This window comes from Castanea sativa, chromosome 6, assembly GCF_040712315.1.
Source record: "Castanea sativa cultivar Marrone di Chiusa Pesio chromosome 6, ASM4071231v1".
Classification (NCBI taxonomy): domain Eukaryota; kingdom Viridiplantae; phylum Streptophyta; class Magnoliopsida; order Fagales; family Fagaceae; genus Castanea; species Castanea sativa.
Window position 1 is genome coordinate 43,989,345 of NC_134018.1, and position 72,089 is coordinate 44,061,433.

General features: G+C 36.2%; 4 protein-coding genes across 6 annotated transcripts; 2 read left to right on the forward strand and 2 right to left on the reverse strand.

Moving 5' to 3' along the window:
* The first annotated feature begins 4,441 nt into the window (after nt 1-4,441).
* LOC142640016 (uncharacterized) lies at nt 4,442-7,904 on the forward strand. The gene is made up of 5 exons (XM_075814130.1): nt 4,442-4,711; nt 4,954-5,448; nt 6,364-6,589; nt 6,701-6,822; nt 7,503-7,904. Exons 1-5 carry the CDS (start codon nt 4,442-4,444, stop codon nt 7,902-7,904), a joined length of 1,515 nt encoding a protein of 504 aa, XP_075670245.1.
* Nucleotides 7,905-26,094: 18,190 nt separating this feature from the next.
* LOC142639293 (SNF2 domain-containing protein CLASSY 1) lies at nt 26,095-35,424 on the reverse strand. 3 transcript variants are annotated; one of them, XM_075813494.1, is made up of 8 exons: nt 35,144-35,326; nt 33,937-34,010; nt 33,558-33,672; nt 32,974-33,221; nt 30,790-32,199; nt 30,336-30,482; nt 27,905-29,836; nt 26,095-26,564 (listed from the first exon to the last, which is right to left on the reverse strand). In XM_075813494.1, the coding sequence occupies exons 3-7, from the start codon at nt 33,604-33,606 to the stop codon at nt 27,911-27,913; spliced, it is 3,780 nt and encodes a 1,259-aa protein (XP_075669609.1). In that variant the 5' UTR covers nt 33,607-33,672; nt 33,937-34,010; nt 35,144-35,326; the 3' UTR covers nt 26,095-26,564; nt 27,905-27,910. The 3 variants fall into 3 exon arrangements, with proteins under 3 accessions (XP_075669609.1, XP_075669608.1, XP_075669610.1); XM_075813493.1 differs by lacking the exon at nt 33,937-34,010 and having other exon boundaries at nt 35,144-35,424; XM_075813495.1 differs by lacking the exons at nt 33,937-34,010; nt 35,144-35,326 and adding an exon at nt 33,761-33,889.
* A 5,501-nt stretch (nt 35,425-40,925) lies between these two features.
* LOC142641180 (dehydration-responsive element-binding protein 2C-like) lies at nt 40,926-42,906 on the reverse strand. The gene is made up of 2 exons (XM_075815582.1): nt 42,644-42,906; nt 40,926-42,285 (listed from the first exon to the last, which is right to left on the reverse strand). The coding sequence occupies exon 2, from the start codon at nt 42,265-42,267 to the stop codon at nt 41,224-41,226; it is 1,044 nt and encodes a 347-aa protein (XP_075671697.1). The 5' UTR covers nt 42,268-42,285; nt 42,644-42,906; the 3' UTR covers nt 40,926-41,223.
* Nucleotides 42,907-51,506: 8,600 nt separating this feature from the next.
* On the forward strand, nt 51,507-59,864 carry LOC142640017 (cation/H(+) antiporter 15-like). The gene is made up of 3 exons (XM_075814131.1): nt 51,507-52,430; nt 53,290-54,483; nt 59,091-59,864. Exons 1-3 carry the CDS (start codon nt 51,507-51,509, stop codon nt 59,862-59,864), a joined length of 2,892 nt encoding a protein of 963 aa, XP_075670246.1.
* Nucleotides 59,865-72,089: the final 12,225 nt, after the last annotated feature.

The window sequence follows — 72,089 nt, forward strand, 5'->3', positions numbered from 1 at the left end:
CCTGAATAGCCTGCAACAAAGTATGATGGAGTTAGGAATAATGAAAACAAACTTACTTATAAATATTGTTAAAAGGAGAAACACTTACCAGCGCTAAGTCTCTTTTTAGGGAGAAGAATAGTTGTGGCTGGCCCATTTTTTCCAAGGTCTCCATATCCTTGGGCAGCAGAAGAGGGCGTTCCAGGACCTCGGCCAGGTGGTGAGCATGGCCTTGTTGAACCGCCCTTATACTGGACTGGCAGGAGATGGGAGCGCCGTCCAGCCTTAGATCGGGGGACTAGGTGGTCGGTGCTCGGCGCACTACAGCCTCATCCCTGATTTCCCTAAGTTCAGCTGAACGGGCTCTACCCTTGCCCTTGTCCAGCTTCTGCTGCTGGGCCGGTGGGAGTTGTTGGCGTGGTTTCTTGGGGTCATTAGTAATCGTCCCCTCATCATCCCCCTTCCTCTTCTTCTTGGGATCCTCGGCTGGCAGTTTTGGCTCAGCAGGAGGAGGAGGAGGAGGTAAAGCTGGGGGAACTTGGGACGTCCCCGTTTTCTTTTTCGCTGCAACTTTGGCAGCCCTGTTGGTGAGGAGACCCTCCATTCGTCCCATGTCTTCTTCTACGTCGTCCTCGGGAAGGGCAGCCACAAACCCAGCAATTCCAGAGGCTTCGGTGGCTTCTTCTTCCTCGTCGGAAAGTACCACAAACTGGTTCCCGCGAGGTCTCTCGGTGTCTTCGAGATGGAATTGATCTATCTCGTCGTCAAGTGTGTGAGAAGAAGACACCTGCTCTTCTGGAATGACAGTTTTTTGTGAGTGCACGGCGAGGGGGACTGCTGCTATCGGCCGGTTGTACAAAATAGTGTTAGGAGTGTCCGGGAGGTCACGGTCGTCTAAAAAATGGCGCCGAGCTACGTTGATCCTCTTCCGTCTTCGGTCGCCTGCAATAATGGCGTCCTCTATCTCTTGGAAGTCTTTGGAAAGGGGAGTGTATCCGAGAATGAGGTGAGCAGCCCGGAGTTGTAAGTCTTCGCTGACGAACACCTCGGAGCGAAGTACTCGGTTTAGATCGGCAACGTTACAGTGACTCAGACGAGGACGCACGTGCTGCTTATCTGCAAAAAAGACGTCAAAACAAACAAACCTGATTAGATTCACACAAATATTTAACAAGTTTAAGTAAATACAAATACGCGTTTTTGTGTGTGTGTTAGCAGAGGTTGTGTTGTGGGGAGATTAATCCTAACGGCGTCGCACCTGGATCCCCCCACTGAACTGGGCAATGGAAGCCATCGTGCCAGTTCCCAGACACGATCAAGTAGTCGTCCTTCATGCCTTTGTTTGATTTGGGCAGACAGGAGATTAGCCTAACGGTGCTGGACCGAGATTTCATGTAATAACCTACCTTAGAGAGTTTGTGGGACTCATATAGGAACACGACATCGTGCCATGTGAGGTTTAAACCCATCTGCTCGTTTAGAGCATCTACACTACCTAGAACTCTAAAAACGTTTGGAAGGCATTGGTCGGGGCACAACCGGTGGTTGCGAAGGTACTCCCTCATTACGGGTTTCATTGGAAGGGTCATCCCACCCTCTATGAAGGCTATCATAGGGATGATAACCTCTCCCTCTTTCCTAGAACCGGCCACGGCTGTTGGCGGGCAGTATTCTAGCCCTACGTCATTGGGAATATGGTATTTAGCTCTAAAGCCTTCCATCCCAGCGGCGGTATCAACTAGACACTTAAATTTTCCCATTACAGAAAGACGATAGACTAAACTTTAAAAGGGAGAGTGTTTGTATTGGTAGCCGAGGACAAATATCGAGGAGAAGAGGTTAAGAATAGGAGCAAGAACTTACAAGGTTGAAGGTGTGCAAATCTCCACGGTTTTCTGCAAGGTAAGGTATGATGACTGATGTCTTGATGGGATTACCCCCTGAGGAATTAAATGAAGGCGCGGGTTCCCGAAGCGTCACGACGTGCGAAAAGGCGGCCTCGAAATTATGTCTGTCCCGCCTAAAATTTTTTGGAGTAATGAGAACCGTTGGATGCCCATCTCACCGTTGAACGTGGGAGACAAAGAGTAACTTACAGTAATAAATGCGCGCGTTTTCGAAAATAAAACCGCCAAGTGTCATCTTCTGGGACGCGAAACGATTTCCACACGTGCCATCACTTATAAAGTGTGTAGGGCAGGTTCTCGTCAGATCAAAACCCTATTTTTCTCCTCGGACGTTGAAAATTAGAGTTTTGAGGGGCTATTGTGGGGGGGTAAAAAGATCCTGATGGGAACATGGGCCTTTTGGGCCGTGTTAAGGAGGGCCGACCTGACCCTGGGTTTAGAAGTTGTTAATACTATGGGTCGGCCCATGCGCCGAGGATCCGAGGACCCAGCCGAGGGTGAGCTTACCCTCGGGTGAGCACCGAAGAACTCGGGATTTCATAGTAAAGGTTAGGGGATGGCACAGTTAAGGCCAATGGTTAAAAGGGGGAAACCCTAGAATGCCCCAGAAGCACCGGTGTTGAAGAAATGTCAAAGATAAAGGCTGCTACCTCCACATTAAAGACCCTGCACCTACCACCCTGGCCGCATTAATGGGGAGGTGACACTTGAACAGTGAAAGGGAAACTTCTAGTTACTGTTCAAAGGCACTAAGAAAAGAAATATCTAGGCTAAGGGAGGAGTTGGGGCAGCACGTGTAAAAAGTATTAAAAAAAAAAGAGTATTTAAGGGAGGACCTAGAACAGAAAGAAGGGGGACTTTTTGTAACCTAACAAGAAAAAAAGACAAAGAGAGAGAGATAATATAAGAACAGCTCTCGGCTTATGTCCGAGGAGACCTATTTACGTTACTCCTTGCTGTTTCCAAATACCGCCAATCTTTAGTTTGTCATTTAATCTTCACTCACTTCTAACCTGGGTTTCAAGCCCACTCTCTACAAATTTTTATTGTTTAAGGCTCATTGGGCCTGAGCCCATATCTGTTCTTGGGTCCAGGTGCAATTGTGCACTTACAATATATATATATATATATGTATTTACTATTTGGTTTAATGGAAAGTGGTCAAAATAACTAGCAATTTTTTTGTAATATATATTCAGAAACTTTCAAAAAGATATTGTAATAATGTTCAGCAACGTTATCTATGGGGCATTAATTTCATAGCATTATGACCTTTTCTTTGTTCCCAATATACAGATTGAGATTTTGGCAAAGATAATATTTGATGTTCGGTTTATATTATATATATATATATATATATATATATATATATATATATATATATATATATATATATATATATATATATATATATTTAGAGAGTTTCAACCTATGACGTCCGCTCTTAATAATAGCTCTTTATTATCAAACCAAGACACCAATCAATTTTTGGTGTAGGCGGGGATTGAACCCCAGATCTCTTATACAACCATTAGAGACTTTACCAGCTGAGCTAACTGGAACCCCCCCCCCCCACACACACACACACACATATATATATATATATATATTGATTTCAACAACTTTATGACCATTTAATTGATATCAAACCCTTTTGATTCTTTAGCTAAGAACAAGTTACATGTCTGGCTCTATATATATGGAAAGAAATAAAAATTTCAAAACCACATTATTTTTGAATTACAAAGCTACAGACTTTCAAAAACAATTTTTATTATTGTCCTAAACACTTACCATCCATTGCTTCTTACTATTCACAAAAATATTTTATTTTTTACTAAATTTTATGGGAAAATAAAGTACTATAGGAAGCTTATATCCTACGAGCAGTGTAGACTCGCAAGGATAATCAGCAAAGGTGACTAAACTGTTGTATCTTGGGGACAACGTGCAGTAATATTTTGTCTAAGTATATCGGATATACCGTAGACAACACGATTTTTCTCAAGAGAGTGACTTGGTCTACGCCTCATCTTCATCACCTCTTTTGGTAAAATCAAATTGTGTAATTTCCAAGGAAAATTTAGGTATTGTCTCTCCTTTATTTCCAACAATTTGAGACAAATTGATATGGAGAACACAAAATCATCCTTGGAAAATGGTAATGTTATGTCTAATTCCATAGGAGCGGGTGATCTTAATAAGCCATTTCGCTTCTGTGGTGTTAACTTTAAGAGGTGGAGACAAGAGACTTTATTTTATCTTACTCTCTTGAATGTGACTTATGTGTTAACTGAGAAAAACCCAAAGAAAAAGAAATTCGAACAATTGACTGAAGAAGAACTTTCTGAACATGAAAAAGATGTTAAGAAATAAACAAGGATCATCTTTACTATAGAAATTATTTACTTGATTGTCTATCTGATGATTTGTATGATTATTATGATCAAGCTTACAAATCAGCCAAAAAGATATGAAAGGCATTGAATCAAAAATATGATACAGAGGAAGCTAGATCCAAGAAATATGCATGCAGCCGATTTTTTAGGTTTCAGATGGTTGAAGGCAAGTCCATGGTGGAACAATCCTATGAACTCCAAATGATTTCACAAGACGTTCGATTTGAAGGCATTCAAGTAGATGAACAAATTCAAGTTTCAGCCATCATTGACAAGTTGCCTGAGTCTTGGAAAGAGTTTGCCAAAGTCTTGAGACACAAGCAAAAGGAACTCTCCATTGAATCCTTTATCACCTGTTTGAGAGTGGAGGAAGAGGCAAGGAACCAAGACAAAGCTATGGAACTCCATGGAGCAAATGGTCCTAAGGTAAATTTTATCTCTTCAAATGAAAACATGCCAAAAGCCAATGTAAAAAATAATGACTATGTAAGGCCTAAGAAAAGGAGCTTCAAACATAGGCCAAATGGAAATCAGCCTCAACATAAGACCCACTCTAATCAAAGAAAGAACCAAGCACACCATCCTAAGCATGCTCCAAATAATGGCAGGCATACTAATAATAGCAATTATGCATGTTTTGTATGTGTAAAGCCTGGACATTCTGCTAGAATTGTCGTTTTCAAAAATATGGGCCTATGGCTCAAGCCAATGTCATTGAAGAGCCTCTTGTGACTATGGTTACCAAGATTAATATTCTCGAAGGCTTAGGAGGGTGGTGGATTGATTCTGGGGCAACCAAACATGTTTGCTATGATAAAACTTCGTTCAAGACCTACACCATTTTGGATGAGAAAAAGAAAATTATGCTTGGTGATTCTCATACCATTGAAGTTGTGGGTATTGGAGAGGTGCTTCTTAAATTTACTTCTGGAAGAGAAGTCACTCTCAAAGATGTCTTTCATGTTCCCGACATTAGAAAGAATCTAGTTTCTAGTTTTTTGTTGAATAAGGCTAGTCTCAAACAAATCTGTGAGGCTAATCAATATGTACTCTCTAAAAAGGGCATGTTTGTTGGCAAAGGCTATGCTTGTGATGACATGTTTAAACTTAATGTTGAGATGAGAGAAAATTCTAGTCTTGCTTATATTGTTTCTTGTGTGAATGTTTGACATGGTAGATTATGACATATTAATAACAAATATATGAAAAATATGAGTGGTTTAGATTTAATTCCTAAACTTGAAAATGAACTTGAAAAATTTGAAATTTGTAGCATGACTAAAATTACTAAAAAGCCTCATAAATTAGTTGAAAGAAATACTGAATTACTAGAACTTATCCATTGTGATATTTGTGAATTTGAAGGACATTTGACACGTGGAGGTAATCGGTATTTTATAACCTTTATAGATGATTTTTCAAAATATTTATATGTCTATCTTATGGAAAATAAAAGTGATGCTTTTGAAAAATTATCAATTTTCTTAAAAGAAGTTGAGAATACTTTTGATAAAAAGGTTAAAAGGTTTAGAACTGATAGAGGAAAAGAATATGATACTCTTGGTCTTAATAATTATATTCAATCTCTTGGTGTTGTTCATGAGACTATTGCCCCTTATTCTCCATCTTCTAATGGAGTAGCTAAACGTAAAAATAGGACTCTCATAAATTTAACTAATGTTATGCCTGTTAGTTTTGGGGCACCTAAATATTTTTGGGGTGAAGCTGTTTTAACTGCAAATTTTGTAGTGAATAGAGTACCTCATAAAAAGACTTTTTAAACTCCTTTTGAATTATGGAAAAGATATAAGCAAAATCTAAAATTTTTCAAAGTTTGGAGTTGCTTAGCATATGTGAGGCTACCTAGTCCTAAAAGGTCTAAACTTGGGGTAAAGGCTTCTACATGTGTATTTTTGGGCTATTCTTTATATAGCACAACTTATAGATTTTTTGATATTGATAATAATACAATAATTGAATCTAGAGATGCAATTTTTCATGAAAATAAATTTCCATTTAAATATAAATATAGTGGGGGTTTTGAACAATAAGAGAAATTTGAATGTTCAACATCTAAGTCAAGAGATGTTAATGAATATGAGATTGAACCTAGGAGGAGTAAAAGACCTAGAGTTGAAAAGGTTTTTGGTCCTGAATATTATGTGTATAATTTACAAGGCGATCCTACTTCTTTAGAAGAAGCTTTATCTTCTCTTGATTCAGGTTTTTGGAAAAAAGTCATCAATGATGAGATGGATTCTATTATCTCTAATAATACTTGGAAACTTGTAAATTTATCTCCAGGTTGTAAAACAATTGGATGTAAATGGGTACTTAGAACAATTGGATGTAAAACAATTCTATTATCTCTTGTTACTAAGGTTACGTCTATTAGATTATTGATTGCTATATCAGCTATTTATAATTTGATGATACATCAAATGGATGTAAAGACGGCATTTCTAAATGGAGATTTAGAAGAAGCAATCTACATGGACCAACCAGAAGGTTTTACTATGTCAGGTAATGAGCACAAGGTATGTAGATTATTAAAATCTTTATATGGTTTAAAACATGCAACTAGATATTGGCATGAGAACTTTGATCAATGTTTGCTTTCTAATGGTTTTAAAACAAATGAAAGTGACAAATGTATATATTATAAAACCTTTGATGATGATCATGTTATAATTTTTTTATATGTTCATGATCTTCTAATTTTTGTTCCTAATATGGATATTATAAACGCTGCCAAAATGCTTCTTAAAAATAACTTTGATATGAAAAATTTGGGAGAAGCTAATGTGATTCTTGGCATATTTATAGATCAATCTCATTATACAAAAAAAATTTTGAAAAAAATATAATTACTATGATTGCAAACCTGCAAGTATTCCTTTTGATTCTAATGTGCATTTATTTCTTAGTAAAAACACTCAAAATGAATATGCTAGTATTATTGGTAGTCTTAGATATGTTACTATTTGTACTAGACCTAATATTGCTTATGCTGTAGGAGTTCTAGCAAGATTTACTAGCAAACCTAATTTTGAGCATTGGAATACCATGACTCAATTAATGAGATATTTAAAAAGAACTGCGCACTATGGTTTGCTATATCAAAGATATCCTGCTGTTTTTGAAGGATATAGTAATGCTAGTTGGAACACCTTATTAGGTGATTCTTTGTCTACCATTGGCTATGTATTTACATTAGGTGGTGGAGCAATATGTTGGAAATCTAAAAAAACAACAGATTATTGCTAAATCCACCATGAAGGCAAAATTAATTGCCTTATCTTCAGCTAGTGAAGAAACGGGTTGGTTACGTGATTTATTATCTGAAATTCCCATGTGGGAGAAACCTATTTCACCCGTCTTAATTCATTGTGATAGTACTGCCACTATTGGTAAAGTGCGCAATAAATACTATAATGGTAAATCCAGATCTATTAGAAGAAAACACAGTACTGTGAGATCATACATAAACAATGATACCATAAATGTTGATTATATTAGTACAAATGATAATATTGCAAATCCATTAACGAAAGCTCTAGCTAGAGAAAAGATCTGGAGAGCATCCAAGGGGATAGGACTTAAGCCAAAAGAAGAATAAACTACCTATGAGAATACCCTACCTAGGGGTTGGAGATTCCAAGAACTAGGTTCAAAGGGAAAAACTAATCATAGAGTAGTTTGATTAACATTCACTAAATTTATGTATGAGTACTAATACTCAGGTTCCTTCCTATGGTGTGCGTGCATGTATCTTGTAACGTTATATAAGATGAGTTTTTATTTATTAAAAAACTTTTAATGTGGACTATAGCTCTTATGAGTGGGATGTTAGAGCTATGAGAACATCCTTAATAGCCACACCTAAGTGAGCATGGAAGTGAGGTCGCTTCTTTTAAGAATGGTGCTAGTTCTCTAAATAGCTCATGGATGCTGGGATTAAGCATAGGGCTGTAATGTACTGGCTTAGAAGCTCGCAGTAGAGTATTGGAATATTATGTGTGTGATGTAATGTTTTGTTTCCATACAAAAAGCTATAGTTCAAGACTTAGCTCACTAGTAACTTTGGAACAATGTTGCTAAAACAATAAATGAGGGTTCAAGCCATTGACACTCCCATTATGCATAATGTTCTACTTAATCTAGAATCAATTTTTTCTTATATATATATATATATATATATATATATATATATATATATATATATATTTACCTATTTATTTTTTTATAAAAATAAGTGGGGGATTGATGGATATTTTTATAAAAAATATCATATTTATTTTAATACTCATTTATGTGAATTGAGGAAAGCAATTATCCCTTAATGATAGAGATGTTGATGGTTAAATTTTGAAATTCAAATATAATTCAAAATTTGAATAGCTATTGTTAATGGTTTTTTAATTAGGAAACCTCTGAACATTAACGTGATATTAATACCATCATTGCCAGCATATTTGGTTTTATTACAAATATATACTTTCCATTCTAAACATTTTGTATTCGAACGTTCTTATTTGAATATGACATAATAACATCATATATGGAAGATTTTTTAGCACTTAAGTGTACAGCTATTGTTGAATTATTTTATATTATAATAAGTTACCATATATACACAAGTATTTACTATTTGGTTTAATGGAAAGTAGTCAAAACAACTAGCAATTTTTTGTAATATATATTCAGAAACTTTCAAAAAGATATTGTAATAATATTCATCAACTTTATCTATGGGGCATTAATTTTATAGCATTATGACATTTCCTTTGTTCCCAACGTACAGATTGAGATTTTAGCAAAGATAATATTTGATGTCTGGTTTATATTATATATATATATATATATATAGAGAGAGAGAGAGAGAGAGAGAGAGAGAGAGAGAGGTATTGATTATATATATTGATTTCAATAACTTTATGACCATTTAATTGATATCAAACCCTTTTGATTTTTTGGCTAAGAACAAGTTACATGTCTAGCTCTCTCTATATATATGGAAAGAAATAAAAGTTTTATTAAAGACAAGAGAAGTTTGTTATGTCATGGATAAGAGCTTGCTCAAGAAAGCAAGGTGTCTCTTCAATCCAGGCAGTGAAATCAGAAATGCCAATCGCGTATTTTGCTAATACATGGGCGGCTCTATTACCCTGTCTCCTAACGTGGGAAAACTTTACCTTACAAAACTCCCTACACAACTCTTGCATTCCTTGAACGACAGCAGACACAGAGGAGGGGCGGGTTTGATGCATCACTCAATGCACGGTGAAGAATAAGTGAGCCTCCCTCAATGATAAAGTCTTGGATGCCTATGTCCTTTGCAAACACCAAACTTGTTTCGTACCCCATTGCTTCTGCCTCCACAACACCCAACGACGCATCAATCCTTTTGCTCATTGCAGCTGCTATTCTGCCCTTGTCATCTCTGACAATCACGCCAATACCCACTACTTTCTGTTGCGTAAAAACAGCGCCATCGACATTAACTTTGAAAACATTCTCGGGTGGAAGGACCTATACGCCCTGAGCTTCAGCCACCGTGTCTTTGGTAACCATGCATTCCATGGCAGCCCTATACTCCTCCAAGTATTGCATAGCCCAATAGACCACCTCCCTGCCCGTTTTTCTCTTCCCACCTAATCTTATCACATTCCGATTATTCGACATGGCCCATGCGATACTGACCACCTTTGCCACCATTTCTTTGTCGACACGGTCCCTCACCAACAAGTCCCACAGCAACTCAAGGAACGATTGCACTCTATTTCGGTTAGGCGACATAGCTATTTTTGACCATGACCAAACCTCTCTAGCTCGTGGGCACGTCCAAAACAAGTGACTTGTCATCTCGGCATCCATTCGGCACACATCACAGGTTTGATCTTGCACCACATTCCTTCGTCAAAGGTTAACCTTAGTGGGAAGGATATCCTTGCATGCATGCCATGCAAAATGGCGTGTTTTGTGTGATAAGGATAGGCCCCATAACCTTTTCCAGAAAAGTCACATCTTGTTGTTGTCTGAGCTTGCACCACGATCCACAGAATTTGGAAATTCGCATTGCTACACCATAGGCACTCCTAACACTGAACTTGCCATTAGATGCTTCCACCCATATTAGTTTATATGCAGGAAGGCGAGAGCTTATGGGAATACCTTTTATCAACTTTGCTTCATAAGGCATGAACAAGGCGTCAATTACATTTTTCTTCTAGCTTGCCGTGGCTTGGTCAATCAGTTCATTTACTCTAGTGCCTAGGTGCAGAAACATCCTGGGTGAAGCAACTTTGTATGTGGAGAATGAAGGTAACCATTTGTCACCCCAAACACGGATGCTACTACCATTGCCAACTCTCTACCGTGCTCCTTCTCTCACGAAGTGTTGGGCAGACATAATACTACGCCACGAATAGGAAGGGTTGTTACCAAGTGAAGCTTCAATGAAATCACACCGAGGAAAATATCTTGCCTTGAGCACTCGGGACACCAAAGAGTTTGGATTGGTTTGGAGTCTCCAACCCTGCTTGGCTAGGAGGGCCATATTGAAATATTTAAGTTGCTTAAAACCCATACCACCACAACGTTTTGGCTCACACAGTTTCTTCTAACTAAGCCAAGCTATTCTCTCAAAAGTTCCTTATCATGTTTGTCAACTCTTCGCAAAGTGAATCTAATAATCTAAAGCAACTCATGGTATATGTTGGTATAGCTTGTGCCACTGCCTTAATGAGTACCTTCTTGCTCGCCTTAGAAAGCATATTTTCCTTCCATCCGGCTAGTTTTATATGAAGCTTCTCCTTAATCTCATTGAAGGTATTCCTTTTGTTCTTACCTACCAGCAAAGGCAAACCCAAATATTTCTCATGTTGCTTTATAACTTGTGTGCCAAATTTTTGCTTTATCTCCTCTTGGATTGTAGTGGAGGTGTTTTTACTAAAAAAATAATGATGTTTTGGCTCGTTAAGCTGTTGGCCCGATGCTTTCTCATAAACTCCTAGGATTCTTTGAATGGCATCACATTCTGCAAGAGAAGCCTTGCAAAAGATCAAGCTATCGTCTGCAAAGAAAAGATGTGACACCTTTAGGCCACCACAACACATAGCTACTCCTTCCATTACTCCATTTGCAACTAAGGCCTATATCATTGCTGAGAGTCCTTTTGCACATAAAACAAAAAGATAAGGTGATAAAGGGTCTCCTTGACTGATTCCCTTAGATGGAAAAATATTACCCCTAGGAATCCCATTAATCTTTACAGAGTACGTAACAGTTGTGACAAATTGCATAATAAGCCTCCTCCATTATTCATCAAAACCCTGCTTTTCCATTATTTTGTCCAATCAAACTCACTCCACCTTATCATATGCCTTGCTTATATCAAGTTTCAGAGCCATCTCCCCTACCTTCTCCCCTTTTTTCTGACTAATATGGTGCATAGTCTCAAAAGCTACAAGGACATTATCAGTGATTAACCTGTCATGCACAAAAACAATTTGGGTATCACTAATAATGGAAGGTAAAATTTTCTTTAACTTGCTAGCTATGGCTTTGGATGCAATTTTGTACACCATGTTACCTTCTTTGGCATCTTTACTTTAGGAATAAGCACAATATGAGTTTTATTAAAATCAAGAGAGATAATACCACGATTAAGAAAATTCAATATCGTTGTTGTGACCACCTCACCACTTATTGCCCAAAATTGTTGGAAGAACAGAAGAGGCATGACATCCAGTCCTGGCACTTTTAATGGGTACATTTGCTTCAAAGCCAATTTAACCTCTGCTTCGGTAAAGTCTCTAGTCAGCGCCTGGTTCATTGATAAGTCACCTTTGGCCGGACTGCTTGGATCATTTTTGAGAATTCTGTAGGCTGACTGGTGGTAAACAACTCATTATAGTATGCCACTTCCACCTCCTCCACCTTTTCATCTTCCGCATGCCAAATCTCGTGATCATCCAAGATTCCTTCAATGAAAATCTTTTTTGTTGGGTTGAAGTTTCGCATGGAAAAAGCTTGTGTTTTTATCCCCTGACTGAGACCAATTAAGCCTTGACTATTGTCTCCACATATCGTCCTCCTTCTCTAGCCAACAATTCAGATCGGTTCGGGTACCCTTTAGCTCCTGGTTGATCTCATGGGATGGAGGTTGGAGTTCCAGCCACTTAAGTCGTTTCCGTAACTCCGCTACCATCCTTCCCATGTGCCCAAACTCCCTTTTGTTCCAGACTTCTAAACTGGCACGACATTTACCTAAGCAATTCTCAAGGACACCTCCTGTGCTAACCCTCTTTCCTTCCTCCCATGCCTCCTTTACCACCTCTTCACACCTTTGGTCTCTGAACCACATTGATTCAAATCTGAATGTATTCCGTGCCTTCCTTTTCCTCCGTGTTTGCATCGTTCGGAAGGCTAGGGGCAAATGATCCGATACTGAGGAAGTAAGGTGGAAAATTTTGGCCTCAGGGAAAATATTCATCCACTCCGATGTTGCCAAAGCTCTGTCCAGTCTCTCCTTTATTTGCATGCCATCAGCCCGGTGATATATCCATGTGAATTTTGGGCCATTGAAACCCAAGTCATGGAGACAACAAAACTTAATAGTGTCAATGAAGCTCTTCATCTGCTGTTGTAGTCTATCACTCCCACCCTCCTTCTCCGAAGCTCTTGTAATTTCATTAAAGTCGCCAATAGAGAGCCATGACAATGTTGAAGTTCCTTTCAGGTGTCTGAGCTTTGCCCACGACTCAGGTCTTTTCACTATATCTGGATTGCCATAAAAGCCCGTGAAGTGCCACCATCCTACACCTACCCCACCATCCACTAATGCATCAATATGGGTCTGAGAATATGTCTGAACCTCCACCGTTATCCTTTCCTTCCAAAGCATTGCCAAACCCCCACTCTTCCCCTCACTTGGTACTATTAGTCCATGTTTCACGTTACACTTGCCCTTTACTATTTCCATCCACTCTCTGTTCGATTTCATCTCCATAAGGAAGACTATAATGGGATCTTCATTGCTGACTACCTTTTCCAAGGCTTTAACTAACCGAGGGTTCCCAAGCCCCTGGCAGTTCCAACTGATGAGACTCATTGGACCAGGCGGGACTACTCAACAGCCTTCGTCGATCCTAGGTGTGTCACCATAAGAATGCTCAAGCTACTGGTTTCCTCGTCCAACTTTAGTTTCTTTTCGATGCACGTAATTTCAGAAGGATCAATTTTAAAAACCTCACGTTTTCTTTTTGGGTCATTCTCCAAATAAATACATTCCATCCTATCCTGGCTTGTTGAACTCGAGTGTAATCTAGCCTAACAACGCCTTTTTGGTCTTTCTTTAGGCACCTCATTAAACCCAACATGCCCACTATTCGGTCCAGTAGAGTAATTAGGGATGGTTGAGGCCTTACTCTTATTTTTCTTAGGCCCACTTTTACTACTTTTTCTTCGTGCATTAGCCTCAACCTGGCCCACTTCAAATTTGACTTCCATGGGGGACAGCTTAGGTTTTTGGAAAGGCAAGTCAGCTATTTCCTTTTTCGAAAACTGTGATAGAGATCCTAGATTTTCCGTTATGCTTACGTTACTCCCGATATGCTGCTCCTTGCCATATATAGCTAGAGGTGGATCTGAATTGGGAATGTTTGAATTCAAAAAAGCAGGATCAGTATTGATTGCCTCATCAATCTCCTTTATCCTCGCCTCAAAATCCAAGATTTGTGTATGTGGGTCCACCGTGTCAGTGCCATGCATGTGGTTTTCGCTCTGTACGTCGTTGCTGCTCCTCACGTCCACAGACATCGGCGCCAATTGAGCTTTAGTGATCATGTCTCCAGCACCATTGTTGACCTCCCACTAGCCTTTGAGCTTTCTATCATGTCCGTATGGTGGGCCAAACGCCTTCCCTCAGTCCATCATGGTGGAGTCCGGTTGGTACCCAAGCTGTCAAACCTTTCACCTCTATTATCGTTTTCCTCGCCAGACTGAACTGAAGAGCTTTGAGCCACGGACTGAACTGTTGCTTCTCCCCCGATAGAGTGCCCTTGTTGCTTAGCCACATGTCGCACTCTTTATCATCATGCGTAAGGTGTCCACACCAGTAACACATATTCGGCAACCGTTCATACATAAACAAAACCCAGCCTTCTCTACTTTGATCCCAAGTAATCATTCTGCCCCTGTTCAACAGTTTTGTGACATCCACCACCACTCTGACTCTCATGAAATTACCACCTTTCATCTCGGCCCCATCCTTTGGTCTTTAAATCGGACCTAGAGTTGCTCCAAGACTTAACGCGGCCTCCACCGTCATCAGCGAGAATGGAAAATTATGAATCTGGACCCAAAAGGACGTTCTATCGAAACTGAGTTCTTGGATCGGGCATGAACCATTATATCGTTGTAAGACCACCAAGTGTTTGTCAAAGGCCCATGGCTCACCTTGAAGAACCTTCTCTGCATCCACCTCCAGCTCGAAAGCTATTAGTAAGATGTTATCGCCTGCTACGCTCACTTCAAAGTTTCGTTTAGGATGCCAAATTGGTCTGAAAGTTCTCGCCACTGCCTCAATGTTGATCGATCTTCTGGTGAAAAACTTTGCGGCAAGTACAAACTCCGACGCCTTTTTGTTTTTTAAGAGGTCACACTTCTTTCCCTTCGCTTCAGATAGTGACATCTTCTTCCACCGCTGAGCAAGATCCTCTATGGTGCGTCAATGGTAGCGCACCAACCAAAACCCAGCCCTCCTAGCACTAAGAGTACTAGAGGGAACAAAACGTCATTCTCAGGGAGAAGGGAACAAACTATACTACAGGGGATGAGAGGGGACCTACTCGCACCCTGAGAACTCAAACCCGGATAAAAGATTAATTGTTTTCCTAAACACTTACCATCTACTGTTTCTTACTATACACAAAAATATTTTATTTTTTACTAAATTTTCTGGGAAAAGAAAGTACTACAGAGAGCTTATATCCTACGAGTAGTGTAGGCTTGCAAGGATAATCAGCAAAGGTGGCTGGGCTATTGTATCCTAGGGACAACGTGCAGTAATATTTTGTCTAAGTATATCGGATATACTGTAGATGGCACAATTTTTCTCAAAAAAGTGACTTGGTCCACACCTCTTCTCCGTCACTTCTTTTGGTAGAATCAAATTGTGTAGTTTCCAAGGAAAATTTAGGTATTATCTCTCATTTATTTCCAACAGATAGTACACAAATTGGCCATGATATACCAAGTTACGTTTTGACTTTGTTGACAAAGTAGTTAACTTACCTCCAAGTAGTAATCCTCAGAATATAACAGAGTAGCAAATATAAGCCTTATAAGTTGAAGGAGACAAAGGGTGTTTCAGAACTTGAGGCACAATGTCTCTCTTGATCAGACATTTGATATGATATCCACAAGACTAGCAATATAATATGGTTTACTCTCAATAAACACATTTCTAAGTTCTTGTACTTTCAGAAAAAAAGAAGAAGAAGATCTTGTACAAGATCTCACTATGTATCTCATCTCATGCTAATATATATTATCATTGTAAGATTTGACAAAAATAATAGTAATTTGTGACAGCCTATTTCATAGAAAGGATCTACTACATTGATTAATTATCCACATAATGTTTTTTGAGTTTTTCATTCATTTTCAATTTAGCTTTAGTAAATAAGAGAGAGATCCATACAGTTAGTAATTTGTGAGCTCCAAATCCAATGGTGGGATTGATTATGAATCTGATAGCCCATTAGGGCAAAGAGTTGGAGTTGGGTAAGCTAGCCTAATGGGAATGGGATTTACAAATTATAATATAGCTCCCTTGGCCAAGCCTAACATATAGAGCATGCACTCCGTTCAAGTTTCAGACTTTAACTTCCTACCTAGCTTTTAGTGATTGAGGATAGAAAGTATAAATTATAAAACACTGAGACAGACTACAGAGTGAGAGTAAAAAAAAAAAAAAAAAGGACTCATGTTTTACACAGTACTCAACTTTAGATATATCTGAGTACTGTGTTTGTTTGAATTTTTGTTTTTGTGTTTTTTAAGAAACTAGTTAGGGCAGGACGTGCAAGGCATGTAGTTGCCATGGAAAAAAAATAGTGAGTAAAGTCAATTCTAAACTTTATTTATAACACAAAACAAAGATATAAACCATTTAATTTTTAAAGTACATAGAGGTTTACATTAATTAAAAGAGACATTAATTTTAAGAATTTTGATAATTATGTCATAAAAATTTAATCTCATTCGTATGAGAATTTTGATCACACACAAAATTAGGGTAGATATTTAACATATAAATATCTATTTTACTATAATAGTTTTTTAGTACCCATTTGCTAAATGTAATATATCCACTTACTAAAAACTTCTAAGAATGATAACAAATATCATCATCTTCCAACAATAAATAATTGAGTTCAGCTGAGAAAAGAAAAGAAAAAGATAACAAAAGGCATATGTCATCGAATTTTCCATTAGGTAAATTATACGTTACAAAAATTTAAACCTAGAAAATCTATGTTCTTTAGATAACAAATAAAACACCTTATATCATTATTCAAACTTTCCAAGAATTACTTCCATCTAAAACTCAAAATACGAGAAGAAAATTTTTGGAATATAAAAATTTAATGGGAGTATTTTAGATATTACACAATAAAATATTTTAAGAATCATAAGTTTTCATTAGGGTTTAACTGAGAGAATAACAATATGACATGTTCACTATTTTCCAAAATATTAAAGAAAAATTTGTTTGATTTTAAATTTTAAGGAGGAATTATAAACCACCTCAAACATAAAGTATGAAAAATGTTTTTGTTCTAAGTTTTTGGTTTTGTTTTTGTGTGTAAAGCTATACGTTTTTACTTGAAATGGTGCGCAAAGAAAAAAAATAAAAAAAAGTCAATCCTAGAAAACTGTATGTGAAATAGTGAATATGACTTAACAAAGTTGAATGAACCAACAAAACATTTATAAAAACACAACAGAATGACACAACATTTTCATAATACATGTATAATTTTGTTATATTTTATTTTGATTTGTAAAGAATTAACAGCTCAATAGTTTTGAAAATATTGTGACGACAACAAAATGTCTTAACATTTTCACAACAGAAATGTTATGTCCACGACATTTTCACAACAAATCACAAGTAGTAAGTTGTTATAGGTTCTTATTGGTGGGCAAAAAAGTAATTTTATTGGCAAGTTTAAATTAGAACCAATAATAATTTACCACCTATAATTTGTTATGAAAGTGTTATGAAAAATGTTGTAGAAGTAGCAATTCTTTTTTCACAATACATTTATTTTTAATTGTGGTTGGTTCTAATATGATATTTTATTATTTTATTTTGACCTATAAGAAATTATCACCTCAACAACTGTGAAAATATTGTCCCAATTTGTTATGTTAATATTTTATTAAACTACGAAACAGTGCGAATTGGATAAGCTAAAAATAATATAGCAAAGTTATTGTAGCTTTACTGCATTCACACAAAAAATAAATAAAAAAACAATCAGTGAAACTGTGCAAATTATACAAATCAAAAATACTGTAGCGAAGCTACTATAACCTTTTGCATTCACTCTTTTTGTATATAGATATAAAGAATTAATACCTCAACAATTGTGTTGTAACAATTTTTGTATCATAATAACAGCTCCTAAACCAAAATACACACACACACATATATATATATATATATATATATATTAAAAAATAAAAGAAACAAAAACACAAGCATGTAGCTTAAACCAAACTGGTGTACTTATAAAAAAATAGAAAGAAATATGTCAATTCACCAAATTGAAGTGGTGCATTTTTCTATTGACCAAACTAAAGCTTTTATAGAAAGTATTAACTTGACTAAGCCAAAAATGACTATAGATAGAGCTATTGGCTCTTTTTATATATAGACTAGTGTAGGTGGAATGTTTGAGTGAAAAAATTAAGATAGAATTTTTATTTGAAGAAGTATGAATCTATATTTATAAAAAATGTTCTTCCTCAAAAAAAAAAAAAAATATATATATATATATATATACATAAAAAATGCATGTTATACAAAGTTAATCTTATTCGTATACAAATTTTAATACCTATATGCTAAAGGCAATATCCACTCATTAAAAATAATAACAAATATCATCATTTTCCAAAAATAAGCAATTGAGTGTTGCTAAATCATTGTCATAATATTTAAATTTTCACAATGAATGATGTCATATGCTACAATTGAAACTCTTCATCAAAATACCTTCAACCATACACAATGAAAATTTTGTCATTCATGCTTTCTTCTATATCATTCTACATGAGTCTAGTTGCAATCTTTAGCTTAATTAGTTTTTAATGAACACCCATTTTAGGCAAGAAAAGGAAATTAAAAAAAAAAAAAAAAAGATAACAAGAGGCAAAGAATTAAGATACCTTATATTATCATTCCAACTTTCTAAACATTACTACCATCTAAAACTCAAATATCTGAAGAAAATTTTCAGGATGTTAAAATTTAGTAGGAGTATTTAGACATTACACAATGGAATATTTTAAGAAGTATAAACTTTCATTAGAGTTTAATTGAGAGAATAACAATATGACATATTTGTTCTTTTCCAAACTATTAAGGAGGAAATTGCTTGACTTTAAAGTTTAAGGGGGCACTGTGAATTGCCCCATAAAGAATGAAAAGTATTTTAATCCTAAGTTTTTCTTTTTTTTTTTTTTTTCTTTTTTTTTTTTTTGTTTTGTTTGTGTGTGTGTGTGTGTAAAAATGTGTTTTCACTTAAAATGATGCAGAGAGGGAAAAAAAAAATCAACCTAAGAAAACTAGTTGTGAAACAATGAATTTTGGCTTAATAAAAATTAACTAACAAATTTTTTTTTTCTTAAAACAAAAAGAATAGCACAACATTTTCATAATACCTTTATAACTTTGTTATAATTTACTTTGACTTGTAAAAAATTGACACCTCAACAATTGTGAAAATATTTTTATGATAACAAGATGTCTTAACACTTTCATAAGAGAAATGTTATGTCCACAACATTTTCATTGTAAATTATAAGTAGTAGGTTGTTATGGGTTGTTATTGGTTGGCAAAAAAGTAATTTCACCGCTAATTTTAAATTAAAATAACAATTTACCACCTAAGATTTGTTATTAAAATACTGTGGATGTAGTACTTTTTTTTTGCAATACCTTTATTTGTAATTGTGGTAATAGCATTAATTACTAAGTGTTATGTCTACAATATTTCTACGATACTTTTACAACAAATTTTGAATTGTAAGTTATTAATGATTCTAATTTGAACCCACAACTAAAATTATTTTTCCCACAAATAATAGGAAATAATGACTTGTTACTTAAGATTTATTATGAAAATGTTGTGGGCATAATATTTTTTTAATGTTAAAAATTTCTTTCTCACCAAACTCACCTTTTTGGCTTGTTACAAAAGGCAAAGGTTGAATAAACCAAATGTACTTTAGCTAGAGTCATTGGCTCTTTTTATATAATTAGTAGATTTTGGACCAACATAGAGCCCAAAATCCAAATCTTTGAAACTTTGTAAGCTATTCAACTAAGGTTTTTGAATTTTAATCATCCAAATCTAAATTCATTTATCCAAATCCTCATCCAAACACTATTCTCTAAGGAAGCCTATGTGATATTATTATTAGGCTTTGTTGATGCTTCGACATACGGAGTTTGGTTTTGTTTTATTTAACTTTCTAAATTACTTAACCAGTGATTATTTTGAAAGTTTCATTCCTACTGATATGATTTCCATGAAGATAATTGCTGAATTTGTTAATAGGTGATTTCTTCTCTGATAATTGCTAATATATATATTAGTTTCAAATGTTAGTTGAATACGCAACAAAACAATCATCAGATTTCATTGTACGGACATGTTTATAATAGCTTTTATCCATTTCAAAATATGTTGACAAATTGCTTAGGACTAGTTGAAGATTATTCCTATTAGCAATCAAAGTCCCAAACGTTTCTGAATTTTGCATTTAATTATTTTGGTTCTAGCAAATTTGTTATAGGAGAGGAAAATTAATTTATCTCTATCTTGGGTTCTTTTGTAGGCTTTGAGTTTCAAGGATTGTTTAATATATATTACTCTTGAGACTTTGATCGTTTTAATACAATGGTGATGAACTGATGATACTCTTTTTGACTCTAATGCTTGTTGGATTAATTGCAAATTCGATGAAAGCTAACCCTTCTCAAGTAGAAGAATTTGAAGGAGAGAATAGCGAAAAAGAAGAAGATAAAGATGAATATGATTACAAAGATGAAGGTTTGGTAGTGCTGAAAAGTTGTCTAACTTAACTAATCTTGTTTTAAGAGTGTCTCTAGTTGCTGTATATTCTGATCATAGCATTCAATTTTGGAAAAGTCAAGGTTTTCTTTAGAGATAATTACAGTAAACTTACTTGTGGTATGACCCGTTTTCACTTTACCTACTCGTGGATTAAAACTTTACACTTTGCCCACCTGAGGTTAGTTCTGTTAGCCTTCCATAACCCACCTCTGCGTTTGCCGTTAGAAAAACACATTTTTAGGCAAAAACAAATATAACAAGAATAAAAAAGTTAGGGTTTTTTCATTACTCATGAACTTCAATGAGAACAAAGTGGAGGAACAACACATCAATCAAATGGCTCAATGAAATTATTTTTAATCTATAACAATATCAACAATTTCACAACAACTCAAAATTTTGAACCAAATTTTACAAGAAGACCAACATCTCAAAACAACCAGCAACATTATCAATAAAGAGAGAGTAAGATAAAGATAAGCCAACAACTGAAGTGTGAGGTATAGAAAAATCTAGCCGTGGGTTTGGATTATGGTAGATTAGCCATGGGTTTGGTGTCGTGGTGGTGGCTTCTAGGTGCTAGATCGGAATGTAAGACAGGGAGATAATTCCAGAAACACGTTTTGAGAGTGGATTTGGTTTCTTATTGTTGTGGATTGACCTTGATCTCAACTTGTCCCTCTCCTAATTTCTGGCCTTTTCTACACAACCAAACACCACCAAGGAAAGAAAGAAAGGAACCTTCCAACTTAGAAGTCAAGTATATAAGTACAATAAACCTATCAACCAATCCCAAGCATGGTTGAACTAAGATTCAACCGTGATTGACTTTGTCTTGTATAAATGTAAAGCGCTAGAAGTTAAAACTGGAATGAAAAAAAAAGGTCGAATAAGACGCTGAAGCGGGTAGAGCTTGCCAAATGCGTGAGATTCTGAGAACGAAACTCGCAGTTAGCACTCCAGCTTTGACTTCTACCACCCAAACCCACTTTCATACTTTCCTTCACCTACCACCCCACAAAAATCATTACTCTCTCAAGGAAGGTTGTGTTGAAGAGGGGGACAAAGATTTGACAGCAAGTGGACTACAGAAGTTCAGATATGATAACTCAAGTGACTCTCTGCTTTTAAAATTTCTAACTTTTTGATTCTTGTTATATTTGTTTTTGCCTAAAAATGTGTTTTTCTAATGGCAAACGGAGAGGTGGGTTACGGAATGCTAACGGAACTAACTTCAGGTGGGCAAAGTGTAAAGTTTTAAACCACGGGTAGGCAAAATGAAAACGGGTCATACCATAGGTGGGTTTACTGTAATTATCCCTTTTCTTTATATGAAGTTTTCTTTATATGAAGTAACTTATGTTCTTCTTAGTTCTCTGCTTGGTTCAAAATAGCTGACTGCTGCCTTTATATTTTTGCAGTGCCATTATGGACATAAATTGGGTTCTACCTATAAAACAATGGTATAAAACTGATGCCCCACTTGTAGACAAGAGCTTGGAGATGGGAAGGCACCCTAGAAGCATCCAGGATAGCCATAGGAAGGTTAGAGACAGTCATGTGCATAATGTTTGCAGTTGAGGTATCTCAAAATCATGTGTTAATGCTTGCTGCATCTTTTTTGTGTCAAATGGACCTTAAACTTTCCTCCATTTTGTTGATGTATTGAATTGCATATTCCTTAAAGATTGATAATTTTCCATATTCCTTAAAGATTGATTGAAATTGTGACAAGTTTGAGAAAATTCCAGCTTGATATTCCTTTGGAATTTCGGCTTGTTATTTTGTTGCATGCAACAAGCCAAAATTTTGCAAGAATAACAAGCTGGAATTGTGTGTGTGACAGGTTTTTTTATAGTAGCATTTGTAAAACTTATAGCAGCGTTTGTAAATGCATTTGCCATCTAGCCTAGAAGAAAAAAAGGCTATAGCCGCGTTTAAAAACACAACTATAGGTGACAGATATAGCCATATTTAAAAAACGCAGCTATAGTTGTGAGATAAAGCCGCGTTTTTAAACGCAGCTAAAATATGTCTTCGAAGCTGTCAACAAGTGACCTATAGCCACGTTTTTAAATGCAGCTATAGATGGCCCTATAGCCACATTTAAAAAGCGTGGCTATAGTTGTCACCTATAGCCATGGTTTTAAAATGCGGCTAGAGTATGTCCTATAGCCACATTTTTGCAAATGCAACTATAGGACATACTCTAGCCCTCAGGCCTATAGTCACGGGTTTTATGGCCTAAAAAAACATGGCTATAGGCCAAATCGTTCTATAGCCACGTTTTTCTGAGCTATAGCCATGTTTTTAAAACGCGGCTATAAAACGGTTTTTTTGTAGTGAGAAATGGAACAAAACAAAAAACAAAGGATCCAATGGTTATCATCGCATCATCAAATATGAAATAGAAAGAACAATAAGAATTCTATCATGAAACTAGACCATCAAATGAGTTTATTGATAATATCTCCCATTGAATCCTTTAATTTTCTACAATTTTTATTTAGATCATTAGATTTGAGAAATGTGACATTTAAAAATCAAGTAAATGCGACATGTTGCATATACTAAAAATGAAAGGAAGTTGCTAGATTCAATTGAAGGATTTAAATCTTTCTAAACAAAATTGAAGGATTTAAATCCCATCATTTATGAATCTCTATGTAATTGCCTATTCTTTCACCCCAAACACAATTCAAAGACAATATTCATCTAATGTTAAATTTTATCCCATACTAGTAGCAAACTATTGTGTGAGAAAATGTAATATAATTATTTTATAAGAATATAATGTGAAATTTGTAGATCAAATAGTGCATATGTTATTTCTAAAAGTATTTTATGTTTTTATTAGATTTATGTAATGGAACATGTGGGGACAAGAGACTTGGATAAGAGTATTGGGCCATGAGCCATGCCCGAGGATGCCAAAGAGTCCGAGGACAATCAAGTATTAATAAGGGCAAGTAGGTTATTGGGCCAAAGACGAGGGTTGGTAACAACAAGTAGGTGATGTTATACGAGGAGCCAAACTTCCTAAAAAAACAGAGAGGAAGTCAGAAGTCTGACCACCCAGCAAGTACTGGGTAGTGGGCAACCATGCTTGGGAGGATAAGCTTTAGAGAGGTGAGTCAACAGAGAATTGAGAAATATCTAGAAAAAAAGTTGCTATCACCACATTGAATGCTTTACACCTAACCAACTGGCCGCATTAATGTGGAGGAAATGCTTGAACAGTGACTTCTAGCCTTACAGCTACACACAAAGACTCCAAGAAGGTTCTGATGGAAGAACTATCAAAAAGATGAGTTATTTGATCAACAAGTGGAAGGTTAAGATGGGAGCAAGAGAGGGAGTATAAGAGGGAAAATGATTCCTTTACATGGGGGGATCTGAAAAAAGAAAAAGAGAAAAAAAAAAAGAAAAAAAAAGAACTAAATGTAACTAAGAACTCTGAATATTTGTACAAATTTGAAATATATACATAAGAACATACCTTCCTCAGACTTGACCGATGAGCATTTTTCTCTTCAAATTGTACTTCTCAAGCATTCAAACACTAAACCAAGATGTTATTCAAAAGATTTTTTTTAATATACTATAATCAGTTGACTAAATTGAAAATATCCAAGAATATATATATATATATATATATATATATATATATATATATATATATATATATATATCCCATTCTATGAAACACATGTAACATGTTACATTATGTTTAAATTTTTATATAAGTTTAGAATTATAGCATTTGTTTTTTCAAATATAAGTTGAATGCCTATATTATTGATATGGATTTTAATATAATCCTTTGAATGTTTATCATTTTTATTTCTTTAGGACTTGTATTTCTAATGCCTAATTTGTTTGTCTTTTTCTATACAAAACTAAAGAGTTTGGCTTAAATAGAATAAAATTTCATGCTTTTCAACCCAAAATTACATATATATATATATATATATATATATATATATATATATATATATATATATATATATATAGAGCTAAAAAAAGAAAAGAAAAGAAGGCCTACAAAAAGGATCAATTAAAGGCCCTATTTGTCCAAAATATATTGAATGAGACCGAATTGGATTGAAGTAGTTCAAAATGCTATACTGATGTGTCTAAAAAAGAACATAGCAATAATAAATACTATACTTCAACTCTTCATATATATATTAGAAATGCAAATGCAAAGAAACGTTATTGACTAAAACCATCTATAGTCTATGATAAATTGACCAGATGCAATGTATTTTGTAGAAGAAATATTACTCATGCATAAGTAACAAACCCAACAAAATCGAGTAAAAAATTTATAATATAAATAAATAAAAGTCACCTATATGGCATGGAGTCAAGTATCAACCAATATCAAATACTATAGACAAGTTGGCACATCTGCTCAATATTTAAAAATTATAGAAAAAACACAACCTAGTCAAGGAAATGAATCTAGTACTAATAGACTCTGAGCATAGTACCAAAAGTTTTTGGTGCTTTCCTTCAAGTTGGCATAATCTTGATTTAGTATGACAACTTGATGTATTTTTCCTTAAATAAAGCTCCTATAGAAACTATTCCAAGTGATTAATCCAAATTCCTAAGCTAAGCCCACCATCTGTTTTTTTATCCGCTCATATATTGTTGAGGCTATCTTTGAAAAAGAAATCAATAATTTATTTACAACAAATTTCAAGTGGCGTAAAAAAATAATGTCAATGGTAAGCTTAGATTAAATCCAATAACAATAGTTTAAAATTTTAAAAATATAACAGAAATTTTAGAAAACAATGCAACCAATTGGGTATTTGCTAACGATGCACCAACAACTTTTAGACCAATGATAGAGACTGAAAATATTATCACAGCTTGTTTCATAACTTGCTTTGTGAACAAATTGTGATTGGAGCAACGTCACTTATTCACTTTCACATGAGTTCATCATTGTCTCTTCTTTTGTAATGTACCAATCACAATAGACCACATCAATAATTGGGGGGGGGGGGGGGGGGGGGGGGAAATGATATCTGTATTTATTGAATAAGTAATGGCCTGCATTTCATCAAAAAAAAAAAAAAGTAATGGCCTGAACATATCAAATGTCTTAGTTTCTCGATTTTTTGGTGCTGTCTTAACCTATGTCACAACGAAGGTAAGAATTTTCATCATACAGTTTTATTAGTGGGCACAGGTGCAATGCATGCACAACAAAGATATAAGAACAGGGAAAAATAAATATTAAAAAAACAAACAAACAAACCCACCACCTCTGTACATGACTAAGTCTAATACAAAGACTAAATGACCGAGTCTATGCCCCATTTAGGTGTACAAAACATTATAATATACTCATCTTGGAATGTAAGGTATTCTCATGGTGATACACTGATACATATGTATTATATACAAACTACATTGTCTTGAAAAATAGGCTTTTATTCCAGTAACATAGTCCAGGACGAAATTACAATAAGATAGCTCACTTGACAAACAAGTACCTCTACATAAAATTCATCTTTCTTAGAGCTATGCAGAACTCTCGCAGGGTAAACAAATTTTACCACTTCAAAATTCCCAATCCACATACAAATACAACAACAACAACCAAGACTTAGTCCCAAAATTTTGGGATCAGCTATAGATCCTCAACAGACTAGTCAAGCTGGGCTACATGTATTCTTTTCCGTCATTCTATTCTATCCAAAGTCAAAATTGCCAACCCTGGACAAAAAATAAACTGCATTTGAAATGGACATGCAGTTCACCTTCACTGGAAGTACTTTCCATTTTGGGAACATATAAATATAATGCTTTGACAATAGTGGAGTGCAGGCTTACTACTCGGTTCGGCACCTCAGTAAGCTCTTATCTCCATTTCCATACTTCTGCAAAATCTTCCAATTTTTAGAAAAACAAATGCCATATCTAAGCTTTAAATTGCTAAGTGGAATAACAGGGAGGTAAGGTAATAAATTTCATATGAATGCTTCAATGACAATTACAGAGTTAGTTTGAATGGATTGACATGTTTAGATAGAGGTTTTTTCTCTTTGTTTTCAAAGAGGGAGGGGGGTGTTCAGTGCTGTGTATTGTGTAATAAACCCATGGCACCAAGGCCTACCTTGAATTGATATGAATGAAAAATATATGATAGAGTAGAAGCAAATGTCAGGATGTGGAGCAAAATGCAAGAAACTGTTAGGCTTATGTGGAAATCTCACGTGGGTGAGGGGTGAAACACTTGGGAAATTGATATAACATATGGTACCAAAGCACATGGTTGATCCTAGTATAGTTCGAGAGAAGATGAAGGTCTGATTGCTAAAGAAGTAATATTTCTTGTCCACCAAGGATTATGTTTGAAGGTTTTTATATAGATATTACAATATGGGGCATGGTAGCCTTCGCCCAAGGGTCCTCCCATATAAGTAGAAGAGAATACTCTTAAAAGATAAGTTCTCTTGAGAGAAGAGATAACTCTTAAAAGAAGAGATAACTCTTAAAAGAAGAGTTTTCCTCCAAGTAGAGTAGACATTTAGAAGGGGAAAGGACTCTCAGGAGAAGAATTCTCTTGATAGAACAGAAGAGAAGAATTCTCTGATAGAATAGAAGACTGTTGGGTATACACATGTGAGTGTAGGCCCACAATGAATGATCAAAAGTTAATATAACATATAGGGACACCATGTAACCCACCTATGAGTTTGGGCTCAACTGTCATATTAACCAATCAATCTTCTCATTATTATTCAATGTGTGACTTCACTCACACATGCATACCCAACAAAGTTCACCAAATCAACAACCATTACAAAAGATATACATTGTAAACCATGATGCTATATGCATAATCATCATGATTCTACTATCTCATAATCAATAGATATAAGGATTCCCCGATCATGGACTTCAGATTAGAGAGCCCTTCAGGTTAGGGGGGATGAGTTATCAGGAACATCAAAAACCATTAAAGCACATCTTGGTCAAAATTAGTGCTCAGGCTGTCTGCAACATTTGGGCAGCTTGGCTAAGTTTTTCACAAATGAATGATGCATAAAATGACAAAAGCAATTCACTCTTGATGCATGTAATTATGCTGAAATTCACATATGAAGTAACATGATATGAGAATTATGCCACAAAGCCTTCTTAGAGAGAGACTAAGGATCGTCTAATGAAAAAGGCAGGTAACTACTTTGATAACAATTTGGAAGGCAGTTTTTACCTCTGATCAATTTGTTGAAGCCTTTTCATTCTTCATGATCATATGGAATGATTTATGCCGGTCCTCCTCCACCATTTCCCTTAAAATATCATCTTCAATCTTTTCGGCTTGCCAGCGTGAAGGGTCCTCCACAAATGCCTCACTAAAAATCATACTTGAGACCCACTCCTTCCATGTTGTCCTACGATACTTGTCTTCTTCCAGTGTGCCTGTCGCCAAGAGCTGATACACATAAACCATCTTTTGCTGACCAGGACGAAAAGCCCTTGCAATAGCCTGCTTTGTCTTGGAAGGGTTCCACTCTGAATCCAGTAAGATCACTCGAGAAGCTGCAGTCAAACTAATGCCTTCAGCACAAGCTGTAATTGAAGCAAGTAGTACTCTTGAGGGCCCAAATGGTTCCTCAAATTGATCCATCACTCTTCCTCGTTCAAATAATTCTAAATCCCCTGTAAGGACCAAAACTTCTCTACCCCTCCGCCACCCAAAGATATTCTCAAATAACTCAAGAAACAATTTAACAGGTGCAATGTTGTGGCAAAAGATCAGTATCTTCTCCTTCTTGACAACACGATACACAAGGTTCAAAACAAACCTTACTTTTGACCCCTTCTTCAAATCAAACTTGTACTTTTCAAGCTCCATTAGTTCCTCCATAGTAAAAAACTTGTTAGCACAGACTGCAGTTTTAACTAACCATGGATGTATTGACCCAAGGGTTATCAAAAGCTCTAATTCCAGTGGATATCCATGGTATTCAGCCATTATCCTGTGCAGTCTCACCAAAACATCATGTTGGATGTCAGTTGAATTCATTAACAAGGTGTATATCTGTAAACCAGGAAGGTTTTCACTACTTCCACCTTCATAGACATCTATAAATCCATTTGTGATATTTCTCAACATGTTTAGACCATTCATCCTCTCTTCTCCTACGTTTGAATCAATTTTTTTTGCAATTGTATCTAAGAAGAACTTTCTTGCTCGGGCTTCTCTCAAATGTAGTGCTTTGTCTCTCCAACTCTTTTTCCTCTTGTATTTTGGATCTAATTCCCTCAAAACTTCATTTATAAACTTGGGTCTTGCCAAGCAGAGGGTGTTGAAATATTCACAGAAATTGTTTTGAAACAATGTACCTGAAAGCAATACTCTCAGGTCAGTTTCAACTTTCATCAAAACCTTCCTCAACCTAGATTTTGTACTTCTAGGATTGTGCCCTTCATCTAGTACCAATATCCCTGGACTTTCCCGCAACACTCTAGCCATATATCTTCTGTGTGCAAATTTCGAGTCTTCCCGCATCAATGTTAGAAATGAAGTATAACCCATGACGAGAACACTTGGATGTGCATGCCACTTCTGTATTTTCTCTAGGCAATCCAAAACATGCATTACATCATCAGTGGGTTTTGGACCTCCTGGAATTCCTGGAAATGGTGCTGATTTCTGCTTAAAGACTCTGTATGTTCTACGACCATGAATTAGATAAACTGGAATAGGAATTTCCCACTTAATAAACTCCTTGTACCACGTATAGAGTGTGGTCTTTGGAGCAAGAACCAAGGGTCGTTTTCCAGGGAACAATTTCAAATAGCTAACAAGGAATGATATAATGAGAAAAGTTTTCCCAGCTCCAGGAGTATGAGAGATAACACAACCACCCGTTTTCTTGGAAGCTTTTTCCATCTTTGCTGGTATCATAGATCCAGCAACATTTTGCCACAAAAATTCAAAAGCCTTTTTTTGGTGGAAGTGCAATTTCTTCCTAAGTTCAGGGACTAAGGCCCACACGTTCTCATTTTCTTCTGATAAAGGCACATCAGAGGAGGCTTTAGTATGTAAAATATCCAAACCCTCATCATCTTCCAGCTTGTGTGCTGAATCTTCTTCATTGCATCGCTTGTCATCTGTGTTAAAGCTGGTGTATTGCATCTGGGGATATAAAAAATTAATTAGAAAGCCTGTGAAATAATGACATCATCACAGAATAATAAAAAATTTGGATGCATTGGGTTTGGAACCAAACATATGTGGTCCCATGTAGGAGATCATGGTCATGGATAAACATAATCAAAGAATTTAGGCCCCACTCAGAGGCATATATGAACATTTTTGAGCCTGCAAATCAAATAATACATCACATTCTAGGATCACATACTTCAGTGTTGTTTCACAGATTTCACAATAACTAAACGTTTTCTGCCCCTGCATGTTCAATGATGGAACAGAACCCTCTCCATTTCATTTGATATTGTAAAACTAGATACATCTTTAGGTTTGTAATATTTAATTTCAACAATGAAATGAATTCATTTCAAATGGAGAGGATCATTTTCCTTCAAAAACACAATGTCTCCATCAGGAAGGAAGGTTTGAAAAAAAAAAAAAAGGAAAGAAAGAAAGAATTAGCATTAATGAGTTCCAAACTTACAAAGGGTGCTGAAATATCTCTTATCTCAGTGCTCACAAAACCACATCTGCGGCAAAGAATTCCAATTTCTTCATCCAATTTGTATTCATGCTGGCAAATTTCACTTGAATTGTTCATGATCCCAGTGGACCCTGCGGCTTCTGAACCCTGAGAATCATTTTATCAGACTAATGAGCCTTGAGGAATGCAGATCGAAACAAAAAATACAAAAAAATAAAATAAAATAAAATAAAATTGAGGTAAACATTTATGTTTATTAATTAGAAAAATCCCTTCTTTGAACCATTCTCTCATTATTCAGCCACATCTTATTGTTTTGTCAACTTTATTTCCCTCCCTCCCACACACACACAACAACAACAACAACAAAAACACGCGCATGCACACAAAATGAGCTCATCAACTGAGTATCAAATAAATAGAGAAGATCTTGATAAAAGGTCAAGAGTGATACCTCATTGTCTTCAAAAAGATAACTTGATGCCATAGCTAGTTCCATTTCTTTCCACAGCATTTCAGTTTCTGACATCTCTCCCTCGTCCTCTTCTTGGGGTGGTTCCATCTCCCTATGGTTCAAGCTTGCTGTTTCCTTAAATTTTTGCCACTGGTCAATGATCTGCGGCTCTTCTTTTGTGGATGTGGTATCCATTTTCTTCAAGAATGAATTGATTAAATCCTTGTATGCACCAGCACTTAAGGTTCTCTTCTGGTAGGTTCTTTCTTCACTTAGAACATCCCTTTTTGCACATGCTGAATTATATCTTCTTCCTTGGAGTTTTCTATCTGACGCTTTTCCTTCCCAACTAGCTTCTAATTCCAAATCTTCTAATCCAGAAATTTTCCTTTTCTGTGCTTTAGGAAAACTATTCATGTAATAATACTTGGAAGAAAGTTCACGCATATCTTCTCTGTGATGTCCATGACTCTTGGCAGGATGATGATAGTGTTCAAAGGCTATTGGAGCACTTTCATCTCGAAAAGGAACAATAGCAAGTTGAGTTTGACGTTCTTTTTTACTAGCCACACTTGATTTTTTTGCTTTTGATTTAGTCTTGCTTTTGGGCAAAAGAAGATCCTCACAGGGACGTAACGCATGAGAATGGACCTTATGGACCTTTTTTTCAACCTCATTATGCTCTTCAGAACAGCTTGCATTCATACCAAACAGGTAGGATAGTGGTAATGACATTTCCTCGTCTTTCCATTGTTCTATCTTGTATGGCCTCGTTCGGACATAGCCAATATCTATCTCTGAACCACTGTCACAGCCAAGAAAGCGTTCAGGTTGTACATTTCGACGTTTAGAGCGTCGCAAGTCCATAAGATCATAAAATGGTTGTGATGCAGCTTCATGCGTTTCACAAGCCGGAGCTGCCTCAATGGCTTCAGCCGGAACAAATTTTAGTACAGTGGGTTCTACAATATCATTTTCTACTCTTAAATTTACAGCACTTAAGTAATTACCAGAGTTTGTTGTACAGCTATCATCATCAGCCCCCAAAATTTGATACACAACCTTGTTTTTCACTGATCTTACATCAAATGTAGTATGCTTCAAAACTGATGTTACAAGTAACCATGATAGGTCAGATAAGAATCTCCCCAGACACAATTTAGTTTTAGGCAATGAAGAACAGTCCTCAGAGGAAGCCCACCGATAGTGCCGATCTTCACAAGGAAATCTTTCAAGCCTTTGGAGGATAGCAATTTTATCAATTCCTACCAGGTGAACCTCTTTACTAAGTGTTCCTCTCTCTGAACCTAGAGGGCCTTGGTTAACATAGAAGTTAACATAAAACTGACATGAACAACGATAGTCATGAGGTTTCCTCTCAATAGAACTTATTCTAGCATCAGCCCACACCTATATAAGAAAGAGAATCTGCTGATCAAACATGTATAACGAAACAAGCCAGATAATGTGCAAAGAAATAACAGGCCAATGCAAGCTAAGAACACTAGAAAAGTAATGTAACAATCAGCCAAGAAGTAAAATATGTGAGTTGAGTTTTCACATGCACAGGAATAACCTTTGATATTAGGTCATTAGTTTAGTAATTGCATTCCCCTTTTCTTAGAGAATATGTAATGATATGAGGGGACAGAGACATGAAATCATCACAATTATAAAATTGCAAAAAGCACAGAATTAAATGAAATGAAAGCAATTTAAAATTCAGCCCCAACATTGAAAAATTGAATAAACCATGTTATCAAAGTATCATTATAGAAATAAACAAAAGTTGGAAGAGAAGGAGAATTTATATATATATATATATATATATATATAGGAAAAGAGAAGGAAGTTAGAGCAGGCAACCAGGCGTGATTACTGGGGTGTAACCACAGTAGCTTCTCTACCCATTGAAGAACCAAAAAGTAATGCATTTATAGGTACACAGTCTATAGAAAGTGGACTTGTAACTTAGGACTAGCAAGCAACAAGATATCTTGGTGTTGTAAGTTGGATTTAGTCATGAGAAATAAATAAACATAAATGGAAAGATAAATATATGATGAATGTGTAACATACATAGGCACACACAAGTGTCTAAGCATTTAAGATGCCAAATTGCTCTATTGAAGCTGTGACAGAGAAATCCAAATTACAAAACAAAATAAAAAGGTGAGTTACAACCTCCTGGTTTCCCTCATCTGAACTATTTCCTTGTTGAGAGGCTGAAAGCACACATATGTCAACACCGGGTCTCAGAAAGCAGGTGCAGTCAGATAAAGTAGCTTGCCTTGACCGTATACGAAGGTTTGCAATTGGACTTTTCTCCTGAATTACAGTCTGAAAATCCTCGAAATGCAAGGTCATAGACCCATTCACAATTCTGATAAGCTCCACTGCTTCCCATGAGCCATAGAAAAGAGCTTCAAAAGCTGACAGATGAAAAATTGGTAAGTTCTTATGAATTTAACTAAAGGTTTTTTTATTTTTGATAAAGGAAAATTTAACTTAGATTTATGAACCATTCAAGCATAACTCCAGCAGAAAGATCACTGATATTTGGTAATCACAGAAATCATTCCAAAGTCAGGGGTTCAAGAATGACTAATTTCTAATATGTATTTTTGTGAGATGTGATAAGTCCATATTTTTCCAAAAAGAAATCCAAAGCTGAAGACAATCATTATAGTTTGAATTCAAAAGAAAAATAAAGAGAATTACAACTTATAAAAAAATAAAAAGAATGAGAGGGAGGAGGTAATACTTACGATAAGCATCAAACGGATGTTTGTTTCTACACAGATTCCTTCTCTTCATCCTTGACTAGCTAGCAGGCTCAATCCTAGCAATAATCCCCACAATAACAGGTATAATATCAAGAATCTGCAATGCATAGACAATTAGGTGAATTTCAAACCCAAGGTTATTTAAACATTAAGCTGGGGAATTTAAACAAGATCTCAGTGCTAACATCAATTCAAGCAGATTGTACTAAGGACGCAGTGGAGTGGGCTCCCAAGGTTGATTGGGCTACTGATATACAATGTAATAATGTGAATGCTTGTTCTTTTATGGTATTGGATTGCATGAAGGTTACGTGTCATAATTTCATATCTTCACTTCTGTTTACTTCAATTAAGTTCTAACCTCAAAATATGCTCCAATTGTCCCGTTTTGTTTGTCCATCATTCCATTTTAGGATAAGTTGAAAACATTGCCTACTTTGAAAGGCCAACAAGCAAAATGTTAATAACTTTACTAACATGCCATATATTTTTATAGAAAAAGTTAATGCTTTTTGTCATTTTGCTTTGTAATTTGTTACTCTTGTGTACTAAAATTGGTAGTATATTTAGCATTAAATTATGGTTCCTTTATAAGGTGAATAAACAAAACAAGTAAAAGTAATTATTACCATATGCATGCTCCCTCTCACAATAAGTGAGTCCCATAGACAATGTGAGAGGGAGGATGCACATATCCAATACATGATATACATTCTCAACAAGTGAAGGGAGCATTAAAAAACAAAATCACTATTCTGCTTGAAGAACAAGAAGGTTCATATCACATCACAGTAATAACAAATATGAATTATTAACCTCCTTCAATTTCAGAAGAGTTACCCTCTCTCTTATTGTTCCATAAAAAAGACCCTCTAATTTTATTCAACTGCTACCCTCTTCACAGTATCAAGAGGGGGCAAATCGTTGCAAAAAGGCTTAAAGATTCACACTACTGAAAAGATAACATAGCAAATTCAAAGCCTTGACTCTAGAATCTACCCATGAGACACACAAACTTTCCCTCAAAAACATTTAACACCAAATTTTTTTTTCTTATTAATAAAAAAGTAGATAAGAGTAAGCATCTTATCTCTATTTATTCCTTATTCCTCTAAAACAAACACAGAACAAAGAAAAGATAACAATAACATTATTGGATAGAGACCCTTCATAATATATATATATATATATATATATATATATATATATATATATATATATATTTTTTTTTTTTTTTAAATGGCGTCAGATAGCAGCTAGAACGAGAAAAAAAAATGAAAAATTGCTTAAAATGGTATAAAATGCATGTTATTGATAAATCCCCGAAATAGCAAAAGAAGAAAAGCATGATCAATCACCAAACATGGATTAGAAGTTAGAACACGAAAAATTTACTAAATTTAGACCAACTAAATCAATTTCACAGAGTTGGCCCATCAAAAAAAAAATTCAGAGAGTTGGTTACATTAAATAAGTATTATTGTCCAAACTATGCCGAGTAGAAACCACTACATTTTCCAGGTAGACCTGAGAAAATACATAAAATAACAAACTTGAAGCAAATCTACCTGAAAATAATTTCTGGGTCTGAAATGAAAGTCAGATTCCGGCAAAGTTGGTGGTTCAAAATCTAGTTTAGAACTAGAAAACAGAGAATCTCGGACATGTCTGAAGCTGAAAGTGTAGTGGGCAAAGAGGGTAGAACAAGGCCAAGAAAGAGAGAGAGAGAGAGAGAGAGAGAGAGAGTACTTAGTGAGAAAGTGACAGTAGATTGGAGAAATCTATGCGGGCCTGTCTGAAATCCTCGAATTTCGTGCCTTTGCATGAGCAAAAAGAGGTAGTTGAGCTTGAGAGTTGTGAGTTGTGACCGAGAGTTTGGCCACTCGGGACACTCGCGGCAAAGGGCAGGTTGGTGTAGATAAGTTGAAAATTGGAGGGTAGTTTCGTGATTTCATGTTTCAATGAACGGCTGTGATTGATTGTTGGAGGAGTAGTTGGGTGGGTCCATCCAGGTGATTTTGATTTCAGAAGACGCTCGTGTGAGTTTGTGACCAAAACTTTGTGAGTGCGATCAATAATTCGTTGTGAGTTTGTGACAACACAACACAACACAACACAACACATAAACCTTATAGTCAAATGACTCTAATGCTTTTGTGACTTTGTATTTGACTTTCTCGAGCTTTGAACCTAATAAACAGTTTTATTATACGGATAGGTCAGTGGGCTTGAGCCCATTTATTCTTAACCTGTCCTACTAAAATGTTAGGACGGCTACATTACTTAATAATGATACCACTGGTCCACAACCAATCTTAAACCCCAAAAAAAAAAAAAATTTATTTAACGAGTGACTTGACATATTTGTCAAGGTTAATTTTTTTTTTTCGATTTTTTTTGAGCTTGCATATGAATCTTTCAAAGAATTTTTTTTATTTGTTTTCGTTGCTTTTCATCGTTGTGAAACCCATTCAATTTATTTTTAACAAATATACAAATATATTTGTTAACAAAAGCATTGAGGATAATTTTTTTCTAAAATCTTAAAATAAATTTTTTTTTTTTGAAGTTACAATAAATTATTATGAGATAGTGGCCACTACCTACACAAAGAAGGGACAAAGGGAGTAGGGGACTATCCAAGGTTAACATACAAAAAAAGAAGAAGCCATATTTTACATCATTTTGATTTCTTTTCTTTTTTTTTTTTGCTGAATACATCATTCTGATTTCCACCAAAGGGGTAGTTGTCCTCTTATAGGGTAGGGAGAGAAAAATGTCAATAAAGCATATAATATAACCAAAGATTAGGTGACCATCTTTTATGAAGTAGACTAACTTTTACAAAGTAACTTCAATAAAGTGACTTTATTTTTGTTATGAGCTTGGCATTTTTCTTTGTTACAAAAAGGTTTACAAACATAAATAGATAGACAAAAATGACACTTTACCTGCAGATAAGCTGTATTGCATTCTCTTAATAATAATAATAAAAGCTCTATTTCTTCTTTTTTTTTTTTTTCCTTTCATTTCAAAGGGAGAGTTGCCCTTTTATAGCAGAAGAGGAAAGAAAGATAACAAAGTCAAAGAGATAAGGATGATAAAAAAAAAAAGTTTAAATTATTATACTAATAATGTAAAATTCATATTATACACATTTGTTTAGTATACAATTATCTCATCATTCCATCCAATTAATAAGGTTGAAATATTATTTGACGTCTAGTGGAGGCAAAGAGATAAGACTTTAGTTGTCATCAATATGACATATGACATAAAGCTTCTATGCCACTTGCCACTAAAGATACAAGAATATTATGGACACAATTATTTTTATATTTAATTTCACAATTTATTAACTTGTGTGATTGTAACTGGTCAATAAAAAATGGTAGGTTGCAGTAATCAGTAGTAGATTAAAAGTATTCGCTAATTATAATCGCACAAGTCAATAGTGAGCAGAAAGTGTCTTGAATACTACACTAGTTAGGAAATTGTGAAATTGAGTGTATTTTTAGATTTATTCCTAAATATAAGTGGTAAGATATATCAAGATTTTTCTTTCATTAATGTCTTATAGCAAATATTTAGCTACAAATTCTGATTTGATTTGCATTGGGTGCACAATCGATAGGTTTCAACTTTCAAGTAACAACCAACCTTTTACCATTTGTTACCATAAAATTTTTGAAGATTGATCCCCTTTTTCCTTTATCAAACAAATTAATTAGACTTTTTGTCTCTTCATTTTTTTTCCTGAACTCTCCACCATGCTAAACTTGTTATCCAGAAGGTGAATTTTTTTTTCTCAATTTTGGATGCTAGATAATAGAGTAATTTTTAATCATGGTGGAAAATTATTGCCACTATTGATATGCCGCTAAAACATTAAAAAATTACTTGGTGGTGATTCCCTATTCTATGTCTCAACATATATACCAAATTTCATGATTGATAAGAGATGAGAGTTTTGGTATTCCTGCATATTGATATTCTAATGACTTCGGAGCAAGAGTTTTCTAATCTTTCCTCATTGGTTTTCAATCATTTTGGTGAAGTAGGAATCTGGTTTTTTTATTTTTTAAGAAGAAAGGAAATATATATATATATATATATATATATATATATATATATATATATATATATATATTTTGCTTTCTTGAATAAACAAATATTTTTGACTTTTTCAACGAAGGGTTTAAAGTATCATTTGATTCATTTCCAGTAAATCAAAAAATTGAGGAAATTTTTTGGTTTTACAAATTTTTGTTTTCATTTTCCCAAATTTGCTTTTGACAATATTGGAGTATGAGTTTTACATTTTTTTTAGCTTCTCCGTTTGCCCAGCTATTTTATTTTTCAAACAACTCATATGCTACCAAAACTTTCATTTTCTTATTCAAAAATTGGGATTTCCAAACATCAATAAGTTTGTTATAGATTTATCTAGAGATTCATAGAAATAATATTTTTGAATAGTCTTGTTTATATATATACCGTCAATTCCATATCACTAAAAAACAGGTAATTTAATTTTTGTATATAAAGTTTGTTGGATATGATGTCCAGATCTTACAAACTATGGGCACTCCATTCTACTCACTTTCTAACCATTGCCAATGATCTTTTTAGGGTTCATATGTCCTTAAAACATTTTATATTTTTTTAATAAAAAATTATAAAAATTTGAAAAAAAATTATAAAAAATGTTAATAATTTTTTTCATTTTTTTAATAATTTTTTTCTATGATAATTTATTAATAGATCTTACATTAGTAAATTTAATTTTGGGTAAGTAGGGTAACTCCCAAATCTCATTAGAGGTGTTTCTCACTATTTGTAAAGTAACTGCAATCCCATAAAAATAAATAAATAAATAAAAGTAACTGTAATCTGCTGTACTCTGCGACACACTGAGCTGTAAAATTGTTGTTTCTTATTATTATCCACGGGTTGTTTTTCCAGTTGACATGAGAGTTGTACTAACTTTTTTGCTCGTGATTAAAAAAAAAAAAAACAAAAACTTTTTAGCTCGTGATTCGTACATGTTGATATGAGTCTGTTTTTTTAAGAATGAATCAAGGTCCGTTTGGATCGAATTTATTATTAAAAATTGAAAATATTGTAGCAAAATAATTTTTAAATGTGTGAATAGTACTGCGAGACCCATTTTTAATAAAAATTATTTAAAAAGTTCATAAACAGTACATGCATAGTACGCGTATAGTATGTGAACAGTGCCCGCAAAGTACGCGCACAGTGCGCACACGGCACGTTTGTCCCTGCAGTATAAACGAAAAAAAAAGAAAAAGAAAAGCAAAACGCAAAAAGCAAAACTTGAAAAAAATAATTCAAATCCAAACGCCACCTTAGTGTGTTTTTTATTTTTCATTATTTAAATAAATTTTATTAATGTGTACGGACACATAATAATTATTTATTTTTTAAAAAAATTCTAAAATTAAAAAAGTACTAATAATTTTTCAATATTTGAAAAAATTTTACCACACCCACATTAATCGAACCCTATTTAATTAGTATTTTCTCTCCTAGGTATTACCCATTTGTTGAAGGTTGAAACAATAAAAAAGTTTCTGGCAGAAGATCAGCTTTTTAGTTTTCTGTGCTCAACAAACACATTTATTACGCATCCAAAGGTACGTTGGGATAAATTTTGCCATGCTGATAGTTATAATTGTCAGAATGCTCGCAGGTTGTTTCTCAAGCCCGGCAAACAATAAGACATTTTGTCAGTATGTGGGCCGAGATTTCAAGTGGCCTCGCTAACTATTCTTAAAGGACCAGGCCCAAACTTGGCCCATTTTAACTATTTCTTCAATTTCAGATTGCAGCCCATAAACTCTCAAAATAAAAGGGGATTGCTTAATATGCTGCAAGCATCTAAACAAGCTCACCCGTGTTCAGAGGCTCTTTTATTTTTTTTGATAAAATTTAATAATTTGTATCAATTATAATTTTAATATTTTTGGCCAATTAAAGAAATAAATAAAAAGAAAAGTTTAAACGTGAAATATGTTTCTAAATAAATGGGTTAGTAGGAGAGTAATCTTATTTTGTAGGCAATGTTTTAGTGGGAGTTAAAGACATATTTTTACTTTGTTGTCCTTTAGTTCTGTCTCTACTTAAACTTAGGAACACAGAGATTTTTTGGAACAAAAAAAAATCCAGTCCCAACAGGGGCAGCCCCTTAGATAAGATTGACTTACTCTTTTCTTTTCTTTTTTTGATACGCGACTTACTCATTTTTGTTATAAACAATTGGATAAGAGTTGAAAAGTAGCCTTAATTATTATAGATGTTAGCCAAGTATTGAGTAGCTTGTGATGTTTGGACTTCAATATTAACAGATATGAGTGCAATGTAATAAAAAATATTGCAATCATTTTACTACGAGAGTCTCGTTTCTTGAAAGTAAACTCACCAACTATGCTGAGTCTTGTTTCTTTAAAGTAAACTCACCACCTACGTTGAGTATGACCGAGATTCCTTAAGGAAGAGCAAAATAGTTATCGAGGTTGGCAAAAAAAAAAATCTAAATTATGAAATCTAAAATTGAAAACTTATGTGCTGTGCTATGGACCTATGGACTATGGTGGACTAGATTTGAAGTAGACAAATTATCAACACTTGCAGGATCTAAATATCAAGTCCCATCATTTAAATAACAACATAAACTCAGCAATGGCATATCAAACTACACGGTCCATTATGAGATCTGGCATCTCCTTTGTAGAATTAAGTATTGCTTTACTTCTACTTGAACAGTATAAGCAATTAACAATTTAAGCATAAAATTGAACATCTGGGATCGAAAAATTAAATGGAACAAACAAAATAGCACTTAGTTTACATCCCAAACTCCACAGCTTCTGATGTCCATGAAAAGCATATCATCAAGATAGAACCTTACTAGGTTACACTAATAAGGCCAATTTGTATTTGCCATCTCCTTTCTCTTTCTCAGACCTGGATTCACCAGTTTTTGTCTGAGTGAGAAAAAAATTCAGAGATAGGAAATGTGGCTGGATCAATGACTATCAATAAAAGTAGAGCCACTAGTATCAATGGTCATATGAGAGGCTAGGCAACAGGTGATTATTTTAAACAAAATAGTCTCAACTCAAATAATAACAGAAAAAAACTAATATTGACAATATCACAAACCATAGGAATGACTAATGAGCATTCAGAAATAATATTCAGCATAAGACACTATCTCTACCATAAAGCAGGCTAGGCAAATTGCCTTCTATAGTTCTATGCCTGTCACCAGAAAGGCAATTATAGAAACATATAGAAGAATAAGGAAAATTTAAATGGTCAATTATATTGTAAACCAGAAACAGTAAACAAATGCAAACATCTTACCAATCTTTTTGGCAAATAACACTGACCAAAACTTTGTCTATAGAGGTTGGGATAAAAGTTTGTTTTCATATGCGGTATAATGGTAAAGAACAAACTGAATTCCACAATATAAAACCTACATTTACATGAAATCTAAACCTCATTTCCATAAGTGGTATAATAGTAAAGAACAAGCTGAATTCCCTAATCTAAGACCTCGTAAAGAATTGGCTCAGCCAGCAAAAAGAATTCGAGTCTGCATTCAAAGAAATGTATTTCATCAAAATCTGAAATCTGGTAATCCCAAATCAAGGTATCCGTTTACCCCATTATTCTTATCCAGTTCATCTGACTTCAAGAAGTCCAAGAAATAATCAGCTCCAGAAGTTGCCTTTTCCATATGATTCAAGCTCCCTAGTAATTTGGCATCTGGATTCTGCAACTCATACGACACATTTGATGGATTTTCACATTGATTTCTGCCAGGGAATCCAACTTGATCAGCATCAAAACCAAAACCCATTACTGAATCTGTGTTACCAAAAGGATTGTTGTCTAATAGCGCCATAAGTCCTTCTACATCAAACATTTCATCTACAGAATAATCCTGCAAGTAATCCTGCTCATTATCCCTACAGTTGTTCATCACACCAGTTGCTTCATTCTTCAGTTCCTGCTTGACATCATGCATGTCACTGCTATTATGTTCTTTAGCAGTCAGAGTCTCATCCTTTACTTCTGTCTTCACTATACTACTTGGCATATCATCAGCTTCAGTGAACTCAGAATTCAGCTTATTCATTCCCAATTCACCTTCCACACTATCACTCTTCACGTTGGGGAAACAAACTTCAGAGTGGTTTGTGGTAGTTATGGAATCAGAACCAGCAGGAGTTCCCATTGAACATGGGCCAGATAAAGTGGAAATAGAACAACAATCCCTCGCAGACTCTGTTAAGAGCCTGTGATTCATGGAATCTGGAAAGTTGAGGCGAGCAGAAACACCATACATAGCTCTAGCAGCTTCATCATAGGCCAAGGCAGCATCAGCTGCGCTATCAAATGTACCAAGCCAAAGCCTCTTTCCCCTATTTGGCTCACGAATTTCCGCAACCCATTTACCCCAAATCCTCTGCCTAACACCTCTATAATTGCACTGCCAATTCTCCGGCCCTCCCTTTCCTTTCATACATCCCTTCTTCGACCCTTTGGCCGGAACTGGTTTACTCTCATTGAGTTGAGCATTATACTCTTTCCACTTGGCCAATCTCTGAGCCACAGACATTCCATCACCACTACTCTTCCTCTTCCTACATGAATCCATATCCACGGAATTCAAAATCTGCACCAACATTGAAAGATCCTAATTAATTAAACGAAATATGTTACTCAGGCCCCAATTATGAACCTAATCTATATATAATAACACAAAAAGAATGAACCCAAATTTTTTTTTTTCATACAATCAACTCAAAAAAAAAAAAAAAATTCCAAGAATGACCAAAACAGAAAATTCCACTAAAGCAGTTATTCAAAAGAAAACCCAGAAGCCCCAAGATTCATTTAACCATATTGAATTTCCCAAACCAAAAAAAAATCACAAACCCCAGAAAAGAAAAATCAAACCAGGAAAATAAAATCAAGAAAACCGAAAAGAAATTTAAAAAAAAAAAAAATAGAATTGTATGAGAATAACAAACCTCTCAGTTGTAGTCTTGGACGAAATAAAACCCCTAGTGATTGTAATCTCCCACTTTCTGACCAAAACGAAGCGCTTTCAGAACAAAGATAAGACCCTTTTCCTTTCTTCGTTTTGTGCTTATTTTCCTCACCGTATGTATGTGTTTCTAATATTTTTGTTGGAGCAGTGAATGGATGTTTATAGGGTTGGTTTGATATTTGATATTTTTCTCACTGAATTTTCTTGAGAGTGTGAGAGCTTCTTTTTTTTGTCCTTTCAACTTTCAAGTTTCAACTAGAAGTGTCTAAGCAGAGACGAGTATTTATAGCGTTCTATAGATATTTTCTTTTTTGGGCTTTGTGGGGGGTTTAACGAGATTTTGCGGACATGACGTGGCGATTTTCTAGACATGCGTGTGGCGATCCAGACCGCGTAGTTTGTGGCACGTGTCACTTGAAGCTTCTTGAACCACTCGATCTTCACTTTTAGTATCGCTTTCTTGGCTACGAAGTACATACTATTAAAGGTTTGTTTTAACTTTTAATGCTCATTTTTAGTTGTCCCTCTTGTGCTATATTATGTCTCCAGCTATTGTATGCTTCTGTGTTCTGTGACAGGGAGTGAGATCAACTTGGCGTAATTCATGACATTTTATGTCTCGAGCTATGCTGTACCTCCTGGATTCCCCCCCCCCAAAAGGGAGTTTTTTTTTTTTTTTTTTGGGCACAACTTGGGGTATTATTCATGGCTTGAAATCCCAAAAAAATATGATAAAAAAGTTGAAATTTTATAAAGTTTAGTACCTCGAGGTCCTCAATACATTGATGTACTCCTTGCAATATACAAAATTGATATAATTATGAAAGATGATCTAATTTAAAGGTTGTCTTTTTCTTTCCTAACCAAGATAACTCGATTGTTCAATCCTGCAAACTATGATAAGAGGATCAGTAGTTTTAGTTGTTGAATCTCATGAACTTAGGTTGGGGTTGTATTAACTAAATTAATGAGTGTTGACCATATTTTGAGCAAACTAGCTTGGAAATTAATAATGTAGTTTTTTTAATGAATAAATTAGTTGTTATTTTGATATTAGAGTTTCATAAAAATTAAACTATCCTAATAATGAATTAGGAAAGAGGCAAAATCACACTATAGTATACAACATGTAACACATTTGTTGATAATAATATAACATAGGATAATTTGGTAATACATTTAATTGGACCACTTTGCCTAGTAACTGCACAATTAACTAAAAGTTACCATGACTTTTGAGTGGAGTTGTAGTGTGCCTTTATGTTAGAACCCATTTTCCTCTCACTTGTGTGTATGTGTGTTTGTTTCTCAAAAAAAAAAAAAACTATTTAGTTTTTCTTTACTTCAAAAAAAAATCTATTTAGTTTTTCTTTTTTAAGTAAGATTGAATGTTATATACATGACAATTTATTACTGGAACATGCACTTAATCTATATTTCCATCACTAGGGAAATGAAATTACCATGAAAATGAGAATAATGACACTCGTTAAGCAACATACAATTGGGACCAAAAAGAATATTATATGAAAAATATTGCAAGACTTGAGCTTAATTAATAATTAGCTCTTTCTCAAATTTTTTAATTAGCTATAATAATTTAACTGGTCTCATAAATCCAACAATGGCACTTGTTTGAGCAGCATACAATTGACGCCAATAAGTATATTATATGAAAATAATTAGAAGACTTGAGCTTAATTAATTAATTAGATATAATCATCTAACCAGTTTCTATTCATCTCATTCCTCAATTAAAATTACTTTAAAAAAATGATATAATGGTGACTTGATTTTCAACATATTTGTTTTTCCCCTATAATGGAGTTTATTGAAAGCAAACGTAGGAAGAGAAACATTCTCCATTTCCATTTCTACTTTGAACAAAGCAAGGTAAAGAAGAGACATGAAGGGGCTGTTTGGATTTGTTGTTTCCATTGCTCATAACTCTGTTTCTATCACTCATAACTCAAAAATGGTGGGACCCAATGATGAGAAGTCTGTTTGATTTTTGTTTCTAGTTTTTGTTTCCATCACTCAATTCTCTGATATTTGAGTGATGAGTTATAGAAACTGAAAACACATTTTAGGTGTTTTTAGTTTCCAAAACTCTGTTTTCAATGACATTTTTGTAATTAAACACACATTCATGGGGCCCACGGCCAAAGACAAGTCACCTCAGGCGCACATTTTTCTCCTTCTTTCTTTTTCTTTCTTCTTCACAAACTCACTCCAATGGCCATTTTTTTCTTCTTCTTCATTCTCTTTCTTTCTTTTCTTCTTCACAGAAACACCAAATATACTTTATCAAAAAAAAAAAAAAAAAAACACATGGGTACCGATTTCTCAAACCCAAAAAATCAAACCCATAAACACATGAGTTAGATCATACATACTAACATAGAAACACAAACCCACAGACATGTTCACCATGGGTCTGACTCCATAACCACCGCTGCTTCACGATTTCACAAACCCACAAACATGTTCATCATGGGCCTGACTCCATAGCCGCCATTGCTTCTCGATTTCACAAACCCACAAACATCCTCCGTGGCTGCCACCCTCTCCCTCGCTGCCGCCGCCGCTTTCGATTTCACAAACCCACAAGCAACAGAGACAAAGAAAGGGGCATAAACAACAACAGAAAAAACAAAGCACAAACAGAACAATACCCACAAAAAATCTTTATAAATTTCACCGATAAAACTTAAGGGATTTATGAAAAATCAAGCCTTGGGTTTTCAAAAATCAACACCGATAAAACGTGGAGATCGGCACTAGGTTGAAAAGGTGGGAGATCGGCGCCGATCAACGCCGCTACACGCCGGAGGTGGAAGATTGGCGTCGCCGCTACACCGATCGGCGCCACTACTACACCGATCAACACCGATCGTCTTCTATCTTACCTGGGTTCGGGTTTGTGTTGGGAGAGTAACAAGACAATGGTGACTAAAGGAGAAGAAAATGAAATGAAAAGAGTTGAGGGAGGCGGGTAGGCTAACTATACTCACTGACATGGTGCTTAGGTAGTGGGTCCCACAACCAGTAGAAATATTTGAGTGATGTAAAGTGAAAACAAAAACCAAACGGGTGGGTATTAGAAAATTGTGGTATTTTAAGTGTTGAGTGATAAAAATTGGATGAGGAGTGATGAGTGATGAAAAAAAAAATCCAAACAAGGCCTAAGTCTTCTAGTTTTTTTTTGGACGAGAATGAAGTCTTCCTATTTGAATACAACAAGAGAGGCCCAAGGTTTCAAAGAATGAGCCAGAAAATTATCTCCTTTAAGAACAAGCTCAACTACTCTCCAGAAAGAGAAAGAATTTAAAACTATAATGTGGTCACTGGTCTTTATAGAAATCTTTGGTTGCAAAAAAAGGCAATATGTTTGTCTATTTATTCCCTTTTTTTTTTTTTTTGTGTGTCTTACTTTCACATTATGTGTGAAATCTAATCTATGCTAGAGATACAAATTTGTTTACAAACTATTAATACAGTGAGTGATTATTGGTAAATAAAAAAGTGATGTTATTGATAGGCCTAAATGAGAATCAGTAAGAAATTGGCTACAACAATAATTTGTAAAAATATTATAAAATAGTTTGTAATTGTTACATTACTCCTCACACTAATATAAATGCAGTTATATCAATTATAATGAAATAATAATATTTTTTTGCTTTTATTTTTCTTTTTCTTTTCTTTTTTGGATGATTTCATAAGTACACAATTAATACTAGTTTCATCACACGCGCAAAGGGCGTGCGATGAGATTTTTTTTAGTGGTCCTATTTTGTAGAAAAAAAAACTGTGTTTTTTATTTTATTTTATATATATAATTTTTATCTTGAAAATCTAATTTATAAGTGGATAAAGTAATTTGAAAATTAACTGAAAAAGTGATCCTATTTTGTAGGCAATGTTTTAGTGAGAGTTAGAGTTGCATTTTTACTAGATTGTTCTTTAATTTTATCTCTACTTAAGCATAGGGGTATAGAGGCATTTTTGAACTAAAAAAATGAAAAATCCAAACAGGAGAAGCCCCTTAAATAAATAATAGTATAGATAACTAAATTTTTTCCCAATAATACTGGTGATAAAAAAAAAAATCACAATTTCTTTAATTTTATACATGAGTGGTATACATGGTACAATAGTAAGGATCTCATTAATTAACCTGTACAATATATATGTATATATATATATATATATATATATATAAAATTTATTGCACCAAACATAATATTACCTTAATCAATTGTGAAAGAATGTATTTTTTCCCCTAATCTCCCAAGTCCCAACCAATCATTTATGTTGTGTGACATCCCTAATTAGTGGTAAACTTGGGAGTATTATTGATCCGTTCAAATGGCACATAGAAGTAACACGTGTAGATCATACCTACGAAAACATATCCTTCTCTAAGTCCCCACTCCTTTACCACGAAGATCCTGCCTTTTAATGTTCCCTCTTCCTCGTCAACTAAATTAGTCCCTATCTATTCTGACTCTGCATGTGAGCCACGTGTTGTCAACAGTATCTTCTCATGTGTCAAAACCCTGTGAGAACATATTTTGTACTTTATCGTGTATGAAAAAACTTAGTGGAAGAATGAATAGTATTATCAGTCAATTCTTGTTTTTTTTAGAAGAATCAGTCAATACTCGTTTGAAAGTACAAAAGAAACCTTTAACCAATCTAGGTATAAGAAGAAAGATATTCTAGGTTTAAATATCTTTATTCCATAGTAACTATTGAATAATTTAATATATATAGAAAGAAAAAAAAAACTTAAATCCTTATCTGAGTTATCTCCCATAATTCCATTATAACTATGAAGAATTTTTGAAGAATTTTTTTTCTATATAAATAAAATAGGGTATAAAAGGGAAGCCATTGAACTATTGAAGGCGAATGGATTGTGTAGTTTGGATTGCTAGCTATTTGGTCGCCCCGTGATGAGCTTATATAACTATAAGTGATGTAGTTACTTTTTATTTGAACAATTAAGTTAAATAGCAAGAATTACATATTACAATATTAACTACTAGAGCAGGTGCTCACAATGGCTCAAAGACTCCTTCAATTTTTTTTTTTCTCTAAAGTTTAATAATTTCCATTCATAATGATTTGGGGTTAGCTTTTTTTTTCTTTTTTTTTTTTTCCTTAAAGGTTAATAGTTTTCTTCTTCAATTTGTGTGTACCCGATTGGATTGGTTATTAAAAATATTGAAGAAGAAAGAGAAAAGATGATAAGGATGGAAAAACATGTAGATTTAAGTAACTATTTGTTACCGGGAGTACAAAATTAGTGGGAATGTTAGATCTATTTTTATTCTAATGTATCTTAAATTTTCTATTTTCAAAAATCTGAGGGAGAACATGAAAGAAAAGAAGCAAATTGAATAAAAAATTTCGGTACCTTGATAGTTTTCTTTTGAAAAGACGATATAACATTTAAGAAAAGATGACGTTTTAATAGACGTGGTTACTTTTCATTTGAAGATGATGTGCTTTCAATTAAAATACACAGATGGTTTTTTTTTTTTTTTTTGGTCTGGTAAACGAAAACACAGATAATTGGTTGGAACAAATTTTCTCTAAACTTAGCTTGGAGATAAATCGTGCCCAAAATGGGATATCATATACCTTTCCAATTGAGGCCAGGTCAAACCATTTTCTAGAAGTCAGAGACTCAGAAACCATTTTGGATTTACATGCTTGAGTTTTCCGGATCTTGTAGTACCTACTTGTAGTACCTACTTATAGTTACTATTCTTTCTCAAAAAAAAAAAAAAAAAAAACCTAATAGTTACTATTTGTCTCGGTCTGCAACCGTTTGATCTTTGATGTGATCCTATCTCTTTTAAAACACATCATCTACAGTTTGATTATAAATTAAATTCTTTAACTCAAAAAGAAGTTTTAAACTAAATATTTTTAATCTAATTAACAGGTGTTTTTAGGACTTTTGTTAATTAACCATTTTAAGAAAGTATTTATATTATTTTTAGAAGAAACATAAAAAGCTGTAATAAAAAAAAATATCAACTAATTTTTTTTCTTTTTTTATAAAAAGTTTCTAAAAATACTTTTTGTGCTTAGAGCATCCATTAACTTCCCATTTTCTAATTTATTAGTAGTTAGAGATTTGATAATTTTGTTTCTTATTAAAAAATAAAAAGATTTACTTGATTATGGGGTTGAAAGCTTTTCAATTCATAACCCAATATATGCTATATGATTTTAACCACACAATTTCATAACAGTCAGGGACATGAATTGACTACCCTCAACTAAAAATTCAACCATTTGAATCCAGATCATTTTTAATCTAGACAAGTGACAAAAGAACGTTAATCTCATTTTAAAATAAAATTTGAATCAACGCCCTTATTTCAGTCTCTGTTCAATTTTCCTAACTTAGAGTTCTACTTCTTTTTTCTTTTTTTGAGAAAACTTAAGAGTTCTACTTCTATCATATAAAATTTCTTCTTAATTTTTTTTTTTAAAAAAAATGCTAAAATGCGAATTGCACCATTTAAATTTAGCTGAAATTCATTCTAGTTCTTTTACTTTATTTTCATTCAATTGAGTCTTTTAAATTTTAAATTTATTCAATTCAAGTTTCCTGCCTAATTTTGTTAAAAATTGTCATTAAAAAAAAAACTTATTTTCACATTAAAAAAATCTATAAAATTAATAAAAATATTTTAATGATTTTTTATGTGATAATTTTTTAAAAAAATCTTTTTCATTAGTTAATTGCATACTTAAGGGCAATTCTTTTAATGGAATTGGACTAAATGCTTGAATTGAATAAATTTGAAATTTATAAGACTCAATTGAATGAAAAAAAAAAATTTAAAAGACTGAAATAAATTTCAGTCAAAAGTGTGCAATTTGCATTTTAGCCAAATCTATATATATAATAATAGGTGAAACTGAAAGAAATTCAAATTAGAATTCCAAATTAGAGTTCCAATTTTGTGCCATGTGTCCTAAATTTTTATTCTTAAAGAGTTTTATTTCTTAATTTTAGAATTAAATGTGGGACCACATTATAAATATTTATCCAAGTGAGTTATTAAGTACATAAACCAAAGAGTCTAGAATAAATGAATCATAAAAAAAAAATTATTTATAATAATTTTAAAAAATACATGGACAATTTACATTTTTTACCTAATAATATCCTTACAAATTTTTTTAAAGAGTTGACAAAATATAAAAATGACTATCAATAATATTTAAATTATATATATAAGAATTCTATTATGCATCTTATTATATATTTTTAAGTGTATCCATTTATTTGCATGGAGTTACAAGTTAGTAAATAATAAGAATTATAGCATTTCTAATTTAAAGTTCTAAACTTTATGACTAAAATAATAAGTAGTCTTGGATTAAGAGAAGAAAATAAAGTTGGTTATCCCTTCCGAATTAGGTGTTCCACAATTAGGAATAATCTTTTCCAACAAGACCCTTCCTTACCTCAAAATTAATTACTGAATTGGTAACAACATATTGCCATGGTGGCTCAACTAAATGATTTGGCCATAGCCATGTGGAATATATATATATATTCAGCAGTTTAAATTTCAGTTTTACTTCTAAACAGTCTATAGATCAATTCAAGGTGAGTGTAAGAGACATACCTAGATGAAAATCTAGATCTGCTGTTTTTGTCTCTTAACAACACAATGTTCTGTCAACAACTTCAACAGCATGGCTTACTGGCTATACAAACCGTCAAAACTGCCAAGAACTAGTAAAATATGAAACCTCTGTCATCTTCTTTGTACTTCCTTATTAATCTTGAATAAAAAAATGCCAAGAACTAAAGTGGTTGGATCATTAGGCTAAGAGATTCAGTAAATTTCCTGGTAGCACACATATCCATTTTGCTCATATTGATTGGCGTGAGCAGAATAAATCAAATGGACCCAAGAAATATGAGCAGCGTGATCATAAGGAAAACCTGGGGAGCTGATGATTACTTTATTTGTGGATCTCCCTTACCTATTACGTCCAGAGGCATTTGGTTTGGAGATAATCCCCTAAATTTCATCTTTCCTGTTTTCATACTCCAAGCTATCGCGGGGATTTTAGTGTCCCGGGTTGTTTACATGATTCTTAGGCCTATGAGACAATCCAAATTTCTCTGCAGTGTCCTGGTATGTATGCATGCATGCTTCTTGAAATTCTTGTTGCTTACACAATCTATTTCCACAAGGTTGATGCAGCCCCTTACAATCACATCCTTATGCATGAAAGTTGTGCACAAGATTTGTGAAAATGGCAATTAAACTATTTGTCCTGTCATGCACTTGTCATAGTCTTCTTGCTTTTGGTCTAGCTCCGCTGTCATGCTTCTTGCAGGAGATCAATTTTTAGTTTTTTACAGAGTACCGTAATAAGTTAAAGCATTTCCTTCGCAACTCTTTTTGTATGGGGTTTAATAGAGAATTAAAAGATCTTCTTACCATTGCAAGAGAAACTTGAGTTTGAAGATGTATGTATACATATAGTAAAGTCACAATAAAGATTACGTTCCTTTTTCCGATGATTAATATGATTCATTCTTACATATGAAAATCCTTAATATGATTCGAGTTTCTTGAGGGGAATGAGCTTAATTTGTTGTTCTTTTTTTTTTTTTTTTTTTTTGGCCCCCTTATTGTAAACAGTACTAGTTTGCTTAAACTGTGTTCAAGTGAAAAAATAATGCGATACATCTGCTTTATTTATCTTCTTAACAGGGTGGCATTCTTTTAGGACCAAGTTTTTTCGGGGAGAACATGAAATTCAGGGAAAAAATGTTCCCACCAACTGAGATGGGGGTGTTCAATTCATTTTCTACATTAGGTGCAATGTTTGCTCTCTTCTTTGTTTCAGTGAAAGTAGATTACAAGAGCTTGATCGCCAGGGCCGGAAGGAACTCATGGGTGATTGGTTTTTCAGGCACCGTTTTTCCTTGGATCACTCTCTTATCCCTCTTTTACTCGTATATCGATTACCTTCCACCTGCGTTACAAATAAAAATCGTTCCTTTCTTTGTTGCCTCATTTGTATCCTTAACATTCTTCCCTGTAGTTGCTTATTCCTTAGATGAACTCAATATTCTAACTTCGGAATTGGGCCAACTTTCCATGTCTGCAACAATAGTTAGTGATTTGATGCAATGGTTCTTCGTGTTACTAATTGCAATCTTTAAGCAAGCAAACTTGGAGCAAGCAATTGAGGCATTTGTTTCCACATTCATTTTGGTACTTATCTCCATCTATGGAATACGCCCGGCATTAGTTTCAATCATCAAGAAAACACCAGAAGGGAAATTGGTAGATGAAACCTATGTTGTACTAATACTACTCGGAGCTTTATTCATGGGATTTGTCACTGACTTCTTGGGCAGTTCCATTGTCTACGGGCCTATCATTCTAGGCTTTATCGTACCGGATGGACCACCTCTTGGTTCAATTTTAGTAGAGAAGGGAGAATGTTTAATCTCAGAGTTTCTTCTGCCATTGTTCTTTGTCCGCGTTGGCTATGAATTAGATGTGCGTGCCATGGGTGACTTGAGGACCGCTTTCACATTTATGGCCATCCTATTTGCTGGTTACTTTGCCAAGTTTTTGGGAGTTTTTCTGGCTTCACTATCATTCAAGTTGAGGCCCAGAACTGCTTTCTTGCTTGGCCTCATTATGAATAACAAGGGCATCATTGAGATTGTCATTTATTTTCGATGGAAGAGGATTAAGGTGACTCTCTCTCTCTCTCTCTCTCTCTCTCTCTCTCTCTCTCTCTATATATATATATATATATATATATATATATATATTGAGTCTTTATAATTGAAAAACAAATGATGTTAATATTATTACATAATTTTACAACTGGATATGACATTAATCACTGAAACATAATTCATACTTTTTTTTTATTATATTGTTTATATTGTTGAGATAACATCAAGCTTTTTGTGGTAAATTGGTAGTGGATTTAATATTTAACATTTTTCATATTGAAATAGAAATAGTCCCTACAAAAAAAAAGAAAAAGAAATAGTCAATTCATTGAGTCAAATTTTACATTAAAATTTATATTTATAATATTTAATTTAAATCATGAGAGAGATCGGTGTTAAATTTTATTACATTTTTTAAAGTAATTTTTTTAAAATATTAAATACGATAAAATTTTAACTAATATATTTGCTCCATAATAATAATTATTTATCATTAGACTAATATACCAATTAGTTTTTAATATAGTTGAAGTCTAAATTCCAAATTTTTTATTTGATGACAAAAAACTTTATTAGTTAAGTTAACTAAAACTTACTATTTTTAGAATAATGCTAGGAATATTACACATTTACTACATTAAACTTACAAGGTGTTTGTATGACAAATCACAAAAAAGGTAAACAAGAGATTTTTTATATTATGTTATTGAGTCATTATCATAACTTTTGTAATTAATAAGGATTTGTGATAATTAACTTGAGTATTTCCCTACCTTTTTATTATTGTGCATATCTCTCTCGGCCTTTTAATTAAGATGAAGTTTAGCTCATTTTTATTGTGCATTACCTAACTCGTGCTCCTAACGTTGCAGTATATAGATGAGCAAACTTTTGCTGTATTGATTTTCTCCTCGCTGGCTATGACTGCAATTATAGCGCCATTCACAGGCATGTTATACAAGCCAAGGGTAAGACTGGCTTCATCTCACAAGCAAATACGGTTGAAGACAATCCAAACCACACCTCGCACATCTGAATTTCGTGTGATTACATGTGTCCACAATGAAGAAAATGTCCAAAGCATCATTAGTCTCCTGGAAGCATCAAACCCAACTGAAATAAGCCCCATTTGTGCCTATGTAATCCACCTAGTGGACCTCAAGGGCAGTTCTGCTCCAGTACTCATCCCTTTCAATTCTAAGCAAAAAAGGATTTTTAAGCTCAGAAACTCTCCCAGCTCTAATCACATTTTGCGTGCCTTTGAAAACTATTCCAGGAATTCCAATGGTCCAGTCATTGTCCAAGCTTTCACTATGATCGCACCCTACATAGGCATGCATGAAAATATTTGTAGGTTAGCTCTAGAAAAACTAACCCCTCTCATCATCATTCCTTACCATGAAAACCAAAAACATATCGAAGGAAGCCTTGTTGCCACATCCATTGGCGGTTTCAACGCTAAGTTACAAAGATATGCACCGTGTACCATAGGAATGCTTGTTGATAGAGGCACACGTCGCATGAACTCCAGTCATTTTTCTTACAATGTTGCGGTGATTTTCATTGGTGGAGAGGATGACCGTGAAGCCCTTGCTCTTGCGGCACGCATGTCTGGGCATGCAGAAGTGAGTCTCTGTGTTTTGCGTATTACTTTGCATTGCAAGAAAGGGGGTGAGTTTGACAACACAAACAAACACAAGGATAGAGACAAATGTAAACACAAGTGCAAATGTAAGGGCAAAAGCAAAGAGGAGGAGGAGGAGGAGGAGGAGATGGAGAAGCTGATGGACGAGGCTTTGTACGATGAGTTCAAGATCAAGAACATGGGTAATGCATGTGTGGTGTGTAGGGAGGTTGTGGCGGATTGCAGTGCACAAGTTATGGATGCAATTCAATCATTGGAGAGCAATTACGACCTTGTCATGGTGGGGAGGAGCAGACACCAAGCTAAGGAGCTAAACGACATTGAAATGCCACCACTTAATTCAAAGAATATTGAGCACTTGGGAATGATTGGTGATGCACTTGTTTCCTCGGAGTTGTTGGAGGGTTGGCTGTCTTTGTTGGTGTTGCACCGTTGTGGACGACCAGTTCATAAGTTGTAAACTTTTTTTTTTTCTTCTTCTTTTCCTTTTGATAATCAACAGTAAAAGGCCTTTTTTTTTAATTTGTTGATAGTTTTTTTTTTTTGTTGAGAAACTAATTTGTTGATAGTTTGATAAATACAATGAGAATGAAAGATTTGATATTTTTGTTAAAAACATAAGAAGGTATCAATCTTTTGATTTAAAAAGTTTGATAATAGCATTTTGATAATCATAAGTAGTAATTAAATTGATCTCTATAAATTAAGGTTTTTATGTGTTCGAAATGTAAATAAATTCTGTTGTTGTGCATAATCTGAAATTAAGGGAGTGAGTTTGAGGTTTATGAATGTACAAGGTATGTTCTTGAACAAGACATATTTCATTTGATTTTTTCATCTTTGGATCTTTATTACAAAATTTAGCTACAAACATCTTTGGAGCTTTGAGCTCAAACACCAATAAAGAGATGATAAATATTATTATAATGTATAATACATGTGACTCACTTAATATAACTAAGGATTTAGGTCATATATTAACGTTAAATAAGGACAAAACTATACATATGAGATATAACAGGTTACAAAAATTTCACAAAACATTTTATGGTAGGTAAAAGCTCGGGGACCTAGGGTCTGTTTAGATAGAATTTATTTTGCTGAAACTAAAAACTGAAAACTAAAAATACTGTAGCAAAATAATTTTTAAATGTGTAAATAATGCCGTGAGACCTATTTTTAATGAAAAAGTTACTGAAAAGTAAAGTTTGTGGGTCCACAAACAGTACACGGTGCACTGTTCACGGTTGAATTGGTGAAAAGTTGCAGCTACTGTTTATGCACAGTGCATGAACAGTAGCCTTTGTCCCTTAAAAGCTGAAAGCTGCGCAAAAAAAAAAAAAAAAAAAAAAAAAAAAAAGTGAAAACGCGAAGCTTGAAAACGCAACGTGAAAACGCTGTATCCAAACGGGCAACTAATACCACATCACATGGCATGGCCAGATGGCCCCACCTATAGATGCCTTTCAAAGCCTCAAAATGCTTTACAAAAACGTTAACCACTAGCAAATCAACACTTCTTCCTTTTTTATTTTTTATCTTTTTTTTACTAGCTACTTTTTCATTCAAGTTGAGTTTGAATTCAGCTTATTGTGGCCACGTTTTGAGATTATGCGTTTTGTAGCTTTTTTTTTTTTTTTTCAACGCGCATAAACAGTAACCGATACTGTTCATGCACGTTATTTCACTGTGCGGGAGACTAATTTCACTGTTCACGCACTGTAGCTGCACTGTTCACGCACTGTTTATGGGACCCACAAACAAGCACTTTATTCAGAAAAAAATATTAAAAATGGATCCCACAGCACTATTCACACATTTAAAAATTATTTTACTACAGTGTTTTCAGTTTTCAGTTTTCAGCAATAAGCTCTATCCAAACGGACCCTCAACTTTCTAGTAATTTCTATTTTCCAGTACTGAGTAGTATACTTTCTAGCCATGAACCACTCAATTTTAAACGACTCTCATCTTGGTTCGATTTTTTTTCAGTCTCGCTTTTAAAAAAAGTATATATAATATGTGTAAGTGCACAATTGCACCTGGCCCCAAGAACAGTTACGGGCTCAGGCCCAATGAGCCTTAAACAATATGAATTTGTAGAGTGTGGGCTTGAAACTCAGGTTAGAAGTGTCTAAGGATTAAATGACAAGTCAAAGATTGCAAACACTTGAAAACAATAAGGAATATTGTAAATCAACCTCCTCGAACGTAAGCCGAGAGCTGTTCTTATATTATCTCTTTCTCTTTTTTCTTTTTCTTTTTATATTACAAAAAAAGGGAGTCCCCATATTCCTGTTCTAGGTTTCTTCTTAAATACTCCTCTTTTTGATACTTTGTACACGTGTTGCCCCCACTCCCCCTTAGCCTAGATATTTCTTTTCTCAGTACCTTTGAATAGTAACCAGAAGTTTCCCTTCCACTGTTCAGGTGTCACTTCCCCATTAATGCGGCCAGGGTGGTAGGTGCAGGGTCTTTAATGTGGAGGTGGCAACCTTTATCTTTGGTATTTCTCTAACATCGGTGCTTCTAGGACATTCAAGGGTTCCCCCTCTTTAACCATTGGTCTTGACCGTATCATTCCCTAACCCTTACCATGAAGTCCCGGGTTCTCCGGTATCCGTCCGAAGGGAAATTCACCATCGGCTAGATCCTCGGATCCTCGACGTATGGGCCGACCCGTAGTACTAACAAGTTCTAAACCCAAGAGCAGGTCGGCCTTCCTTAGCATGGCCCAAAGGCCCACATTCCCATCAGGGTCTTTTTACTCCCCACAATAGCCCCTCAAAACTCTAATTTTCAACGTCCGAGGAGAAAAATAGGGTTTTGATCTGAAGAGAACTTACTCCACACACTTTGTGAATGATTGCACGTGTGGAAATCGTTTCGCGTCCCAGAAGATGCCACTTGGCGGTTTTATTTTCAAAAACGCGCGCATTTATTACTGTAAGCTACACTTTGTCCCCCAGGTTCAACGGCGAGATGGGTATCCAACGGTCCTCGTTACTCTACGAAAATTTGGGCGGGAAGAATATAATTTCGAGGCCGCTTTTCCGCACATCGTGACGCTTCGGGAACCTGCGCCTTCATTTAATTCCCCAGGGGCTAATCCCATCAAAACATCAGCAATCATACTTTACCTGCAGAAAACCGTGGAAATTTGCACACCTTCAACTTTGTAAGTTCTTGCTCTCTCTATTCTTAACCTTTTCTCCTCGGATATAGTCCTCAGCTGTCCTCGTAGATATTCTCCCCTTTAGAGTTTAGCCTTTCGTTCTTTTCTGATGGGTAGGTTCAAGTGTCTAGTTGATGCCGCCACTGGGATGGAAGGCTTCAGAGCCAAGTATAATATTCCCGGCGATGTAGGTTTAAAATATTGCCCGGCGGAAGCCGTGGCCGGTTCTAGAAAAAAGGGAGAGGTTATCATCCCAATGATAGCCTTTATAGAGGGTGGGATGACCCTCCCAATGAAGCCTGTGACTAGGGAGTACCTTCGCAACCACCGGTTGTGTCCCGATCAGTGCCTCCCAAACGTTTTAAGAGTTTTGGGTAGTGTCGATGCTCTAAACGAGCAAATGGGTCTAAACCTCACCTGGCACGATGTCGTCTTTCTGTACGAGTCCCATAAACTTTCCAATGTAGGTTACTACATTAAGTCTCGCTCCAATGTCGTTAGGCTAATCTCCTGTCTGCCCAAATCCAACAAAGGCATGAAGGACGACTACCTGATCGTCTCTGGGAACTGGCACGACGGCCTCCACTGCCCAGTTGAGTGGGGAGATCCAGGTGCGACACCTTAGGATTAACCTCCCCATCTCACAACTTCCTTTAATACTCACAAACATGCACACTAACATGTATTTATATTTGTTTAACTTTATCACTTGCTGTGTGAATCTAACCATGTTGTTCACTTTCATGTCTTTCTTTGCAGATAAGCAACACGTGCGTCCACGCTGAGCCACTGCAGCGTTGCCGATCTAAACCGAGTGCTTCGCTCCGAGGTGTTTGTCAGCGAGGACTTACAACTTAGAGCTGCTCATCTGATTCTGGGATACACTCCCATCTCTTCGAACTTCCAGGGGATAGAAAACGCCATAGTCGCGGGTGACCGAAGGCGAAGGAAGATAAACGTAGCCCGGCTCAACTTTTTGGACGACCGCGATCTCCCCGACGCCCCTCACACCGTCTTGTGCAACCAGCCCATAGCGGCAATTCCTCTCGCCATACATTCTCAGGGCATTGCCATCTCGGAGGAGCGAGTGTCCTCTTCCAACACTTTGGACGAGGAGATAGAACAATTTCAGTTTGAGGGCTCTCCACAACCTCGCGGAAACCCATTTGTTATCCTCTCCGACGAGGAGGAAGAAGAAGAAGCCGAGGCCTCAGGGATTGCAGGTCTAGTGATAGCGCGTCCAGACGATAGTTCAGTCGAAGAAGAAATGGACACGCTTAAGGATCTCATGTCCGACAGAGGTGCCCGGGTGGCAAAGAAGGGTGCGAGAGGGTCCCAAGTTCCTCCTACCTTGCCACCACCTCCTCCTCCTCCAGCCGACACTAAGCCTCCCACCGATGATTCTAAGAAGAAGAGAAAAGTGGACGCCGAGGTGGCTGGTGGGGAGAAGGCAAAGAAAATAAAACAGCAACCGCCGCTGGCCCAGCAGCAGAAGCCAGATAAAGGCAAAGGGCGCGCCCGCTCGGTTGAGAGTGGGGAGATCAGAGAAGTGGCTGAGGTGCGACGAGCGCCAGTCACCTGGTCTCCTGATTTGAGACTGGACGGCGCCCCTATTCCCTGCCACTCCAGCATCAGAGCCGTGCAACAAGGCCACGCCCACCACTTAGCCGAGGTGCTGGAGCGTTCTCTTCTGCTGCCCAAGGACATGGAGTCTTTGGAGAAGATGGGCCATCCACAGCTGTTCCTCTCGTTGAAAAGGGGTTTAGCTCTGGTAAGCTCCAACTGTACACTTTTGTTTTCTACATTTATTTATAAACATTTCGTTGCATTTAACCTTCTTAACCTTTTTGCAGTCCATCCAAGAAGTTTTTGCGGCCGAGAAATTCGTGGAGGATTCTCGAAAGCATGCTGGGATGGAGCAGGAGTTGAGACAAGAAGCAGAAAAGTCTCTGGGCCAGGCCCTGGCAGAGAAAGGAAGGCTCACTTCACAGCTGGCCGATCTGAAGAGAGAGAGAGACGGTGACAAGGCCAGCTTGAAGACAATGGGGAGTCAAGTGGAGGCGCAGCGTAAGCTCTTCCGTCAAAAGGAGGACGAGCTTGCCCAAATCCAACAGGCACGCTCCGATCTTGAAAAGGAGCTTGCGCTAGCAAAAGAGGAAGCTCACGCCCATAAGCACGCCATGGAGGCCGCAAAGAAGGCCAGTTATCAGGAGGGGGTCATCAAAACCCAAGAGGAGCTGACAGAAGCTTTCGCGGCCTTGTGCCGTGAATACTGGCAGCAAGTCTGGGGGGAGGCTATGAATATGGCAAGGGTTCCTCAAGTTTCCGAACTGAGGAAGCCCGAAAATATTTGGCTTCCCTTAGACATTCAAGAAATTGAAGACCCTCCTATCCCTGCCTCTCCTGCTCTTCCTCCAGTGGTACAAGAGCTTGTTCCTACTCCTACAGAACCTGAAGGTTCCCATAAAAAGGAGGACAAGCGTGATGGTGCCGAGAAGGAGGAAACCCCAAGCATGGAGCCCCTCATGCCTTCAACGGACGAAGGAAAACAAGCCTTATCAACCTTCGAAATGGAATTGAAGAGTACTAAGGCTGGCAGTAGCTCCCATCAAGCTCCCCTTCCCTAGCTTAAGGCCTAGTCTAGGAACTTTTGTATTCCCCTTCTTTGTATACGCTTAATGAAAAACATTTTTTTCGGCCTTCATTATTGTTGCCTTTGCTTTACTTTATTTTCTTTGTGTTTGCCATGAAAGTTCGTAATAATAAGTAGTTACAGGGAATGTCCCTCCACCATGCAAACCATCATGACTTCAAAAATTATCATATAACTTTAGATATTAAAGAATGTCACAGTGCAAATAACTCACATAAAGATCAAACTTTTATAATCCGAACGGATTTGACACTCAAGAATGAAGAATTTAAGATCCGATTTTAACAAATGGAGAAGTAATAATTTCCCTCACATGTGTGATAAGGGCAAAGACACCAACAAGATTTGTGATCCGAGGACTGTACTTGGACAAGTTCCTGTTTGATTATTGATAGTTATAACTTCAAACGTTAAATTCTCCAAAGTAGGAGGTCCGAGGACCCGGCATAACTGAGGTTCTGTCTAACAAATGACAAGATATCAATTTCCATAAGGTTTGTGGTCCGAGGACTGCACTCAACCAAGTTTCTGTTTGATTCTTAAAGATAGTAGCTTCAAATGTTAATTTTCCCAAAGTAGGAGGTCCGAGGACCCGGCATAACTAAGGTTCTATTTAACAAATGACAAGACATCAATTTTCACAAGGTTTGTGGTCCGAGGACTACATTTAACCAAGTTTCTGTTTGATTCTTAAAAATAGTAGCTTCAAATGTTAATTTTCCCAAAGTAGGAGGTCCGAGGACCCGGCATAACTAAGGTTCTGTTTAACAAATGACAAGACATCAATTTCCACAAGGTTTGTGGTCCGAGGACTGCACTCAACCAAGTTTCTGTTTGATTCTTAAAGATAGTAGCTTCAAATGTTAATTTTTCCAAAGTAGGAGGTCCGAGGACTCGGCATAACTAAGGTTCTGTTTAACAAATGACAAGACATCAATTTCCACAAGGTTTGTGGTCCGAAGACTGCACTCAACCAAGTTTCTGTTTGATTCTTAAAGATAGTAGCTTCAAATGTTAATTTTCCCAAAGTAGGAGGTCCGAGGACCCGGCATAACTAAGGTTCTGTTTAACAAATGACAAGACATCAATTTCCACAAGGTTTGTGGTCCGAGGACTATACTTAACCAAGTTTCTGTTTGATTCTTAAAGATAGTAGCTTCAAATGTTAATTTTCCCAAAGTAGGAGGTCCGAGGACCCGCCATAACTAAGGTTCTATTTAACAAATGACAAGACATCAATTTCCACAAGGTTTGTGGTCAGAGGACTACACTTAACCAAGTTTCTGTTTGATTCTTAAAGATAGTAGCTTCAAATGTTAATTTTCCCAAAGTAGGAGGTCCGAGGACCCGGCATAACTAAGGTTCTGTTTAACAAATGACAAGACATCAATTTCCACAAGGTTTGTGGTCCGAGGACTGCACTCAACCAAGTTTCTGTTTGATTCTTAAAGATAGTAGCTTCAAATGTTAATTTTCCCAAAGTAGGAGGTCCGAGGACTCGGCATAACTAAGGTTCTGTTTAACAAATGACAAGACATCAATTTCCACAAGGTTTGTGGTCCGAGGACTGCACTCAACCAAGTTTCTGTTTGATTCTTAAAGATAGTAGCTTCAAATGTTAATTTTCCCAAAGTAGGAGGTCCGAGGACCCGGCATAACTAAGGTTCTGTTTAATAAATGACAAGACATCAATTTCCACAAGGTTTGTGGTCCGAGGACTACACTTAACCAAGTTTCTGTTTGATTCTTAAAGATAGTAGCTTCAAATGTTAATTTTCCCAAAGTAGGAGGTCCGAGGACCCGCCATAACTAAGGTTCTATTTAACAAATGACAAGACATCAATTTCCACAAGGTTTGTGGTCAGAGGACTACACTTAACCAAGTTTCTGTTTGATTCTTAAAGATAGTAGCTTCAAATGTTAATTTTCCCAAAGTAGGAGGTCCGAGGACCCGGCATAACTAAGGTTCTGTTTAACAAATGACAAGACATCAATTTCCACAAGGTTTGTGGTCCGAGGACTACACTTAACCAAGTTTCTGTTTGATTCTTAAGAACAATAGCTTCAAATGTCAGAGATACTCATAACTTTAAAATGTTCACTGACAAAAGCACATTTTATTAATAATAATACCTTCTCAGATTGTTTACATTCCATGGGCGTGGTACAATTTTTTCATCTAGGTCAGCTAGCCGATATGACCCTATGCCGGCTACTGAAACAATGCGATAGGGGCCTTCCCAGTTGGGTCCTAGCTTACCCCAAGCTGGGTTCTTAGAGGTGCCCACAACTTTTCTTAGTACGAGATCACCAGGTGCAAGTGGCCTTAGCCTCACGTGGGCATCATATCCCCGTTTTAGCTTCTATTGATAATAAGCCATTTGGACCATAGCTGCCTCGCGCCGTCCTCAAGCAAATCTAGGCCTTTCTCCAGGAGTCCCGCGTTATTCTCTGGATTAAAAGAGCTCGTCTTTAGGGTGGGAAAACCAGATTCCAGAGGTATCACCGCCTCGGCTCCATAAGTCATAGAGAATGGCGTTTCTCCAGTGGACCTGCGCGGCGTGGTCCGATACGTCCACAGAACATGAGGGAGCTCTTCTACCCATCTGCCTTTCGCATCATCCAACCTTTTCTTCAGCCCACGGACAATGACCTTGTTAACGGCCTCGGCTTGCCCATTTCCTCGAGGATAAGCTGGGGTGGAATATCTATTTATGATACCCATGTCACCACAATACTTCCTAAAAGCCTTACTGTCGAACTGAACACCATTGTCTGAGATGAGTGTGTGTGGTATACCGAATCTAGTGACGATGTTTTTCCAGACAAACTTCTTGGAGTCAACATCTCTAATATTCGCTAAGGGCTCGGTCTCAACCCATTTAGTGAAATAGTCTGTTCCCACGAGAAGCCATCTTTTGTTATCTGTTGCCCTCGGAAATGGCCTAACTATGTCCAGTCCCCACTGTGCGAAGGGCCAAGGACTGGAAAGGGGGTTAAGAACTCCTCCAAGTTGATGAATATTAGGGGCGAACCTCTGACACTGATCACATTTCCTGGCATAGTCTTGAGCCTCCCTTTGCATATTAGGCCACCAATAACCCTGAGTCAGAGCTCTATGGGCTAAGGATCTTCCTCCAGTGTGGCTGCCACAAATCCCTTCATGCAGTTCTTCTAGAAGCCCTTCCGTTGAGTCAGGGTGTACACACAACAAGTACGGTCCTGAAAAGGATCGTTTATACAGTTTCTGGTCCTCAGACAACCAAAAACGTGGCGCCTTTCGGCGTATCTTATCTGCTTCAGATTTGTCCTCAGGAAGGACATCGTTCCTAAGAAAAGATATGACCGGGTCGATCCAACTAGGTCCAAGCCTTATTAGATGGATGCGAGGCGCGTTGACAATGACAAGAGAGGGTTCTAGCAAATCCTCAACGAGGATAACCCTAGGTAAACCTTGAGCCGAGGACGTTGCCAACGTGGCTAAGGAGTCTGCATGGGTGTTTCCGCTCCGAGAGATATGAGTTAAGGCGAAGGAGTCAAATTCAGTTTGCTGGCGCTTGATCTGGGCCAAATATTCCTGCATCCTTGGATCTCTAGCCTCCATGGTCCCCGTGACCTGGCCGACCACCAGTTGAGAGTCCGAGAAGACACGGATTTCCTTTCCACCCATTCTTTGCACCATTTTCATGCCTACCAAGACCGCTTCGTATTCGGCCTCATTATTAGTGGCCGAGAATGCCAATCTCAAAGACTTTTCGAAAACAATTCCCTCGGGGGACGTCAGGACAAGTCCAACACCTGACCCTCTCTGATTGGCTGCCCCATCCACATACATTTCCCAAATCGGAGATACCGCAGTTGTGATCACACCAACTGATTTTTCACCCATGTGGGCCTCCTTTAGAGTTTCTTCCAGTAATGGCTCGGCAAATTCCGCCACCAAGTCAGCGAGGACCTGGCCCTTCACCGAGGTGCGAGGCTTGTATTTAACATCAAAAGCCCCCAGGATGGTCCCCCACTTTGCTATCCTTCCTGAGTAGTCGGCGCTACGCAGCACTGCCTTGAGGGGCAATTGGGTCAGAACAACCACTGTGTGGGATTGAAAATAATGGGGAAGCTTTCGCGTGGCATGAACCACGGCTAGGAGCGCTTTCTCTAAGCGTTGATAACGCACCTCGGCATCACCTAAAGACTTACTAACGTAATATACCGGTCTTTGCACCCCGTTATCATCTCTTATCAGGACCAGGCTGACCGTGTGGACGGCCACTGCCAGATAAGCAAACAAAATCTCATGTGCCTTCGGACGAGACAGTTTGGGTGGCCGAGAAAGATATTGCTTGAGCTGTTGAAAAGCTAACTCGCAGTCCTCGGTCCATTGAAACCCTTTCCACTTATTCAACAGTTGGAAGAAAGGACGACACCGGTCAGCTGACCGAGATATGAACCTATTCAAGGCGGCAATCATTCCCATTAACTTTTGAATTTCTTTTGGGTTCCGAGGAGGCTGCAAGTCCTGAATAGCCCTGACCTGCACCGGATTTACCTCTATGCCTCTATGAGTAATCATGTATCCCAAGAACTTTCCAGACCCCACGCCGAAAGAGCACTTTGAGGCGTTGAGGAGCAACTTGTACTTTCTCAGTATCTGAAAAGTGTCGGCCAAATCTTTCACGTGTGAGGGTATTGTTTTGCTTTTCACCACCATATCGTCGACATATACTTCAATGGTTTTCCCCATTTGCTGTTTGAACATTCTGGTCATCATCCTTTGATAGGTAGCCTCGGCATTCTTCAAGCCGAATGGCATGACCTTATAATGATAATTCCCCGTCGGTGTAATGAAGGCAGTCTTCTCCTGATCCTCTAATGCCAAGGGAATCTGGTGGTAACCCTGGAAGGCGTCTAAAAAACTCATCCAAGGATGTCCGACAGTGGCATCCACCAGTTGATCAATACGTGGCATTGTGAACCAATCTTTAGGACAGGCCTTGTTCAGATCAGTGAAGTCCACACATACCCTCCACATTCCATTTTTCTTTTTAACAACAACAGTATGAGCCAACCATTCGGGGTAGAAAACTTCTTTGATAGCCCCCGCCCTTTTGAGTTTAAGAACCTCTTCCTTCACAGCCTCAGAATGTTCTCTGGAAGATCACCGAGGTGGCTGCCTCCTTGGAACAATAGATGGGTTGACATCTAAACGATGACAAATGAAACCCGGATCCAGGCCTGGAGCTTCATAAGGATCCCACGCAAAACATCAACATTGTCCTTCAAGAATTCTAACAATTCCATCTTCTCTTGGTGTGGCAAAAGTACACCGACTTGGAAGAATCTCTCTGGGTCATCGGCTACTGGAAACTTCTCTAACTTCTCGCAATGTGTCTCATCTCCTGTCACCATTCCAGATGAATCAGGAGCCGTTAACTGCTATAAGTCTTTGGTTATTAAAGCCGAAGACTTGACTTCTGTCTGATGTAGTACCGCAGCCGATATGCACTGCCTGGCTACCGATTGGCTGCCGAGGATTTCCTCAACACATTCCCCCGAGGGGAATTTGACTTTAACGTGCAAGGTAGAGGAGACAGCCCCAAGCGCGTGCAGCCAGGGCCTGGCGAGGATGGCTGTATATGGAGAGTACGCGTCAACCACAATGAAATCCACCTCAACCGTTTCCAAGCCAGATTGAACGGATGAACGGATAAACGGATCTGTCCCTTCGGCACAACGGCTCTCCCTTCGAAACTTATAAGCGGCGAGTCGTAAGGAGTTAGATCTTCCAATTCCAATCTTAGCCCTTTAAATAGATCAGGGTACATGATATCTGCACCGCTGCCCTGATCTATCATCACCCTTCTCACATCATAGTTCCCTATCCTGAGGGTGACCACAAGAGCATCGTCATGGGGCTGGATAGTCCCTACCTCATCCTCCTCGGAGAAACCTAAGACGGGCAAAGTGCCCTTCAACCTCTTCGGCCGGCTACCCACATCCTCGGCCTGAGGATGGGAAACCGCCATCACCCTAGTGGGACCTGAGCCGGTCCTACCAGGTGCAGCGAAGATAACATTAATTGTTCCCAATGCTGGCCGAGATGAATTGTTCCTCTGATTGTTTGAGCCAACTTGACTGACCTGTCCAGTGGGCTGACACAAGTGCTGCTTTAACTTTCCCTCACTGACAAGCTGCTCTAGATGGTTCCATAGGGTCCGACAGTTCTCGGTAGTGTGGCCCACATCCTGATGGTACTGACAAAAGAGGTTTTGATTTCTTTTCGCAGGGTCCCCTGCCATTTTGCTGGGCCATCTGAAGAAGGGCTCTTTACGAACTTTCTCTAGTAACTGATGCACTGGTTCTCGGAACACAGTATTTACAGCCTGGGGTGCTGCCGAGCCGGATTGCCCGAAGTAATCCCTCCTCGGCTTGTTGTTGTGATATCTGTCCGACCTGAAATCCCTTCTCTCCTGCGGGATAACCTTCTCATTTCCCTTCCCCTGCTGCTAGTCTTCCTCTACCCTTTTGTACTCATCAATACGATCCATAAGGCGGCGTACACTGCGGACGGGCTTTTTCGTCAGAGACTTTCTTAGGTCGTGGTCAGTAGGAAGACCTACCTTAAGGTATTAAGCGCCACCTCATCAAAATCACCATCTATTTCATTAAACATTTCTCAGTATCGATCGGAGTATGCTTTCAGCGTCTCCCCTTCCTTCATGGCCATGGATAGCAGCGAGTCCAATGGCCGAGGGACTCTGCTACACGTAATGAACCGCGAAGCGAATGCCCTAGTTAGCTCCCCGAATGAGCCCATAGACCCCGATTTGAGACCGTTAAACCATCTCATAGCCACAGGTCCCAAGCTGGAGGGGAAGACTTTACACATCAGAGTCTCGTTGTAAGAGTGCACTGCCATCCTCTGGTTGAAGTGACTCACGTGCTCCACCGGATCAGTCCGCCCATTGTAGATGGTAAAGGTGGGCTGGGTGAACCTCCTGGGAAGCCTCCCCCTCTCAATCCTTCGTGAAAACGGAGATTTGGAGAGTTGGTGTAACGCCCTACTCATAGCGTCGTCGCCTAAGCCCCTAGAAGGAAGATTCTTGCGTCTGCGAGCTGGCCGGTCGTCCTCCTCACCGGAGGACACTGAGCTGGCAGGTGAGCACGATCTCGAACTGTAGCCAGCTCGCCTATCCTCTTCCGAGGAAGGATTAGGTGAGGATGATGAAGGCATACGTCTGGCGCGGCGTAGCTTTCTCTTTAAACGGTTGATCTCCTTCTGCATGGCTTTAGAATCGTCCTCTCGGGGGGCGCTACCCCCACCATGAGTATGGCTGGCGCCTGGGTACTCTGTGTGGACACTTCCCTCACGATCCCTTCGATGTTCAAGACGCTCGAAATGGTCCTCCGGTTGTGATCCCTGTGACTCTGCATGGTGAGAGCCTAAGCCTGCCATAATATCCCTACCTCTTCTAGACTAGATTCCCACAGACGGCGCCAATTGTAAGTGCACAATTGCACCTGGCCCCAAGAACAGTTACGGGCTCAGGCCCAATGAGCCTTAAACAATATGAATTTGTAGAGTGTGGGCTTGAAACCCAGGTTAGAAGTGTCTAAGGATTAAATGACAAGTCAAAGATTGCAAACACTTGAAAACAACAAGGAATATTGTAAATCAACCTCCTCGGACGTAAGCCGAGAGCTGTTCTTATATTATCTCTTTCTCTTTTTTCTTTTTCTTTTTATATTACAAAAAAAGGGAGTCCCCATATTCCTGTTCTAGGTTTCTTCTTAAATACTCCTCTTTTTGATACTTTGTACACGTGTTGCCCCCACTCCCCCTTAGCCTAGATATTTCTTTTCTCAGTACCTTTGAATAGTAACCAGAAGTTTCTCTTCCACTGTTCAGGTGTCACTTCCCCATTAATGCGGCCAGGGTGGTAGGTGCAGGGTCTTTAATGTGGAGGTGGCAGCCTTTATCTTTGGTATTTCTCTAACATCGGTGCTTCTAGGACATTCAAGGGTTCCCTCTCTTTAACCATTGGTCTTGACCGTGTCATTCCCTAGCCCTTACCATGAAGTCCCGGGTTCTCTGGTATCCGTCCGAAGGGAAATTCACCATCGGCTAGATCCTCGGATCCTCGGCGTATGGGCCGACCCGTAGTACTAACAAGTTCTAAACCCAAGAGCAGGTCGGCCTTCGTTAGCATGGCCCAAAGGCCCACATTCCCATCAGGGTCTTTTTACTCCCCACAATATGCATGCTTACTAAAATTTTGAAAGGTTTAGCCTATAAAATAAAACTAATAATCGGCCCCCTACAAAATAATCAATGACATTTTTATTGTAAAATTTTGGATCATTTATAATTTTAAAGAATTTCATTGGTTCTATTGTAAATTATTTTCACTACAAAGTAGTATATTACATACAAGTTGATGATACTTTTGTATCTAATATATTTATGAAGTATGATTAACTCTAGCATTAGATGTGTGTGTATGCATGCATGCTTTCTCTTGATTAATTTATTTGTACCATATAATTTGGGCCTCCAAAAAAATTCCTGATTTCACCCCTAATTAGGACACATGTTATCTTCTTATTGGTAGTTGGAGCTTAAGGTTCCAAATATATTTATAGCCAAACTTTTTATTTTATTTATTTATAAATACATGTAGAAACCAAACAAGGATTTTACCTTTTTCAAAGTATAAATAAATATTTTTTAAAATGTTTTTATGAAAACTAGTTTGTATTTAATATTTGATGTACATTGATAATAGCTTAATTTTGCATATTTATATCATTGTTAGAAAGAATTATCATACTTATTTTGAGGTAATTCATGCATTTTATATTGGTTTTGGAATAATGGTGAATAATCAATTTTGTGCTTAATTGAATTTTATTGCGTGAATTTATCTTTTGTAGGAGAATGAAATTAAATAAGTGGATTTGTGCAAAGAAGAAAGCTAATGGACTTTACTTTTACAAGGGCCATGATGAAGTTAAATAAGACCAACTCAATCAAATTTAAGTCCAATTGGAGCAAGGAATCAAAGGAAATTTGCATCAAATCCAAGTTCAATTCGGATTAGGATATTCCAGCCTGCACATCAGTTAGTATTTTTGGCATAAATTTCGGCTCAGATGTCCAATCGAGATGATTCAAGTTGGGCTAGAAAGTTAACTTAAAGGCTATAACTTTGTAGTTTACCAAAAGTCCGAATTCTGATATTAAATGGGCAAAATTATCGGTTAAGTGAAGCCTAAAAATCTGGAATTTTCCCCAAACGGGAATTCAACTTGTAATATGATTCCTTGACCTATTTAAAGGCTCTTTAGGACAAAATTCAAGGGAGGCCAGTACTAGGGTTGAGGGCTGAATATAGAGAGTGCGGCTACTTCTTTGGTTTTCTTCCATGACAATTAGTTTTATTTTATTTGTCTAGTTTAATGTTTAATATTTTATTCTTGTGTTTTATTTTAATTATTATGAGTAGCTAAATTTATAATTAGGGTTGAGGATGAAACCTTGTTAAGGATTATCAGTAATACTTATGTGATTTGATTTTTCCCACAATAGTTTTTCTTTAATGATTTAAATTGTTCTTGCTTCATATCAATTGACTAAGATGAGATTCTAGATATGAGTTCAATCATGTTTTTCTCATGATTTAGGATTTTTCTTAATTAATTGAATGTTTGGTTTATTAATTCTTGATTATAAAATTGGATATCGCTTGTGATTTATCTGTCAATGGATACAATTTATGATTTGATTTTTAGAATTAGATATATCTTGTGATTTGTTTGGCTATAGATACAATTGATGATTTGATTTTATACTTAAGAAGTGAAGAAGAACATGCTTTTGATTTTTAAAATAAGGATTTTAATGAGAATATTTTTCATGATAGCAAGATTGATTTCTAGATTATCATGTAGTGAGTTGAGAAAAATTAATGATCATAAATATATGCTGATATGACTTACAAGGCGGATTCCAAAACCTTAATTCATTTCCCTTAATTGTTTACATCTTTTTATTGTTTTATATCTTTTGCTTAGTTTAACTATTTGCTTAGTTTATTTAATTTCAAAACAACCAATTTTTATTAAACTAGATTAGGATTAATTTGGTTAAGATTTGATTAATTTTTCTACGTTCATTCAAGTCCTTGTAGGTTTGACCTCGTTCTTGTCAAACTATACTTCGGTACGGTTCGTACACTTGCGAGTATTTTAAAATTTCACAACAGTGTTAACAAAATATTAACAAGAAAATGCTAAAAATTGCTACTTATTTTTCACTAAATGCATACAAACTAACTTAGCAACATACTCATAATGATAAAGACACTGTTAATTGTACTACAATATGTTTGCAAATTGATATGACAATATATGAATATGCATTGGTGTACAATATAATAAATTTATTTCATAATTACTTTTTAAATGATACTAGGTATAATATAATTTTTACTACATTGCTATTATAAATTGATATGTCCCTAATTACACACAAATAAAAATAAGAGTAGTTCATCAAAAAATAAATAAAAATAAGAGTAATGCTAGAGATAAAAAAAATTTATAAAACAATTTACAAACTGCTGATGTGATGAGTGGTTATTAATGAATGAAAAATAATACTAATGATGGGTTTAGATGAAAACAATAAAAAATTAGCCACATTAACAGTTTGTAAAAATGTTGTAAAACTATTTATTGTTGTATCATTACTCTAATAATAATAATAATTTTGACATTTATTTATTATGTTTTTAAAGTACATCAATCATATTCATTGTCATATTAATTTGTAAATAATTTGTAATAAATTTGTAATAATTTTAGCATTTTTCTTACCATTTTTTTGTGTGTTTTAAAAATTAAAACATGCATTTGTAAAACTTGTAATAATTGTTCCATTATTATAAATAAATTATTTTGACCAATCAATAAAAGAAAAGACACAAATAATTTCATTTGAATTATTTGCTTTTTTTTTTTTGAAAAAAATGTCAAATATTGTATCTAGATTTACCTTAATTTACCAAGTAATTAAAAGTTATATGTTTCATCTATTTATATGTTAATAAATATTTTTTGAACTAAAAGTTTAATTAGTGGTATACGAAAAAAAAAACTAAACGAAACTTTTAACTTTGAGTCACAAACAACTAATTATTAATGGGCACAGCAAATCAACAATCCTATCTAAAAAAAACATCAACAAATCACTTGCATGCTCGAGTATAGGGATGGCAATTTTTTCCCGCCCCTTCCCGCTTCGCCCCGTGTGGGTTTTCCCCGCCTCGTAAAGGTGATGGGGCGAGGATGAGGTGAGATTTTAGACCCGCACCACGGGGCAGGCAGGGATGGGTTTACACTTTTTATCCCCGCCCCGCCCATCTCCGCCCCACCTCGTTTTAATAAGAATTAAGTTGTAATTTTTTCATACTCTAAAATCCTACTATTTAAACAAAAATATCATCAGCTTATTTTATTCTACCTAACGTGGTTCTATCTCTCTTCTCTCAAGCAAAGTTGGAAATAAGGTACCAATTTTAACTCTTTTTTTTGTCTTTTCATTCATAATTCATATGTCTTTCTCAACTTACTTTTCATCATTAACATAATATGAGATTTTTGTGTCATACTATGAGATTTTTGTTGTGACATTGTCTTGTTAAACATTTAGATAATATTATTTAGTTTTTGCTAAAAATTAGTTTGATTTGATAGGATAAATTTATTTATAATTTCAAGTATATTTTTAATAGTGAAACATGTCATTTTATTTGAAAAAATGGTAATAGTTATAGGAAAAATTAACAAGAAATAAAGTTTTACGTTGTGGGGCGGGTCTTCACGGGGCCTTAAAGGATGGGGATGGGGCAAGAAATTTTTCCCGTCATGCGGGGCGGGGCGGGGCGGAGATGGGGCAAGAAAAATCTATACGGGGCGGAGGCAAAGATCTCATCCTTCGGCCCCGCCCCACCCCATTGCCATCCCTACTCGAGTATGTGGAGCTAGTAGCTAGCGATGACTCGGTGGAAATTGAGATAGTGAGCCACCAACATCAAAATGGGTAAATGAAAATAGTTTTTTTTTTTTTTTTTGTTCTTTTTGTTTAGACCAAAATATTTGTGCTTATTTTGTTGGTATTTTTAGTATCCTACACTGATAA

Bases quoted from the DNA above. Each gene is read 5' to 3' on its own strand.
- LOC142640016 (XM_075814130.1), top strand. From the start codon at position 4,442: ATGGTTGAAGGCAAGTCCATGGTGGAACAATCCTATGAACTCCAAATG. The intron at 5,449-6,363 runs GTTTGACATGGT...TCAACATCTAAG, and splicing joins ATATTGTTTCTTGTGTGAAT to TCAAGAGATGTTAATGAATA. The intron at 6,823-7,502 runs GTATGTAGATTA...TATTTACATTAG, and splicing joins TGTCAGGTAATGAGCACAAG to GTGGTGGAGCAATATGTTGG.
- LOC142639293 (XM_075813493.1), bottom strand. From the start codon at position 33,606: ATGAAGAGAAGGAATCTGTGTAGAAACAAACATCCGTTTGATGCTTAT. The intron at 32,200-32,973 runs GTTGTAACTCAC...TTTCTTATATAG, and splicing joins CAGATGAGGGAAACCAGGAG to GTGTGGGCTGATGCTAGAAT. The intron at 29,837-30,335 runs GTAAGTTTGGAA...TTATATCCCCAG, and splicing joins GAGATATTTCAGCACCCTTT to ATGCAATACACCAGCTTTAA.
- LOC142641180 (XM_075815582.1), bottom strand. From the start codon at position 42,267: ATGGATTCATGTAGGAAGAGGAAGAGTAGTGGTGATGGAATGTCTGTG.
- LOC142640017 (XM_075814131.1), top strand. From the start codon at position 51,507: ATGGGGGTGTTCAATTCATTTTCTACATTAGGTGCAATGTTTGCTCTC. The intron at 52,431-53,289 runs GTGACTCTCTCT...CTAACGTTGCAG, and splicing joins TTCGATGGAAGAGGATTAAG to TATATAGATGAGCAAACTTT. The intron at 54,484-59,090 runs GTGTTGCACCGT...ACCTTTTTGCAG, and splicing joins AGGGTTGGCTGTCTTTGTTG to TCCATCCAAGAAGTTTTTGC.